At 38.0% G+C, this 72,089-nt stretch overlaps 6 protein-coding genes across 6 annotated transcripts in view; all 6 read right to left on the minus strand.

Annotated features, from left to right (window-relative positions):
* Nucleotides 1-243: 243 nt before the first annotated feature.
* LOC133631875 (oocyte zinc finger protein XlCOF22-like) lies at nucleotides 244-14,572 on the minus strand. The gene is made up of 2 exons (XM_062024045.1): nucleotides 14,293-14,572; nucleotides 244-1,584 (listed from the first exon to the last, which is right to left on the minus strand). Exons 1-2 carry the CDS (start codon nucleotides 14,570-14,572, stop codon nucleotides 632-634), a joined length of 1,233 nt encoding a protein of 410 aa, XP_061880029.1. The 3' UTR covers nucleotides 244-631.
* Nucleotides 14,573-16,503: 1,931 nt separating this feature from the next.
* On the minus strand, nucleotides 16,504-27,807 carry LOC133631876 (oocyte zinc finger protein XlCOF22-like). The gene is made up of 2 exons (XM_062024047.1): nucleotides 27,374-27,807; nucleotides 16,504-19,632 (listed from the first exon to the last, which is right to left on the minus strand). Exons 1-2 carry the CDS (start codon nucleotides 27,660-27,662, stop codon nucleotides 18,869-18,871), a joined length of 1,053 nt encoding a protein of 350 aa, XP_061880031.1. The 5' UTR covers nucleotides 27,663-27,807; the 3' UTR covers nucleotides 16,504-18,868.
* Nucleotides 27,808-40,534: 12,727 nt separating this feature from the next.
* LOC133631877 (zinc finger and SCAN domain-containing protein 20-like) lies at nucleotides 40,535-51,485 on the minus strand. Its single transcript, XM_062024048.1, has 4 exons — nucleotides 51,082-51,485; nucleotides 46,515-46,697; nucleotides 46,219-46,440; nucleotides 40,535-42,264 (listed from the first exon to the last, which is right to left on the minus strand). The coding sequence occupies exons 1-4, from the start codon at nucleotides 51,434-51,436 to the stop codon at nucleotides 41,702-41,704; spliced, it is 1,323 nt and encodes a 440-aa protein (XP_061880032.1). The 5' UTR covers nucleotides 51,437-51,485; the 3' UTR covers nucleotides 40,535-41,701.
* Nucleotides 51,486-58,134: 6,649 nt separating this feature from the next.
* Nucleotides 58,135-72,089, minus strand: part of LOC133632355 (uncharacterized) — a 22,759-nt gene continuing 8,804 nt past the window's right edge. Inside the window, exons 2-4 of the mRNA XM_062024737.1 lie at nucleotides 63,410-68,153; nucleotides 60,546-61,034; nucleotides 58,135-59,078 (exon numbers count right to left, since the gene is read on the minus strand). Of these exons, the coding sequence (XP_061880721.1) occupies nucleotides 58,621-59,078; nucleotides 60,546-61,034; nucleotides 63,410-63,962 (1,500 nt within the window). The 5' untranslated portion in view covers nucleotides 63,963-68,153 and the 3' untranslated portion in view covers nucleotides 58,135-58,620. The remainder of the gene's footprint in view (nucleotides 59,079-60,545; nucleotides 61,035-63,409; nucleotides 68,154-72,089) is intronic.
* LOC133632098 (gastrula zinc finger protein XlCGF7.1-like) overlaps nucleotides 67,252-72,089 on the minus strand; it is a 13,545-nt gene continuing 8,707 nt past the window's right edge. The window contains exons 2-3 of the mRNA XM_062024335.1: nucleotides 68,062-68,153; nucleotides 67,252-67,968 (exon numbers count right to left, since the gene is read on the minus strand). Of these exons, the coding sequence (XP_061880319.1) occupies nucleotides 67,252-67,968; nucleotides 68,062-68,153 (809 nt within the window). The remainder of the gene's footprint in view (nucleotides 67,969-68,061; nucleotides 68,154-72,089) is intronic.
* LOC133632356 (zinc finger protein 79-like) overlaps nucleotides 69,453-72,089 on the minus strand; it is a 28,637-nt gene continuing 26,000 nt past the window's right edge. Inside the window, exon 3 of the transcript XR_009821672.1 lies at nucleotides 69,453-69,656. The gene's annotated coding sequence lies outside the window, so the exon portion shown is untranslated. The remainder of the gene's footprint in view (nucleotides 69,657-72,089) is intronic.

Raw genomic sequence — 72,089 nt, forward strand, 5'->3', positions numbered from 1 at the left:
TGAAAACACTTTAGCTCGTTACAGAAGCTACAAAACGGACCTTCCTTTGAGCAGATTGAGTTTCTGGAGCATCACATTTGTGGGCTCAAAATGGCCAGAAAAAGAGAACTTTCGTCTGAAACTCGACAGTCTATTCTTGTTCTTGGAAATGAAGGCTATTCCACTAAATTGTTTGGGTGACCCCAAACTTTTGAACGGTAGTGTACATTCCGCCACACAATAGATAAACAACTCTATAAACTGTTTTTTTTCATATCAAATTCTACCCAAATCCTTTATTAAAGTCAAATACAAATAAGGCAACAAGAGAAGTCTACTATGATTCAAATAAACAAACAATGGATTTGTTTTTGTTTTTTGATCAATTAATAATCTTTTTTTTTGACACCCTTATTATTTACCGGAGAAGAAAGCTAGCGCGCTGGTCGCTAGCTTAAACGGTAAAATGAAAGCATATTTTTGTCCTACCACAATCTAAACTGGTATAACCACATTGCTGTTTGAGCAGTGAAGATATTCAATTGTGCGCATCAAAAGTGGTGAATACAAAGATGCGTATGTTGTTTCTTTTCCCACATAAATCTTGGTAATGTGAGACGTTCACATTGTTAGGTGTCTGTTTGGAAGTACATCAGTCCACAAACGTGCCGGACGACCCCCTGGACGTCTCGCCGTGGTTCACCGAGCACATTTTGTGCGTCCCCATGTGCCTATTCAAAGTGGAACTCTGAGCAAACGCGTCGCCGCAGACCGAGCAGCGGAACGGTTTCTCCCCGGTGTGCGTCCTCATGTGCAAGACGACGTGCATCTTCCGGGAGAATCCCTCGCCGCAGACTGAGCAGGTGAAAGGTTTTTCCCCCGTGTGCGTCCTCAGGTGCGAGAGCATGTTTACCTTCAGGGAGAATTTTTCCCCGCACACCGAGCAGCTGAAGGGTTTTTCCCCCGTGTGCGTTTTCATGTGTCTGGTCAACGTGGACCTCTGGGCAAATCTCGCGCCACAGACCAGACAGCAGTACGGTTTTTCCCCGGTGTGCGTGCGCACGTGTCGAGTGAAGTCGCACTTCTGAGCGAATATTTTGTCGCAGACCGAGCAGGGGAAACGTTTTTTCCCCGTCTTCCTTCTAGCGCGCTCAGAGTGTTTGTTGGCGGCGTGAGTCCTCGTGTCGACTTCGCAGTCGCCTTCGCTGCTCAAAGCTTCTCTGTCCCAGTCGCCCACTTCAAGGTGTGTGTCGTCACCACCTGATAGTAGACCCTCACAGTGGTCCGCTTCTCTTGTCGGGTGTTGCGGCCAGCTGCTGCTTGAAAGCTCCGCCCCTCTGTTCTCCTCACTTGGACTGTGATGAAGCGGCGAGGACACTCGTGGTTTGTCTTCATCGTCTTCAGTCTTCACAGAGAAACCACTCAGTGGCAACGTGGTGGGATCAGCCTCGTCTGCCCCTGGAAGACACTCTCCCTCCTGAGTGATCCAGAGTTCCTCCTCTTCCTCTTTAATGTGGGGGGGCTGCGGATCCTCCTGTTTCAAAGTGGAAATACTTCCCAGCAGCTGAGGGGGAAGTTCTCCTCGAGCAACCATAAGTTGGACGTCTGCAGGACACAAACAAAAGCACACGTTGGCTCAGACTACAAACTACAAAAGCAGTGAAGTTGTCATGTTGTGTAAATGCTAAATAAAAAGAGAATACAACGATTTGCAAATCCTTTTCACCTTATATTCAATTGAATAGACTGCAAAGACAAGATATTTCATGTTTCAACTGGAAAACATTGTTATTTTTTGCAAATATTAGCTCATTTGGAATTTGATGCCTGCAATATGATACAAAAAAGCTGGCACAAGTGGCAAAAAAAGAGTGAGAAAGTTGAGGAATGCTCATCAAAGACTTATTTGGAACATTTTTATTTTTTCATTGTGACACTGCCACTCCATTTTTAAATAGGGAAAATTCCCAGTCCAAACATGGGGATATGGCAACACCTTCCGCAATGTCTGCAATTAAAACAAGCCGCATTAAACTGTATTTACCGCCAATATTTACTAATATTAAAACCAACAGAGTACTTTTTTTCATAAAAAAAAAAAATCATGTGAATCCACCTAGTCTGTTCCTGATAGTTACAAATATGAACACAAAACACATTTTATAGAGAACAATTATAGATTAACGTGCAGATAACAATGCAACATACATATAACCGACAAATGAAATACCTTTTACGGAATGATCTTTCTTGAATTTAATTGTGTTGCTCATCCAATTGCTGGCATTCGCAACTTTTTATGGCCTGATGCCGTCGTACTCAGCCACAAAAAAATCAGACTGACACCGAGTAATAGGTTTCAATATACTGAAAATTATTATTGTGTAATAGGTTGGGCCACATTTTTATAAAAAACATGTGCCTTCAAAATAACTATTTTGTAGAATTTGGACCGGAAAACGCAACAGGGGTCATCCATAGCTTGTGTCCTTACCGGAGCCCGGGATTGAACTCGGGACCTTCGTATTGCGAGGCACATGCATTAACCCCTAGCAAGCTACACTTTGCCACAAGCTGGCACAAGTGGCAAAAAAAGAGTGAGAAAGTTGAGGAATGCTCATCAAAGACTTATTTGGAACATCCCACAGGTGAACAGGCTAATTGGGAACAGGTGGGTGCCATGATTGGGTATACAAGCAGCTTCCAGTCATTCACAAACAAGGACGGGGGCGAGGGTCACCACTTTGTCGACAAATGCCTGAGCAAATTGTTCAAGAACAACATTTCCCGACCAGCTATTGCAAGGAATTCAGGGATTTCACCATCTATGCTCCGTAATATCATCAAAATGTTCAGAGAATCTGGAGAAACCACTGCACGTAAGCCAGTGTTTTTCAACCACTGTGCCACCGCACACTAGATAGTCTGGTGTGCCGTGGGAGATGATCTAATTTCACCTACAGTTTGTCACTACATCTGTAAGTGCAAGTCAAAACTCCAAAGCCGTTTATCAACAACACCCAGAAACGCTTCGCTGGGCCTGAGCTCATCTAAGATGGACTGATGCAAAGTGGAAAAGTCTTCTGTGGTCTGACGAGCCCACATTTTAAATCGTTTTTGGAAACTGTGGACGTCGTGTCCTCCGGACCAAAGAGGAAAAGAACCATCCGGATTGTTCTAGGCGCAAAGTGTAAAAGGCAGCATGTGTGATGGTATGGGGGTGTATTAGTGGCCAAGACATGGGTAACTTACACATCTGTGAAGGCGCCATTAATGCTGAAAGGTACATACAGCTTTTGGAGCAACATATGTTGTTATCATGGACGCCCCTGCTTATTTCAGCAAGAGAATGCCAAGCCAGGTGTTACAGGTAGCCCGTAAGGACCAGATGAGTAGCCCGCTGGCCTGTTCTAAAAATAGCTCAAATAGCAGCACTTACCAGTGAGCCGCCTCTATTTTTTCAATTTTATTTATTTACTAGCAAGCTGGTCTCCCTTTGCCCGACATTTTTAATTCTAAGAGAGACAAAACTCAAATAGAATTTGAAAATCCAAAAAAATATTTTAAAGACTTGGTCTTCACTTGTTAAAATAAATTCATAAATTTTTTTCTTTGCTTCTTATAACTTTCAGAAAGACAATTTTAGAGAAAAAATACAACCTTAAATATGATTTTAGGATTTTTAAACACATATACCTTTTTACCTTTTAAATTCCTTCCTCTTCTTTCCTGACAATTTAAATCAATGTTCAAGTAAATTTATTTTTTTTATTGTAAAGAATAATAAATACATTTTTATTTAATTCTTCATTTTAGCTTCTGTTTTTTCGAGGAAGAATATTTGTGAAATATTTCTTCAAACTTATTATGATTAAAATTCAAAAAAAATATTCTGGCAAATCTAGAAAATCTGTAGAATCAAACTTAAATCTTATTTCAAAGTCTTTTGAATTTATTTTAAAATTTTTGTTCTGGAAAATCTAAAAGAAATAATGATTTGTCTTTGTTAGAAATATAGCTTGGTCCAATTTGTTATATATTCTAACAAAGTGTAGATTGGATTTTAACCTATTTAAAACATGTCATCAAAATTCTAAAATTAATCTTCATCAGGAAAAATTACTAATGATGTTCCATAAATTATTTTTTTAATTTTTTCAAAAAGATTCGAATTAGCTAGTTTTTCTCCTCTTTTTTTCGGTTGAATTTTGAATTTTAAAGAGTCGAAATTGAAGATAAACTATGTTTCGAAATTTAATTGTCATTTTTTTCGTGTTTTCTCCTCTTTTAAACCGTTCAATTAAGTGTAAATATCATTAATTATTAATAATAACATAGAGTTAAAGGTACATTGAGCAAATTGGCTATTTCTGGCAATTTATTGAAGTGTGTATCAAACTGGTAGCCCTTCGCATTAAAGGCCTACTGAAATGAATTTTTTTTATTTAAACGGGGATAGCAGATCTATTCTATGTGTCATACTTGATCATTTTGCGATATTGCCATATTTTTGCTGAAAGGATTTAGTATAGAACAACGACGATAAAGATTGCAACTTTTGGTATCTGATAAAAAAAAGGCTTGCCCCTACCGGAAGTAGCGTGACGTAGTCAGTTGAACATATACGCAAAGTTCCCTATTGTTTACAATGATGGCCGCATGAAGTGAGAGAGATTCGGACCGAGAAAGCGACAATTTCCCCATTAATTTGAGCGAGGATGAAAGATTTGTGGATGAGTAAAGTGCAAGTGAAGGACTAGTGGGGAGTTGAAGCTATTCAGATAGGGAAGATGCTGTGAGAGCCGGGGGTGACCTGATATTCAGCTGGGAATGACTACAACAGTAAATAAACACAAGACATATATATACTCTATTAGCCACAACACAACCAGGCTTATATTTAATATGCCACAAATTAATCCTGCATAAAAACACCTGCGTGTTTGTTATGCTAGCTCCTAGCTCCTCTGCTAGCTCCTAGCTCCATAGAACACGCCAATACAATTCAAACACCTGATCAACACACACAATCACTCAGCCCAAAAGACCGTTTACCTAACCCAAGGTTCATAAAGCTTATATATTTTTAAAAAGTTACGTACGTGACGCGCACATACGGTCAAGTTATCGAATGTTTAGCAGCCAAGGCTGCATACTCACGGTACCTGATATTCAGCTGGGAATGACTACAACAGTAAATAAACACAAGACATATATATACTCTATTAGCCACAACACAACCAGGCTTATATTTAATATGCCACAAATTAATCCTGCATAATAACACCTGCGTGTTTGTTATGCTAGCTCCTAGCTCCTCTGCTAGCTCCTAGCTCCATAGAACACGCCAATACAATTCAAACACATGATCAACACACACAATCACTCAGCCCAAAAGACCGTTCACCTAACCCAAGGTTCATAAAGCTTATATATTTTAAAAAAGTTACGTACATACGCAAAAAAAAGCCAAAGCTGCATACTCACAGTAGCACGTCTGCGTCTTTGTCATCCAAATCAAAGTAATCCTGGTAAGAGTCTGTGTTGTCCCAGTTCTCTACAGGCGTCTGTGTATCCAAATCAAAAGTCCTCCTGGTTAGAGTCTCTGTTATCCGAGTTCTTCCATCTTGACTGCATCTTTCGGGAATGTAAACAAAGAAGCGCCGGCTGTGTACTGTTGTGGCTGACTACGTTCGAAAAATACGTCCATTTCGCACCGACAACTTTCTTCTTTGCTTGCTTGGCTTCCTTCTCCATAATGCAATGAACATGATTGAAACAGATTCACGAACACAGATGTCCAGAATACTGTGGAATTATGAAATGAAAAGAGAGCTTTTTCGTATCGGCTTCAATGTGGAAGGCATACCCGTGTTCGCCGGGCAACGTCACACGCATACGTCATCCTCAGAGGCGTTTCGAACCGGAAGTTTAGCGGCAAATTTAAAATGTCACTTTATAAGTTAACCCGGCCGTATTGGCATGTGTTATAATGTTAAGATTTCATCATTGATATATAAACTATCAGACTGCGTGGTCGGTAGTAGTGGGTTTCAGTAGGCCTTTAATCACTACCCAAGAAGTAGCTCTTGCTTTCAAAAAGGTTGGTGACCCCTGGCGTAGTGGGTAGAGCGGCCGTGCCAGGAACCTGAGGGTTGCAGGTTCGCTCCCCGCCTCTTGACATCCAAATTGCTGCCGTTGTGTCCTTGGGCAGGACACTTCACCCTTGCCCCCGGTGCCGCTCACACTGGTGAATGAATGATGAATGAATGATAGGTGGTGGTCGGAGGGGCCGTAGGCGCAAACTGGCAGCCTCGCTTCAGTCAGTCTACCACAGGGCAGCTTACCACCACCAGGTGTGAATGAATGATGGGTTCCCACTTCTCTGTGAGCACTTTGAGTATCTAATAATAGAAAAGCGCAATATAAAATCGAATCCATTATTACCATAGTAACTAATTAGATGAGCATAGTAACTAATGAGATGACCATAGTAACTAATGAGATGACCATAGTAACTAGTATATCATGCAAAAGAGCAGATTCCAAGCCTGTAAAGACTTAGTATAGTTGAAGACTTCTGGTCATGTGTAAAGATGAGTGCACATCATAATGGCAGCTACACTTTACACCTTAAAGGCCTACTGAAAGCCACTACTAGCGACCACGCAGTCTGATAGTTTATATATCAATGATGAAATCTTAACATTGCAACACATGCCAATACGGCCGGGTTAACTTATAAAGTGACATTTTAAAATTCCCCGCCACACTTCCGCTTGAAAAACTCCTTTGGATATGATTTATGCGCGTGACGTCACAAAATCCACGGAAGTGGTTGGACCCCATCGGACCCGATACAAAAACCTCTTGTTTTCTTCGACAAAAATCCACAGTATTCTGGACATCTGTGTTGGTGAATCTTTTGCAATTTGTTTAATGAACAATGGAGGCTGCAAAGAAGAACGTTGTAGGTGGGATCGATCGGTGTATTAGCGGCTAAGTACAATACTTACAGCAACACAACAAGGACTACTTACTACGCCTAGCCGATGCTTGCCGCCAAACCCACGGGTGAAGTCCTTCGTCGCGCCGTCGATCGCTGGAACGCAGGTGAGCACGGCTGTTGATGGGAAGATGAGGGCTGGCTGGCGTAGGTGGAGCACTAATGTTTTTATCATAGTTCTGTGAGGTCCGGTTGCTAAGTTGCTAAATTAGCCTTAGCGTCGTTAGCAACAGCATTGTTAAGCCTTACCAGGCTGAGAATTTTTAACCGTGTAGTTACATGTACATGGTTTAATAGTATTGTTGATCTTCTGTCCATCCTTCCAGTCAGGGGCTTATTTATTTTGTTTCTATCTGCATTTGAGCCAGATGCTATCACGTTAGCTCAGTAGCTAAGTGTCTCACCGATGTATTGTCGTGGAGATAAAAGTCACTTTAAATGTCCATTTCACATGCTCGACTCATTTTCAAGAGGATATAGTATCCCAGGTGGTTTAAAATACAAATCTGTGATCCACACTAGAAAAAGGAGAGAGTGTGGAATCCAATGAGCCAGCTTGTACCTAAGTTACAGTCAGAGCGAAAAAAGATACATCCATCACTGCCTCTAGTTCCTCATCCACAAATCTTTCATCCTCGCTCAAATTAATGGGGTAATCGTCGCTTTCTCGGTCCGAATCTCTCTCGCTCCATTGTAAACAACGGGGAATTGTGAGGAATACTAGCTCCTGTGACGTCACGCTACTTCCGCTACAGGCAAGGCTTTTTTTTATCAGCGAGCAAAAGTTGCGAACTTTATCGTCGATGTTCTCTGCTAAATCCTTTCAGCAAAAATATGGCAATATCGCGAAATGATCAAGTATGACACATAGAATGGATCTGCTATTCCCGTTTAAATAAAAAAAAATCATTTCAGTAGGCCTTTAAACATCTAAATAAATGATTTGGGAATGTCGACGGGCCACATTGAAAAGCTTAACGGGCCGCATGTGGCCCCCGGGCCTTAACTTGCCCAGGTCTGCTTTTGGAGCACAGATGTAACTCTGTCTGTTCCTCTATGGCAGGGGTGTCCAAACTTTTTCCACTGAGCGCCGCACACTGAAAAATCAAAGCAAGCGGGGGCCATTTTGATATTTTTTATTTAAAAAAACCAATATATGTATAAAAAAAATACATTTAGGCCTCCACTCAAGCTTGATCCCGGGGACCCCGAAGGGTTTTGGTCAAAAAATATAAAAAATGTGTCATTATTCAGTATTATTATTTTTTTATTATTCAAGTTTTAAATCTCTAGATCAACATTAGGTCTATCTGTCAATATAACGTTTTTAAAGATTTAAGTTGTATGCTCTTTTTGTCAAAGAAAACACAGTTTTTTATGGAAAAAAACACAAAATATGCAATATTTTCACTAGAGATGTCCGATAATATCGGCCTGCCGATATTATCGGCCGATGTATGCGTTAAAATGTAATATCGGAAATTATCGGTATCGTTTTTTTTATTATCGGTATCGGTTTTATTTTTTTTTATTATTATTTTTTTTTATTAAATCAACATAAAAAACACAAGATACACTTACAATTAGTGCACCAACCCAAAAAACCTCCCTCCCCCATTCACACAAAAGGGTTGTTTCTTTCTGTTATTAATATTCTGGTTCCTACATTATATATCAATATATATCAATACAGTCTGCAAGGGATACAGTCCGTAAGCACACATGATTGTGCGTGCTGCTGCTCCACTAATAGTACTAACCTTTAACAGTTAATTTTACTTATTTTCATTCATTACTAGTTTCTATGTAACTGTTTTTATATTGTTGTACTTTCTTTTTTTATTCAAGAAATTTTTTTTAATTTATTGATCTTATTTTACTAATTTTTAAAAAAAGTACCTTATCTTCACCATACATGGTTGTCCAAATTAGGCATAATAATGTGTTAATTCCACGACTGCATATATCGGTTGATATCGGTATCGGTTGATATCGGTATCAGTAATTAAAGAGTTGGACAATATCGGAATATCGGATATCGGCAAAAAGCCATTATCGGACATCCCTAATTTTCACCCAATAAAATTTTTAAGTGGAATATTTGACATTATATAATAATTGGAGCCTTAAAAAGGTCAATAACTCATAACACCGTTGATTTTAATTCATTATTATTTTTTGAGCAATGACACTTAAAAACAAATGACACTAACATTATTGGGGATCCAAAAGGGTCCTGCTCATTAAAGTGTTACTGTTTACTTTTAACACAATAATCTCAACTTCAGATCTATCCGCCAATTATACATTTTATTGTTGTTTATGTTCTTTGTTTGTGCATTTGAGGCCCTTCTTTAAAAAAAACACAGCGCAGTTTTTTATATGGCAACCACAAAATATGCAACATTTTCCCCAAAAAAATATCTCAAAGTGGAATATTTAATGTGACGTAATTGGAGCCTTGAATAGGTCAATAATTCATAATGACGTTGATTTTGATTCATTATTATTTTTTAAAGAAAGAAACAGCCTGCGTGGCAGCTTTGTGTTATTAGAGTAAATAATGCAACATTTTCTTGCTACATTTCACCTGTTTGCTCTTTTATACCATTTTTTATGTTTTTAATTTTTTCCCAATCGTATTTTTAAAATGTGCCGTTAAAAAATGACCTGCGGGCCGCACTTTGGACACCCCTGCTCTATGTTTACATCTTCACACTTTTTTTCTTCCACTTTATTGAGCATTTCTTACACACTCCTGATTGTTGCACCTTCATTTTACTGTTAAGTGTTCCACGTGATTCTAGAATGTTGTTTACGTGGCTTGTTGACGTTTGCTTTCTGACTTGATAGCCGAGGGGATTATATATAATCACAAAATCATACATTTTTTTACATTTAATACATTTTTCTCTTTAGGTCGTCATTTCTAAGTGACGGGGAAGATTCAGCACAACAATTGTTTTCAAATGTGTAAAGTCTAGGGTTGCAAAGGGGTAGGGATGATACTCGAAACCGGTTTTCCCGGTTGTTCGATAAGAAAAGAACCGAGTCCTCGGACTCGAATCCCTTTTTAAAAACCGGTACCCGTTATCGAGACCACTATAGTAAAGAAAAAGAGTTGGTTCTATATTCGAACCCCTCGGAACGAATCCCGTCCCGACCAGAAATGCTCCGTGGGACATCACAAGAATTGGCGTCACGTAGCTCAGTCATTAGGCGCAGATAGCGAAAGCAGGAAAAACAATGGACGGGAAAAAGTGCTCCAAGGTGTAATAAAGTTCAAAACAAAAAGGTATAATCCAATGAATAACTTTACTGGGAGATTTGAGCAGACTACAAACACATGACCAACACTTTTACCACCAACCGGAAACATAGCAACCAGGCTAGCAACGCACCTCCTTTACGGCAGCTGGAGCAACGTTCTTATAGCAACCGCAGCACATACATATATATACAACACATCTCCCTTTTTTAACTTTTGTTTTTCTTTCCTTGTAAACGTTACAAAATCACACTGTATATGTGTTGTCTGTCTAATTATAAATAATGCAGACGAGGCGTGTTGGCTGAGTTCTTGACGTTTACTTTCACGGGTGGCGACATGCAACAACACTTTTCGGGGCTACCGCGCATGCTCGTCACTCCCGTTGCATGCTGGGTAGTGTAGTTGTTATATTCCCTAGCTCATAACATCACATCTTTCCCCCTATAAAGAAATAATGTTAACTCAATAAAGTGTATTTCTTTTTTTAGCTTTAACTTTTCATTTTTTTAGCATTGTAACCACATTTGCAAACAACTTTTCTCTTCATAGAATTTTCTTTCAATAAAGAAATAAAGTGCAAAAATGTCAAAGCATCATAACAAACAGTTATGTTCCAATAGCAGCAGAAGTGCACTTTTTGGAGAGCTGTATTATTTTCAGTTTTGTGCCCAAGGGACTGATTTTATTTAACACTATATTATTATTTATACACCTATAGTGATCACAGAGACAGCTTGTTTTTGTGTTACCTTATATATTTGTTTTTCTGAAAAATCCCACTTAATATACTTTGGGTAACAACAGTCATTTTTTTTTTTTTTTTTTTTTTTTAGGGGCGTAACAGTCAATATTTATTTATTTATTTTATTTTTTTCTTATAAAATAAAAGTGAGCTTTTGTTAAACCAAATATTGTGTGTTTTTTCCATATACAACAACCTATCTGGACTCCATAAGAGAATCGATAAGGAATCGGTTCGATAAGAGGATTCGATAGTAGACTCGAACTCGATAATTTCTTATCAAACATCATCCCTACAAAGGGGTGGAAAGTTTCCGGGAAATTTCCGGAAATTTACCACGGGAAGTTAAGCTCGGTAAGTTTGGACATTTTGACCATTTTTTTGATTATTCAAAGTTGGACACCGTCCATCTTATTGTGTAGAATGAGATGAGAAGCTTGTAAAAGACTAATGCAATGCCACACACAGATATAAATAGTCAGCTAAACAACTGGAGTAGTCTTTAAAAATATTTGACTGACGGACAAATGAATAGAAACAGGCTAGATCAGGGGTCGGCAACCCGCGGCTCTTTAGCGTCGCCCTAGTGCAGACCTGGGCATTGTACGGCCCGCGGGCCGCATCCGGCCCTTTGCGCATCCCTGTCCGGCCCGCGTGAGGCCAATCATAAATTACAAAATAAATTTCAAAAAGTATCTATGTCGAGTGTGCAATACAACGGTGCTGCTTTTGTTTTGAAAAGCGTTATTTGTATTACTTCCGTGTGGACGTATGTGCGTGTGCGATTGTGAGTGAATTGAACGGCGCAATTACAAATTACAAAATAAAGTTTAAAAAACATCTATGTCGTGCGCGCAATACAACTGTGCTGCTTTTATTTTGAAATGTGTTATTTATGCCGTATGTCCGGGGGGAACCTGTGAGTGAAGGTGCATAGAGACAAGTGATGAGACGCTAAAAAATGAAAAGTTGATGAGGAATGGCGTGTTTCCAACAAGTATTTCTTTACATAAATTAATGATAAAGCCGTGTGCTTAATGTGTGGTACACAGGTTGCTGTGTTTAAATATCATTTTAATCGCCACTACACGAAGAAACACGAGGGAAAATACCGGAATGTGTCTGATGAAGCGCGCGCAAGGGAGGCTGATGCGTTGATGGTAAAACTGCAAACCCAACAAGGACTTTGTGCCATATTTCACACCCCCAGAGATGCAGCCGTCAGGACAAGTTTCGTCATTTCTCACAAAAGCGCCAGAAAAAGTAAGGCGTTTTCTGACGGAGAGTTTATTAAGGAGTGCTTATTGGACATTGTTGCGCTGATAATGCCCGGAGACATGGACTGTTTTTCGCTAACTTTGGATGAGATCTCTGATGCAGTCAATTAAAGAGACAACCACAGGTAATGACTTGTTCACAGAGGTAAATGCGTGTTGGGACAAGCTGGCAGGTGTGACAATCCAATCCACTTTATTTATATAGCACATTTAAACAACAAAATGTTTCCAAAGTGCTGCACAACAATATTAAAAACAATATTCAAATATTATCCTTAGCTCCACCAACGACTGAATAAAAAGAAAAAACAATTACATATAAAACCAATATAAAAAAAACAATATAGAATAGATATGATTAAAAACTATTTTTAACAACAGATGGTTGTCCAAATCTGATAGGGAAAAATGTTGGATAATGCAGGATAAAGTGACCATCAAAAGCAATCTGCTTTTGTATAAAGTTAAGTTAGGTTAAATTAAATTATTATTATTATTCTTGATTATTATTATTATTATCATCATTATTATTTATCTTACGGTATATCAAAAATAATATTGAGCAAAATTTAATTGAAATATAGTCGTGTGGCCCTCCAGCAGTGCCCGGGTTGCTTATGCGGCCCCCGGTGAAAATTAATTGCCCACCCCTGCCCTAGTGGCTCTCTGGAGCTTTTTCATAAATGTATGAAAAATTTAAAAAGATGAGGGGAAAAAAATATATTTTTGTTTTAATATGGTTTCAGTATGAGGACAAACATGACACAAACCTCCCTAATTGTTATAAATCACACTGTTTATATTAAACATGCTTCACTGATTCGAGTATGTGGCGAGCACCGTTTTGTCCTACTAATTTTGGCGGTCCTTGAACTCACCGTAGTTTGTTTACGTGTATAACTTTCTCCGACTTTCTAGGACGTGTTTTATGCCACTTTTTTCTGTCTCATTTTGTGCACCAAACTTTTAAGGTTGTGCGTGAAGGCACAAAGGTGAGTTTTGTTGATGTTATTGACTTGTGTGGAGTGCTGATCGGACATATTTGGTCACTGCATGACTGCAAGCTAATCGATGCTAACATGCTATTTAGGCTAGCTATATGTACATATTGCATCATTATGCCTCATTTGTAGCTATATTTGAGCTCATTTAGTTTCCTTTAAGTCATCTTAATTCAATTTATATCTCATGACAACTATCTGTATGTAATATGGCTTTTAACTTTTTGCGGCTCCAGACAGATTTGTTTTTGTATTTTTGGTCCAATATGGCTCTTTCGACATTTTGGGTTGCCGACCCCTGGGCTAGATGAATAAATGAACATGCTAAATCAAACTATAAGCTACATTCTTGTATGACAACAGAATGGCTAGCAGAACAGAAGGCAGAGGAAACTACACCTTTTGATTTAGTATTTGCAAAAAAGGTCAATTCGGATCGCTAACGTTGTTAGCATAAATGAATGGGATTTAACATAGAGAAAATTAGCATCACGGCTAACGGAGAAATATTTTGGGTTCATTATGAGACTGTGGTGGTACATAAACCTAGCTAGCTAGCTAGAGATATTGGCCCCAAAATCATTGAACAAGTACAGGAACAGCTAGCTAGCTTGAGTGTAAGTCTGCTGGAGTAGTCTACAGTCATGCAGTAACAAGCAATTACACCACTATTACACCTAAATACCATAGATCGAATATATTTACCCCAGTAATATCATCAACACTTACCAGTCCTTGGGCTCAAATACCTCGATAGCGCTGCTGTAGTGTGTAGCATGCTGGCAATTATCTGTGCATGTGATGGAAGAATGCACTGCACATGTGATGGAGGAATGCACAGTGCAGGGTTGAAATTCTACTGAATTTGCATTAAATCAGGTTGTTTTAGCTAATAATCATGCTGCAGGATCTAGCATGTTGCATTCTATGTTTATTCCCGTGGAAAGTTTCCAACTTTGAATATTAGCGGCATTTTGCAACCCTAGTTAAGTGAAATGCTGATCCATCAAACAAACCTTCAATGTGCAAAACAGCTTCCAGTTGTCGTCGATGTCGCTCCTTCTCCTCTCTCGTTCTAGAAAGTTCCTCCTCGTAGCACGCGATCGTTCTTTCGACCAGCGCGAATATTTCATCAGCCGCCGCCATGAGTCGCTCCTTCACCAACTCTTTCAGCATTTTCGATGTTTGTAACTTAATGGCAGTTCGTCGTCTTCGCCCTTTGTCTGTTTTGGAACGCTTTGCTAACTTCCGGCTTTTTTCGTCTTCTTCTTTCTGTTTAGATTGTAAAGCCTTCATGACGTCACACTGCTGCCATCTTGTGGCAGAATGTGAACTTATGTGAAACCAAAATACGCTTTTTTGTTTTGTTTTGTTTTGAATTAAGATTGGAATATATTTTTATTTTTTTTAATTTTATAAACCTTTATTTATAAACTGCAACATTTACAAACAATCGAGAAATAATAATAATCAAAATAAGTACTAAAACAGTACAAATCAGCGCCAGGGGGCTGTAAACTCAATAAAGTAACTAAAATAGAATGCAAAAAATTATATATATATATATATATATATAACAAAAAGCAAAGCCAAACCAAAATACGCTTTTTTTGTTTTGTTTTGATTTGCGATTGCAATATATATTTTTATTTTATAAACCTTAATTTACAAACTGCAACATTTACAGACAAATTAGAAATAATAATAATCAAAATAAGTACAAAAACAGTACAAATCAGCGCCAGGGGGTTGTAAACTCAGTAAAGTAACTAAAATAGAATTATGTATATATATATATATATATATATATATATATATATATATATATATATATATATATATATATATATATATATATATATATATATATATATATATATATATATAACAAAAAGCAAAGCCAAACCAAAATACGCTTTTTTTTGTTTTGTTTTGAATTGCGATTGGAATATATTTTTTTATTTTATAATCCTTAATTTATAAACGGCAACATTTACAAACAATCGAGGAATAATAATAATCAAAATAAGTACAAAAACAGTACAAATCAGCGCCAGGGAGTTGTAAACTCAATAAAGTAACTCAAATAGAATGCAAAAAAAAATACAAAATAAAAAAAATAATATATATATATATATATATATATATATATATATATATATATATATATATATATATATATATATATATATATATATATATATATATATATATATATATATATATATATATATATAACAAAAAGCAAAGCCAAACCAAAATACGCTTTTTTTTGTTTTGTTTTGATTTGCGATTGGAATATATATTTTTATTTTATAAACCTTAATTTACAAACTGCAACATTTACAGACAAATTAGAAATAATAATAATCAAAATAAGTACAAAAACAGTACAAATCAGCGCCAGGGGGTTGTAAACTCAATAAAGTAACTAAAATAGAATGCAATATATATATATATATATATATATATAACAAAAAGCAAAGCCAAACCAAAATATGCTTTTTTTTGTTTTGTTTTGAATTGCGATTGGAATATATATTTTTATTTTATAAACCTTAATTTATAAACTGCAACATTTTCAAACAACCGAGAAATAATAATAATCAAAATAAGTACAAAAATAGTACAAATCAGCGCCAGGGGGTTGTAAACTCAATAAAGTAACTCAAATAGAATGCAAAAAATAAAAAATAAAAAAATAAATATATATATATATAACAAAAAGCAAAGCCAAACCAAAATACGCTTTTTTTTGTTTTGTTTTGAATTGCGATTGGAATATATTTTTTTTATTTTATAATCCTTAATTTATACACTGCAACATTTACAAACAATCGAGGAATAATAATAATCAAAATAAGTACAAAAACAGTACAAATCAGCGCCAGGGAGTTGTAAACTCAATAAAGTAACTCAAATAGAATGCAAAAAATAAATATAAATGTATGTATATATATATATATATATATATATATATATATATATATATATATATATATATATATATATATATATATATATATATATATATATATATATATATATATATATATTAGCTTTAACGTCTGTAAACTACGGTTTCATAATAATAATAATAAAAAAAAATAAAAAAAATAACATTGACTTTGTGACAGCTTAACATGAAGGAAGTACGACGACACTTTATTGACAGCCAACTTCCTCTCCGTCAAAAGCAAAAAAAAAGACCAACAACCCACTTCCGGCCTTAACAATACATTTATTGAGCGGATATCCAACAAACAAACAAAAATACAAACAACAACAAAATTGTGGCAAACGTGTATGAAATTTGAAGAATACATTTTAAACATAAGAATTTCAAATGACCGACACTTTTATAGTGGCGACCCAGCGGATGTGACGCAGATGACTTGCTTAACAGGACATGACGTCAGACCCTTACAAACTAAAAGCGGAACAACGTAACACTTTTCGGCATCGTTTTCCATCCGTAGTCCCAGACATGAAAAGGAGGCACATACAAATATAAAACAAGAAAAGGGAACAGAACGTACAAACTTATGATGAATACAATCAATTGTTTAAAACATTTTTTTCATTTGAAAACACAAGATGCTTCTTTAAAAAGGAAAAACCCCGGTTTTAATTTCCCCAATCTTGTGATACGACCATTGCAATAAAGTCCAGTTTTTCTGTGTCCGATTGCCGCGACTTTATCTAAAATGTGACATATTGAACTTTATTCTGCTATCAGTTTTTCCCCAAGTATGTGTACAAAACACTGACAATGTAACTGGAAGAAACATATGTTTGTCAACGTGTCAAATCTTTTGCAGGGTTCTTTTAGGTTAACAAAGGGAACCGATTCACGAACCATTCACAAATATATATATTTTGTAGCAGTTGTATTAATTAATTTATTTTTTAGGCTATATTTTTGTGAATTTAAAAAACTAATATGAAAACATTCACAGTATTTTGCATCGATCTGAAGCCTGTGTAGTTTTTTTGTGCCACCATTTCTTTTTTTTTAGGTGAGGAAAAAATGAAAACAGTGATTTTAGTGTATTGTATTTTTTTTAAGTGAAATGTTTCTTAGTTTTAATGTGTCCAATTGATTGGCTTGATATTACTGTTAAAGCACAAAGATAATGCACCACCTTATGGAACGCTGACAATGAAAACAAAAGCTGAAAGTAATCAATATTTCTCATGATTACAGTATAAATTAGTACACATTTTTACAAGCTCGCACTTCAAGTTGTCTGGTGCATTAACCCAAACTTGTAGTCCGCCAATCATGGTGTCCCTTTTCCATATTGTCAACTAGGGTTGTCCCGACAACAATATTTTGGTACCGGTACCAACATGTATTTCGATACTTTTCTAAATAAAAGGGGAACCACAAATAATTTAATTATTGTCTTTATTTGAACAAAAAATCTTAGTGTACATGAAACATATGTTTATTATTGTAATTTAGTCCTTCAATAAAATAGTGAACTTGTCTTTTAGTAGTAAGTAAACAAAGAGACTCCTAATTAGTCTGCTGACGTATGCAGTAACATATTGTGTCATTTATACACCTATTATTGTGTACACATTATGAGGGACAAACTGTAAAAATGGATTATTAATCTACTTGTTCATTTACTGTTAATATCTGCTTATTTTCTGTTTGAACATGTTCTATCTACACTTCTGTTCAAATGTAATAATCACTTATTCTTCTCTTCTTTGATACTTGACATTAGTTTTGGATGATACCACACATTTAGGTATGGATCCGATACCAAGTAGTTGCAGGATCATACAATGGTCATAATTTAAGTCCTCACATGTCCAGGGACGTATTTCCTGAGTTTATAAACATAATATAAATCTAAAAAAAGATTTTGTGATGCTAAAAAATATTGATGTAATCATAGTACTTGGTATCATTACAGTGGATGTCAGGTGTAGATCCACCCATGGCGATTGTTTACATGGTGACGCCGGTGTGTAGTGAAGCATGTTTAGCTATTCCTCGTCCTTTATTTGTCGCCATGGAGGCCAGGATTAGTGATTTAGAAGTAGCTAAAACACTGTGGATGGACGTTAGCCGCTAGCTAGCTAGCCATGTCTTAAAGCACCTCTTCCTGAGGGTGTTTCAGTGTTAGAACTTCACCTTTATCTTTACGCCAAAATGCGTCCATTCTCCCTTTTCTGTGTACACACTGTGTCTGCTTGTAAGTACTCTGTGTGTGCGCGCTGCCGAACATGCTCCTCTGCCCGTAAAAGCAGCAATGTCATGACATGACCACACCCTTTTAAAAAAAAAAGGGGGGGGCGAGGGGTACTTTTAAGAGGCGGTATAGTACCGAATATGATTCATTAGTATTGTGGTACCGTACAACCCTGTGTCAAACAATATTCAGATACTAACAGACGTCAAAACAATATGTATATAAATTGTAAATACAGACAAAATATATTAAGGATGCTCTCCTCTACAGCTCAGAATTTAAGTCCCCTCTGGACAAAATGTTAGCACATATTGAGCAGTTAAAAGGTCTTTCTGTTCACCGTATGTGTGCCTGCATATTGTGTCTGTAAATAAAACTTTTGTCAGACTGAGCAACTAAAAGGTTGTTCTGCAGTGTGCGTTCTCATGTGTGAGACCATATTAAACTTCACGGAGAACCCTCTGCCACAAACGGTGCATCTGAAGGGTTTCTCGCCCGTGTGCGTTCTCATGTGGGACACCATGTTGGCCTTGTCAGAGAACTTTTTATCGCAAACTGAGCAGCAGAAAGGTTTTTCTCCCGCGTGCGTCTTCATGTGTCTCTTTAAAGTGGACCGTTGGGAGAATGCACTGCCGCACACAAAACAACCAAAGGGTTTCTCCCCCGTGTGCGTGCGCATGTGGCGAGTCAGGCTACTCTCGAAGGGAAATATTTTGGCACAAAACGAGCATGTCCAAGATTGTTTACCGGTCGTCTCTTGGGGGCATTTGGAGTGTTTGTTGCCAGCGTGAGTCCTGATATCGGCTTCGCAGTCCGTGTCGCTGCTCAAAACGTGTTGGGTATCGTCCCGGTCTTCGTCTTCAGGAAAGAGCGACGTCAGGTCGTCGCTATCCGACAGCGGAGCAAAGAGGTTGTCCGTCTGCGGGTTCTCTTCATCATCATCGTCGTCACTCTTCACAGTCAGTGGCAACTCGGCGAGGTCAGCTTCCTCGGGTCCGAGAAGACACTCTCCCTCCCGAGTGGTCCAGAGTTCCTCCTCTTCCTCTTTAATGTGGGGGGGCTGTGGATCTTCTTGCTGCAAAGTGGAGATCCCCGCCTGCGGCAGAAGGGGAAGTTCTTCTCGGCGACCAATCAGCTGCTGGGCGTCTGCGGGACACAAACGGGAGTTATTGTGAAAGATTATTAAGTTAAAGTGCCAATGATTGTCACACACACACACACTAGGTGTGGCGAAATTATTCTCTGCATTTGACCCATCACCCTTGATCACCCCCTGGGAGGTGAGGGGAGCAGTGAGCAGCAGCGGTGGCCGCGCCCAGGAATCATTTTTGGTGATTTAACCCCCAATTCCAAGCCTTGAGGTAATGGCTCCCATTTTTATAGTATTTGGTATGACCCCCGGCCGGGGTTTGAACTCACAACCTACCCACCTCAGCTACCTACCCACCGACAGCGGGAGGCAGCGTGCAGGTGAAAAGGTATCTTATGCTTAAACCAAAAATAAACAAAGGGCAAGCGCCGCTAAGAAAAGGCATTGAAGCTTAGGGAAGGCTATGCAGAACCAAACTAAAACTGAACTGGCTGCGAAGGAAACGAAAACTGAATGCTGGACGACAGCAAAGACTTACTGTGTACATCCGAACATGACATGACAATCAACAATGTCCCCACTAAGAAGGATAAAAACAACTGAAATATTCTTGATTGCTAAAACAAATCAGGTGTGGAGAATATCGCTCAAAAGGAAGACATGAAACTGCTACAGGAAAATACCAAAAGAAGAGAAAAAGACATCACAATAGGAGCGCCAGACAAGAAGTAAAACACTACACACAGGAAAACAGCAAAAAAAGTCCAAATAAGTCAGGGTGTGATGTGACAGGTGGTGACAGTACACCTACTTTTGAGACAAGAGCTATAGTGATGCATGCTTGGTTATGCTTTAAAGTCATATCCAACTATTACAACAACGACTTTTTACTGACAACTGAGTTTATGATGTCTGCTGGTGGTGTGCCTCCGCATTTTTTCAACGCAAAAAAATGTGCCCTGGCTCAAAAAATAAGTCACTGTGTTTTGTGAAAAACCCTGGACATCGTGGACTTTGACCATTTGTCCATCCCCCTAATGTTAAATGTTAAAGGCCTACTGAAAGCCACTACTAGCGACCACGCAGTCTGATAGTTTATATATCAATGATGAAATCTTAACATTGCAACACATGCCAATACGGCCGGGTTAACTTATAAAGTGACATTTTAAACTTCCCAGGAAACTTCCGCTTGAAAACGTCGCGGTATGATGACGTATGCGCGTGACGTCACGAGGTCAAGGGAAGTGTTTGGACCCAATTCAAATAGCTCTGTTTTCTTCGACAAAATTCCACAGTATTCTGGACATCTGTGTTGGTGAATCTTTTGCAATTTGTTTAATGGACAATGGAGACTGCAAAGAAGAAAGTTGTAGGTGCGATCGGTGTATTAGCGGCTGGCTGTAGCAACACCAACACCAGGAGGTTGTGTTGTGTTTTGAGCAGGATAGCAACAGTGAGTACGCCCGCCGCCGCATCTAAGTTAGCTTCTGTTTTTTTAGCTTCGCCAAGCTGAATATTATTAATCGTGTATTTACATGTTCATGGTTTAATAGTATTGTTGATCTTCTGTCTATCCATCCAGTCAGGGTTTTTTAAAATTTAGTTTCTATCTGCATTTGAGACTGATGCTATCACGTTGGCTACGTAGCTAGGTTAGCTTCTATTTTTTTAGCTTCGAAAAGCTGAATATTATTAATCGTGTATTTACATGTTCATGGTTTAATAGTATTTTTGATCTTCTGTCTATCCATCCAGTCAGGGTTTTTTTTAATTTAGTTTCTATCTGCATTTGAGACTGATGCTATCACGTTGGCTACGTTGCTAGGTTAGCTTCTATTTTTTTTAGCTTCGCAAAGCTGAATATTATTAATTGTGTATTTACATGTCCATGGTTTAATAGTATTTTTGATCTTCTGTCTATCCATCCAGTCAGGTTTTTTTTTAAGTTAGTTTCTATCTGCATTTGAGACTGCTAAGCTATCACGTTGGCTACGTAGCTAGGTTAGCTTCTATTTTTTTTAGCTTCGAAAAGCTGAATATTATTAATCGTGTATTTACATGTTCATGGTTTAATAGTATTTTTGATCTTCTGTCTATCCATCCAGTCAGGTTTTTTTTTAATATAGTTTCTATCTGCATTTGAGACTGATGCTATCACGTTGGCTACGTAGCTAGGTTAGCTTCTATTTTTTTAGCTTCGCAAAGCTGAATATTATTAATCGTGTATTTACATGTTCAGTCACTGTGAATGTCCATTTTGCGTTCTCGACTCTCATTTTCAAGAGGATATAGTATCCGAGGTGGTTTAAAATACAAATTTGTGATCTACAATAAAAAAAGGAGAGTGTGGAATCCAATGAGCCAGCTTGTACCTAAGTTACGGTCAGAGCGAAAAAAGATACGTCCATCACTGCCTCTCTAGTCCTTCACTGTAACGTTCCTCATCTACGAATCTTTCATCCTCGCTCAAATTAATGGGGTAATCATCACTTTCTCGGTCCGAATCTCTCTCGCTCCATTGTAAACAACGGGGAATTGTGAGGAATACTAGCTCCTGTGACGTCACGCTACTTCCGCTACAGGCAAGGCTTTTTTTTTATCAGCGAGCAAAAGTTGCGAACTTTATCGTCGATTTTCTCTACTAAATCCTTTCAGCAAAAATATGGCAATATCGCGAAATGATCAAGTATGACACATAGAATGGATCTGCTATTCCCGTTTAAATAAAAAAAAATCATTTCAGTAGGCCTTTAATTGGTAGTTACAACAAGTCCAACAAAGAAGAAGAGGGCAACAGCACCATTGCTGGGTGTGTTTTGGACATGTTGTACACCCCGGTGTCCGTACGCCGGCTCTAGGTCAGCTTGGAAAGGCTCCAATGATCGCCTTTTCCCCTCTTCTTTATTTGGCCAAAACGGTCAAAAGTCCCAATTTTGTCCAAAATACCTCCCCAATGACCACTTTGTCCGCCTTTTCCCCTCTTCTTCCCCGCCTTCCTGTGCACCATTGCTGGGTGTGTTTTGGACATCCCGGCGTCCGGCGGGACTCGTGGGACTGGAACCAAAACACACCCAGCAATGGTGCACAGGAAGGCGGGGAAGAAGAGGGGAAAAGGTGGCCAAAATGGTCAAAAGTCCGTTAAGGATACATTGTTTTGGGGGAAAGGCGTGTTGGACATTTTGGCATTTTTGGTCAAAATGGTCAAAAACATTTGGGACTTTTGACCATTTTGGCCGCCTTTTTGACTTACCTTCTTCCCCGCCTTCCTGTGCACCGTTGCTGGGTGTGGGAATGGAGTTGGAGTTGGAGGGGTGGCTCCTGCGGATCGTTTTGCTGGTGTCCAAAATGTCTAAATGCAGGATATGGCCCGCCAATCAGCGAGCCACATCCTGCATTGAACCAGAATTTTACATTTTTTTTATGACTAAAAGTCATTTAAAGGCCTACTGAAATGAGATGTTCTTATTTAAACGGGAATAGCAGATCCATTCTATGTGTCATACTTGATCATTTGGCGATATTGCCATATTTTTGCTGAAAGGATTTAGTAGAGAAAATCGACGATAAAGTTGGCAACTTTTGCTCGCTGATAAAAAAAAGCCTTGCCTGTAGCGGAAGTAGCGTGACGTCACAGGAGCTAGTATTCCTCACAATTTTCCGTTGTTTACAATGGAGCGAGAGATTCGGAGCGACAAAGCGACGATTACCCCATTAATTTGAGCAAGGATGAAAGATTTGTGGATGAGGAACGTGAGAGTGAAGGACTAGAGTGCAGTGCAGGACGTATCTTTTTTCGCTCTGACCGTAACTTAGGTACAAGCTGGCTCATTGGATTCCACACTTTCTCCTTCTTCTAGTGTGGATCACGGATTTGTATTTTAAACCACCTGGGATACTATATCCTCTTGAAAATGAGAGTCGAGCACGCGAAATGGACATTCACAGTGACTTTTATCTCCACGACAATACATCGGTGACACACTTTAGCTTCGGAGCTAACGTGATAGCATCGTTCTCAAATGCAGATAGAAACAAAATAAATAAGCCCCTGACTGGAAGGATAGACAGAAGATCAACAATACTATTAAACCATGGACATGTAACTACACGGTTAAAAATTCTCAGCCTGGTAAGGCTTAACAATGCTGTTGCTAACGACGCTAAGGCTAATTTAGCAACTTAGCAACCGGACCTCACAGAACTATGATAAAAACATTAGCGCTCCACCTACGCCAGCCAGCCCTCATCTTCCCATCAACAGCCGTGCTCACCTGCGTTCCAGCGATCGACGGCGCGACGAAGGACTTCATCCGTGGGTTTGGCGGCAAGCATCGGCTAGGCGTAGTAAGTAGTCCTTGTTGTGTTGCTGTAAGCATCGTACTTAGCCGCTAATACACCGATCGATCCCACCTACAACGTTCTTCTTTGCAGCCTCCATTGTTCATTAAACAAATTGCAAAAGATTCACCAACACAGATGTCCAGAATACTGTGGAATTTTGTCGAAGAAAACAAGAGGTTTTTGTATCGGGTCGATGGGGTCCAACCACTTCCGTGGATTTTGTGACGTCACGCGCATAAATCACATCCAAAGGAGTTTTTCAAGCGGAAGTGTGGCGGGAATTTTAAAATGTCACTTTATAAGTTAACCCGGCCGTATTGGCATGTGTTGCAATGTTAAGATTTCATCATGGATATATAAACTATCAGACTGCGTGGTCGCTAGTAGTGGCTTTCAGTAGGCCTTTAAAGGCCTACTGAAATGATTTTTTTAATTTAAACGGGGATAGCAGATCCATTCTATGTGTCATACTTGATCATTTCGCGATATTGCCATATTTTTGCTGAAAGGATTTAGTAGAGAAAATCGACGATAAAGTTCACAACTTTTGGTCGCTGATAAAATAAGCCTTGCCTGTAGCGGAAGTAGCGTGACGTCACAGGTTGTGGGGCGCCTCACATCTGCACATTGTTTACACCAGCAGCGAGAGCGATTCGGACCGAGAAAGACCCCATTAATTTGAGCCAGGATGAAAGATTCGTGGATGAGGAACGTGAGAGTGAAGGACTAGAGTGCAGTGCAGGACGGCAGGGTGTATTTTTTTTCGCTCTGACCGTAACTTAGGTACAAGCTGGCTCATTGGATTCCACACTCTCTCCTTTTTCTATTGTGGATCACGGATTTGTATTTTAAACCACCTGGGATACTATATCCTCTTGAAAATGAGAGTCCAGAACGCAAAATGGACATTCACAGTGACTTTTATCTCCACGGTCTTTAGCTACGGAGCTAACGTGATAGCATCGGGCTTTACTGCATATAGAAACAAAACAAATAAGTCCCTGACTGGAAGGATAGACAGAAGATCAACAATACTATTATTACTTCTACTATCAGGAGACACCGAACCAAACCCTGGACCTGTAACTACACGGTTAATGCTGTCCAGCCTGGCGAAGCCTAGCAATGCTGTTGCTAACGACGCCATTGAAGCTAACTTAGCTACGGGACCTCGACATAGCTATGCTAAAAACATTAGCTCTCCACCTACGCCAGCCAGCCCTCATCTGCTCATCAACACCCGTGCTCACCTACGTTCCAGCGATCGACGGCGCGACGAAGGACTTCACCCGATCATCAATGCGGTCGGCGGCTAGCGTCAGATAGCGCGTCTGCTATCCAACTCAAAGTGCTCCTGGTTGTGTTGCTGCAGCCGGCCGCTAATACACCGATCCCACCTACAGCTTTCTTCTTTGCTGTCTCCATTGTTCATTAAACAAATTGCTACTCCAAAATGTCTGCTTCAACCCGTGACGTCAGGCGCAAACGTCATCATACCGAGACGTTTTCAGCCGGATATTTAGCGGGAAATGTAAAATGTCACTTTATAAGTTAACCCGGCCGTATTGGCATGTGTTGCAATGTTAAGATTTCATCATTGGTATATAAACTATCAGACTGCGTGGTCGCTAGTAGTGGCTTTCAGTAGGCCTTTAATGTAGACATGAAATGAGCATCAGCTGCCGACACTGCACGGGTGATGTGATGTGAAAAAGAGAGGAGTAGAGCATAAAGAGGAAGAAAATGACGGAGGTGAAGGAACAGGCCAACATATTTGGATCATTTCTTTAACAGACGGCTAATGTGACATTTGAAATTGAGGTATTCGTCAATGATGATAAAAATAATCAATTAGACTACGCCTTGGGCGGCGGAGCTCGGTTGGTAGAGTGGCCGTGCCAGCAACTTGACAGTTCCAGGTTCGAACCCCGTTGTGTCCTTGGGCAAGACACTTTGCCCACCTGCCCCCTGTGACACTGCTTTAAATGTCACTTAGATATTGGCTTTCACTATGTAAAAGCGCGTTGAGTGACTAGAGAAAAGCGCTATATAAATATAATTCACTTCACTCCTTACTAGAAAAGGTAACGTTACTAACGGCGTTATTAGGAGCGCTGCTTATAAGAAGATCGGTGCGGCGTCTTCAGTAATGCGGACGCTGTATGGATCCGTTGTGGTGAAGAAGGAGGGGATTTTAATTAATTTACCACTCGATCCACGTTCCCATCCTCACCTATGGTCATGAGCTTTGGGTTATGACCGAAAGGACAAGATCACGGGTGGCGGGTCTCTCCCTTAGAGGTAGGGTGAGAAGCTCCTCCACATGGAGAGGAGCCAGATGCGGTGGTTTGGGCATCTGGTCAGGATGCCACCCGAACGCCTCCCTAGGGAGGTGTTTAGGGCATGTCCGACCGGTAGGAGGCCACGGGGAAGACCCAGGACACGTTGGGAAGACCATGTCTCCCGGCTGGCCTGGGAACGCCTCGGGATCCCCCGGGAAGAGCTGGACGAAGTGGCTGGGGAGAGGGAAGGCTGGGCTTCCCTGCTTAGGCTGCTGCCCCCGCGACCGGACCTTGGATAAGATCATACTTGCCAACCCTCCCGTTTTTAGCGGGAGAATCCCGATATTCAGCGCCTCTCCCGGCAGAGATTTTCTCCCGACAAGCTCCCGGTATTCAGCCGGAGCTGGAGGCCACGCCCCCTCCAGCTCAATGCGGACCTGAGACTGAGTGGGGACAGCCTGTTCTCGCGTCCGCTTTCCCACAATATAAACAGCTTGCCCGCCCAAAGACGTCATAACATCGAGGGCTTTTATAGAGTGCACAACTGCGCACACAACAAGGAGACGAAGCAGAAGAATGAGGAAATTACAGACATGGCGGCCGAAATGATATACTCATCATGAACGGAGAAGTTAAACAGGACAATACTGCCATCTAATGGATAGCCACTGGAACACTGAAATTCAAGTATTTTTTTTTCCTTCTATGTAAATAAAATAAAAAAAAATATATAGCTAGAATTCACTGAAAGTCAAGTATTTCATATATATATATTAAATATATATGAAATACTCGAGTTGGTGAATTCTAGTTGTAAATAACCACGCCCCCCCCCCCCACTCCCCCCACCTCCCGATATTGGAGGTCTCAAGGTTGGCAAGTGTGGATAAGATGGATGGATGATTATAAGAAAACCAATACTATTATAGGCGTTTCTGACATTTCAATTGACCAGCATTCACTTGATACAATAAACACAATAACAATAACACCCAAAAAAGGGACACGCGGTAGAAAATGGATGGACATTAATAACCGACATTGGCCGCCATTTTGGACTAAATTGCGGTTCAGTGTTTTAATAAACATGTCGTCTGTTGGACCACATATATTAAATATTGTTGAAAAACAAAACAAACATCATGTTACTGAATGTGTAAAAAAAAAGTACCTTCCACTTGAAATCTAATGTGAGTTTTGCAAACAGCCTCCAGTTGTTGTCGATGTCGCTCCTTCTCCTCTCGCGTTCTAGAAAGTTCCTCCTCGTACGACGCGATGGTTCTTTCAAACAGCGCGAATATTTCATCGGCCGCCGCCATGAGTCGCTCCTTCACCAACTCTTTCAGCATGTTGAATGTTTTTAACTTCACGTCGTCCTCGGCCTTTGTCTGACGTCTGTTTTGGAGCGTTGAGCCAACTTCCGCCTTTGTTTCCTTCTTCTCCGCTGGTGAAGCCGTCATGACGTCACGCTGCTGCCACCTGGCGGCGGAGTGTGAAAGTGTGTGGAACCAAAAACACGCGTGTTGATCTCAAACGTCTCCGATGATGAACATTGACTTTGAGAAAGCTCGACACGACGCAAGGACGACAGCCATGAACTCGGAAAGAACTTTATTGGCACGCAACTTCGTCTTCGTTAACCCACTTCCGGCCTAAGCAATAAAAGCGCTGGGCGGTACATCCTGTCAAAATAAAGGCGTCAGATAAGTGTTTGACAATAACAGGCAAAACAACACAAAACTTTTTGCGGGTCCTGATCAATTGCCCCAAAAACCACGCGATATGACGTTTTCTCACACAAAATCTCTAAAAAACGACATTAGTGGGCTATTAAGGGTGTGAATCTTTGGGCACTTAATGATTCGATCCGATTCTGATTCCTGGGGTGACGATTCAACTAAGAATCGATTCTCGATCCAACCGAAATCTCATATGTTTGGTACAAAAATAATAACAAAACCTTATCAAAACAGCTTACAGAAGCTTTGTATGATTTATATGGCCGAAAACCCCCCAACAATAATAAAAAAAATATTTTATGTATATATATATATATATATATATATATATATAAATATATATATATATATATATATATATATATATATATATATATATATATATATATATATATATATATATATATATATAAATATAAATATATATATATATATATATATATATATATATATATATATAAATATATATATATATATATATATATATATATATATATATATATAAATATATATATATATATATAAATATATATATATATATATATATATATATATATATATATATATATATATATATATAAATATATATATATATATATATATATATATATATATATATATATATATATATATATATATATATATATATATATATATATATATATATATATATTTATTATCATTGTTTTTTTTCCCCGACCATATAAATCATACAAAGCTTCTGTAACCTGTTTTGATAAGGTTTTTTTTTAATAACAAAAAATGTTTTATTAAATACAAAATAAATAAAAAAAACTTTATTATAAAATGAAGCAAAATAAAATAAATGCATTATATTTATAAATATCGAATTATATGTGTGTATACATATACATATATATATATATATATATACACACATATACATACAGTATATATATATATATATATATATATATATATATATATATATATATATATATATATATATATATATATACACACATATACATACAGTGTATATATTATACACATATACATATATATATATATATATATATGTACTGTATGTATATATATATATATATATATATATATATATATATATATATATATATATATATATATATATATACATACAGTACATATATATATATATATATATATATATATATATATATATATATATATATATATATACATACATTCATTTTATTTATCATTAATTATTTCTATTGCAATATATATTGATATTGTTTTGTCGGCCGACCGTTGATAGACTCCATATGCAACATACAGTACATATCAGGGCTGTGAACGTTATGTGGTCACCTAACAATTTGATCTAATTTCAAATCCCTTGGCGACAATACAAATAGAGTATTCCAAACAATAATACATAAACAACATGATAAAATACAACATTCAAAAAGACCAAAAAAAAGGGCTAATTTAAATCACTTAAATTTTTTTTAAAAATAAATATATCAAATTAAGGGCTTTTGTACTTTTAGTAATTTCCCAAGATTTAATTGATGATTTGAAACCATTAAGAGAATGTAGGTTTTAATTGTCAGCATAATTTGATGAAAAAAATGTTTAAAAAAAAAAAAGGTTTTGTAATAAAAGATACAAAAAAACCTCCATAGAACTGAGCTTTGAAAATGTCAACATTTCAAAAATGTAAAGTAAAAAAAAAAAGACTAAAGTTTATACTTAACATTTCAATTTATGTTTTTTCAAAACCTTAAATCTATCTGTGAAAAGCACTTATATAATAAGCCTTTTTTTTTTTTTTTTAAACATGTAGACCACATTAGTCCAGGTATGAAAACACAAATTGTGATTTTTGATACCTTTAATTTGTGAGAAAAGGCACGTTTTCCGCATGTAAACTACATTAGTCCAGGTCCAGATAAAAAACGACAACTGGTCAACAAGCGGTTTCCCGTCCACCAGCAATCCTTGGAGCTAGCTTGTACGGTACACCAGTACTAGTATAGTATCGCCATACTAATGACTTAAAAACGGTACTGTACTCTGCTTGAAAAGTTTGCCATATTATTTTTGTTTTTACAGGCGTCATTGTCACGTTGTGACATTGCTGCTTTTACGAGCAGAGGAGCATGTTCAGCAGCGCACACACACAGAGTACTTACAAGCAGACACAGTGTGTAGACAGAAAAGGGAGAATGGACGCATTTTGGTGTAAAAAGTAAAGATAAAGGTGAAGTTATAACAATGAAACACCCTCAGGAAGAGGTGCTTTAAGACATGGCTAGCTAGCTAGCTGCTAATGTCCATCCATACTTCTAAATCACTAATCATCGCCTCCATGGCGACAAATAAAGTATGTTTCTTACAAGTATCATTATCACTGCAGGACAAGGAATATCTAAACATGCTTCACTACACACCGTAGGAGGATACAATAGCTCACAATGTAAACAAATACCATGGGTGGATCTACACCTGACATCCACTGTAATGATACTAAGTACAATAGCGTATCTAGTCGATACTACTATGATTACATCAATATTTTTTATCGTCACAAAGTATTTTTTCTTTTTATTCATATTATATTCATAAAGCCATGAAATATGTCCCTGGACACATGAGGACTTTGAATATGACCAATGTATGATCCTGTAACTACTTGGTATCGGATCGACATCTAAATGTGTGGTATCATCCAAAACTAATGTAAAGTATGAAAGAAGAGAAGAATAAGTGACTATTACATTATAACAGAAGTGTAGATAGAACATGTTAAAACAGAAAATAACCACAGTAAATGAACAAGTAGATTAATAATACATTTTTACAGTTTGTCCTTTATAATGTGTACAAAATAATAGGTGTATAAATGACACAATATGTAACTGCATACTTTAGCAGACTAATTAGGAGTCTTTGTTTGTTTACTTACTACTAAAAGACAAGTTGACTATTTTATTGAAGGACTAAATGACAATAATAAACATATGTTTCATGTACACTAAGATTTGTTGTTCCAATAAAGACAATAATGACATTTTTTTGCGGTGCCCTTTATTTAGGAAAGTATCGAAAAGTATCAAAGTACATTTTGGTATCGAGACAAGCCTAAATTTATGGAAACATCACAACAACATTTTTATCATGTGGGCCAATCAGCCGATCAATACACAGGAACTTGATTCCTATTCACAAACCAAAAACTGAATCCAGTACAGAGTGTAAAGCAAAATACCAACAGGAATAATTCATCTATTAAAAGGCTACCAATTTACCCTTCAAACCAAGAAGTGAGTAACAAACTATTCTTAGGGGCGATGGATATTACAATGAAAACTTACTCACCAGTTGAAATGCAGTCTAGGAATCATCAAGGTGCAGTTTGTCCCATCATGTCGTCCATACCGTCAGATACATTGGGAAATCAAGGAAGTTGTGACTGTTAACATTTTCCCGCACAAGACGGTGATAGTGGTGTCGATATCAACGTCTAGTCACCTTAAAGGCCTACTGAAAGCCACTACTAGCGACCACGCAGTCTGATAGTTTATATATCAATGATGAAATCTTAACATTGCAACACATGCCAATACGGCCGGGTTAACTTATAAAGTGACATTTTAAAATTCCCGCTAAATATCCGGCTGAAAACCTCTCGGAATGATGACGTTTGCGCCTGACGTCACGGGTTGAAGCAGACATTTTGGAATAGCACGGTGGCCAGCTTAAGTCGTCTGTTTTCACCACATAATTCCACAGTATTCTGGACATCTGTGTTGGTGAATCTTTTGCAATTTGTTTAATGAACAATGGAGGCTGCAAAGAAGAAAGCTGTAGGTGGGATCGGTGTATTAGCGGCTGGCTGCAGCAACACAACCAGGAGGACTTTGACTTGGATAGCAGACGCGCTATCCGACGCTAGCCGCCGACCGCACCCATGATCGGGTGAAGTCCTTCGTCGCGCCCGCCACACTTCCGGTTGAAAAACTCCTTTGGATATGATTTATGCGCGTGACGTCACAGAATCCACGGAAGTGGTTGGACCCCATCGACCCGATACAAAAACCTCTTGTTTTCTTCGACAAAATTCCACAGTATTCTGGACATCTGTGTTGGTGAATCTTTTGCAATTTGTTTAATGAACAATGGAGGCTGCAAAGAAGAACGTTGTAGGTGGGATCGGTGTATTAGCGGCTAAGTACAATACTTACAGCAACACAACAAGGACTACTTACTACGCCTAGTCGATGCTTGCCGCCAAACCCACGGGTGAAGTCCTTCGTCGCGCCGTCGATCGCTGGAACGCAGGTGAGCACGGCTGTTGATGGGAAGATGAGGGCTGGCTGGCGTAGGTGGAGCACTAATGTTTTTATCATAGTTCTGTGAGGTCCGGTTGCTAAGTTGCTAAATTAGCCTTAGCGTCGTTAGCAACAGCATTGTTAAGCCTTACCAGGCTGAGAATTTTTAACCGTGCAGTTACATGTACATGGTTTAATAGTATTGTTGGTCTTCTGTCTATCCTTCCAGTCAGGGGTTTATTTCTTTTGTTTCTATCTGCATTTGAGAACGATGCTATCACGTTAGCTCAGTAGCTAAGTGTGTCACCGATGTATTGTCGTGGGGATAAAAGTCACTTTAAATGTCCATTTCGCGTTCTCGACTCTCATTTTCAAGAGGATATAGTATCCCAGGTGGTTTAACATACAAATCCGTGATCCACAATAGAAAAAGGAGAGAGTGTGGAATCCAATGAGCCAGCTTGTACCTAAGTTACGGTCAGAGCGAAAAAAGATACGTCCATCACTGCCTCTAGTTCTTCACTGTAACGTTCCTCATCCACAAATCTTTCATCCTCGCTCAAATTAATGGGGTAATCGTCACTTTCTCTGTCCGAATCTCTCTCGCTCCATTGTAAACAACGGGGAATTGTGAGGAATACTAGCTCCTGTGACGTCACGCTACTTCCGCTACAGGCAAGGCTTTTTTTTTATCAGCGAGCAAAAGTTGCAAACTTTATCGTCGATTTTCTCTACTAAATCCTTTCAGCAAAAATATGGCAATATCGCGAAATGATCAAGTATGACACATAGAATGGATCTGCTATTCCCGTTTAAATAAAAAAAAAATCATTTCAGTAGGCCTTTAAAGGCTGGTATCAGTTTGGAAGGTAAGCTGATCACTTCACGTCAAGTAATGACAGTTTGACGGTTGATGGCGAGGAGCAGTTTTTCCCGCCCAACCACAAACGGGTACTGACCCACCGGGAACGTGGAGGTGTCATCATCATTCCAGCCCAATCTTACCTAGGTCTGAATTTGTGGCGCCGGGTTCAAATCAAAAAGAGTTTTGTGGAGAACCCTCGGAACAAAGTCGGGCGCCGTGCCGCTACCACATCTTATGGCGTGGACAAAACCCCTTCGCAATTTATCATCGCCCGCCATTTTAACCCCGGTTCCCTTGGTCCAAGTCCCTAGGAGGAGTTGGGTAAAGTACGACCTCTGTTTTTGGCCTAAAAATGGCCGACGGACCCCTAGGTTTCTGACTTCCTGTTTGTTTTCAAGTATGGGTTTTCTGATTGATTGATTGATTGAGAAGTTTATTGACATCTTAAAGAATAGAATCCACGTAATGCTTTAAAAAAGGCAAAAGGATGGCACAAAAAGCCAAAAGGCTTGTTTCCATTGTGGTCCAAGAAGGGTCCGTGAGACTGCTACATGGATCTTGTCATGATAACACGTCCTCGGACATTTTCCAGACGATACGTGAAACTGGTGGCCCCGGGATCATTTTCTTAGAATTTTCAAACGGGTGGGGGGGCCCTACAGAGTCAATTTGGACATTTCATGTTTGGGACCGCGAATATATAAAAAAAAATTCGACCTAAACAGACGTGTGATTATTTTTGTGCTTGTTAGGTGCCTTCATAATGAGATCAAAGTGGAAGAATAATAATAAAACAAGCCATTCCAAAAGGCCATCTCCATCTTCTCCAACCTGTATTGAAAGAGTCTATCGTCATTTTTACACCAAATAATTTGGGAAGTAACAATATCAAAATCTCCCCCGGTATGATATTGTCACGGTATTAAGGCTACGGTATGATATAATTGTGATACATGTCCAAAAACAAAAAAGACTTAAAGGCCTACTGAAAGCCACTACTAGCGACCACGCAGTCTGATAGTTTATATATCAATGATGAAATCTTAACATTGCAACACATGCCAATACGGCCGGGTTAACTTATAAAGTGACATTTTAAATTTCCCGGGAAATATCCGGCTGAAACGTCGCGGTATGATGACGTATGCGCGTGACGAAGTCAGTATAACGGAAGTTATGGTACCCCGTAGAATCCTATACAAAAAGCTCTGTTTTCATTTCATAATTCCACAGTAGTCTGGACATCTTTTGCAATTTGTTTAATGAACAATGAAGGCTGCAAAGAAGACAGTTGTAGGTGGGATCGGTGTATTAGCAGCGGACTACAGCAACACAACCAGGAGGACTTTGTTGGAGAGCAGACGCGCTAGCCGCCGACCTCACCTTGACTTCCTACGTCTCCGGGCCGCCAAACGCATCGGGTGAAGTCCTTCGTCCTTCCGCCGATCGCTGGAACGCAGGTGAGCACGGGTGTTGATGAGCAGATGAGGGCTGGCTGGCGTAGGTGGAGAGCTAATGTTTTTAGCATAGCTCTGTGCGGTCCGGTTGCTAAGTTAGCTTCAATGGCGTCGTTAGCACAGCATTGTTAACCTTCGCCAGGCTGGAAAGCATTAACCGTGTATTGACATGTCCACGGTTTAATAGTATTGTTGATTTTCTATCTATCCTTCCAGTCAGGGGTTTATTTTTTTTGTTTCTATATGCAGTTAAAGCACGATGCTATCACGTTAGCTCCGTAGCTAAAGCGTTTCGCCGATGTATTGTCGTGGAGATAAAAGGCACTGAATGTCCATTTGGCGTTCTGGACTCTCATTTTCAAGAGGATATAGTATCCCAGGTGGTTTAACATACAAATCCGTGATCCACAATAGAAAAAGGAGAGTGTGGAGTCCAATGAGTCAGCTTGTACCTAAGTTACGGTCAGAGCGAAAATTTTTTTTTATTTCACTGCATTCTAGTCCGTCACTCTAACGTTCCTCATCCACAAATCTTTCATCCTCGCTCAAATTAATGGGGTAATCGTCCGAATCGCTCTAGCTGCGTTGAAAACAATAGGAAAATATGAGGGAGTGAACAACTGACAACGTCACGCTACTTCCGGTAGGGGCAAGGTTTTTTTTTTTTTATCAGAGACCAAAAGTTGCGAACTTTATCGACGTTGTTCTCTACTAAATCCTTTCAGCAAAAATATGGCAATATCGCAAAATGATCAAGTATGACACATAGAATGGATCTGCTATTCCCGTTTAAATAAAAAAAATTCATTTCAGTAGGCCTTTAAAAATGTTCAAGTGTGTCAAATGAAGTCAAATGTTTAGGACCAACACACTTTTACTGTAATTGAACACAAACATAAAGCTCAAATCATATTTATTACTACAAACATGTATTCTGAAGCGTGAAGGACATCTATTTTTTTAAAAATCTAAAAAAAAACAAGAAAAACCTGCCAGGTGTGTGTCTTACAGTAACGTTGTTGTTAAAATAATTGTATCTAAGTTATCACAAAACTTTGTGTTGCCATGAGTTCCCGGCGAGAGGACAAAAGCTGTCTTTGATCCTACCAAGAAGAAGGCTTGTAAAACTCCACTGTGTAGGATGGGAAGCAACATGAAGGTGTTCTGTTTCTTTGATGTATTGTAATCCACAGAAATATTTTGTCTTGACCCGAGAACTACAAAGCAGAGAGGAAGCAGGGCCTGGCTCCCCTCAAGGCGACCTCTTCTTTGAACTCCTTTACCACCTTTTCTTTGAACCGACCTTTGAACTGTTTTGTAACCAAAGTCGATGGCTGTTTACGACCCCCTTTCCTTAGAAACAGCTGTTGCCACGTAATCAGGGAAAGTGCAAATAAAAGAGGAGGCGTACAATCTTTCGTCAGAGCGTGGTGATACTGTAAGTACAGTCCAGACGTCTTTCCTCAATTGAGCCAAATTTAATTCTGTCTCTGTTTAATTCCTTGCTTCTTGTCTTGTTTAATAGATGTCATCGGTGTTTGAACCTGACAGTTGTAAACAAAAAAGTTCACTTTAGTGCAGAGGGGTCAAAGTCATTTTCACTGAGGGCCACATGGCAGTTATGTTTGGCCCCAGAGGGCCGCTTCTAACAGTGAATACTATTATTAGACAATTTTGTATGCTTTTTATTAGTAGATTTTTTTTTAAACTAAAATGTAAAAACCTCAAAACGGAGTGTATATTACTGTAAATAGGAAAGACCGTACTGCTGTTATTATGGTTAAAAAAAGGCAGCTCAGTTGCCAGAATTTTACTGCAAAATTAACATTTGTTTTTTTACTGTCAATTAAAAAAATGCAATTTTACAGTAACATTTTGGCAACTGAGCTGCAATGTAAAAGTAGCAATAGATTTCATGGTGAAATTGTGAAATTTACTGTGTTTTTTTTTACAGCATTTTTCTCTAAATGAAAAAAAAACAGTACTTTTTTTTACTGTAATAAACTGTGGTGCCGTTTTGGCATTTACAGTAATACACCCAAAAATATACACTTGTTGATTTGCGGTACAACAAAAAAACTGGCAGCTCAGTTGCCAGAATTTTACTGTAAAATGTACATTAGTTTTTTTACTGTCAATGAAAAAAAATGCAATTTTACAGTAAAATTTTGGCAACTGAGCTGCCAGTTTATTTGTTTTTTTTTCTGAAGTTTTTTTTCCGGTGTATTACTGTAAATGGCAAACGGCACCATTTATTACAGTAAAAAAAAAAAAAAAGGTACTGTTTTTTTCATTTAGAGAAAAATGCTGTAAAAAACCACAGTACATTTCACAATTTGACCATGAAATCTATTGCTACTTTTACTTTGCACCATTTGATGGCTAACTTGCTTTGAAATCATTATTATTAGTATTTATTTCTATTTAAAAAATAGGTTTGATCATACATTTTTGCATAATTAGACAATATTTAAGTTAACATAATGTGCGAATACATGGAGTACATATGTTTTTTTTCTGCCAAAATAGAGAGAAAGAATACATTTAGCAAGAAAAGTTACAGTACTTTATATTATTTCCAGGGCCAAATAAAATGAAGTGGCGGGCCACATCTGGCCCCCCGGGCCTTGAGTTTGATACCTGTGATTTATTTAGTGTCTTTCAAATCGTAGTTTTTGAGAAGCAGTGTCCTCTACAGTGGACATTTTATATTAGTTAGGAAAATGCAGTTTCCCTATTTGAACTTTTTCAAACGTAAATAGCTCACCAATTGACGTTAAGCTTGAATGGCTTCATCTTTTCCGGGTGATGCTTGCTTATCAAGTAGTTTGGCGTGAAGCAGATGCGCCTCAACCGAATCTCTTTTGGACGAGTGTGGCGGTTCAGATTTTGCCAGTTTTTTTTTTTTTTTGTCAACATAACTCAAAACAGTTATGGACGGATTTTGATTAAAAAAAAAAAAAATCCTCCTATCTAGTACTAAGTGAAACACGCATCACTTCCTGCTTCCTCTTTCTCTCCCACGTTGCAGTTCCGAGGATTACGAGAGACGCGGATAAAGAAAAAGTGCCAGAAAAAAACTACACTCGCCAAGTTTTAAACGTCACAGCATCATTCTGTTGATTTTGAAACCGCAATATCTACAATACGTTACATCCCTATACGTAATACATCGCGGGAATTGGTTTGCAGCGAGAATCGAGTCTTGATGGAATTGAGTCGTCCGTGTGTAAAGATTCACATCCCTTAGAAAACAATATTTCGATTTTTGACAGACACAACAAAAACTACTGAGTTGCATTCAATGTTCAAATACAGCAATAAACCAAATATATTAAAGGATAGCTCGGATTTAGAGTCATGGGAAATATTCTAACTTCTAGAGTGGAAAAACCAGTCACCTTATATTGAGGCTATTCGCATATATAACGGATTTATTATGACACTAAAATATTCCAAAATGTGTGAATAAATACAGTATATATGATCAAAATAGCAATCAATCTCAGGGAGGTTCCTGAGAGGAGGAAGCCAGTCACGTGAGCCACAGACCACTTCCCCATCAACAACAATGATAATCAAGCAGAATTTGGGAGAGCCAACCAACGATTACTTTTGGGGGAAAGGACCTTATATTTTTGAGCCCGAACACAAAGAGGACGCGCAATAAGTTTTAGAAGTCGAGTGACGGATGCGGTTTCATTTTGACACTGTAGCGTTAGCAGCGTCGCTAGGTGCTAAACATACAAAACTAACCATGGCAAAGCAAAATAAAACACTTACTGCGATATTTCCATTCTCGCCGGGATGCCGACCCACGGGACGCTCGCATGATTCCGTTTGGATTAAGATTCAATCACAATCCTCACAAAAGGGTTAAAAGAAAAGTTTCTGCAACAAGTGTCTTTTTGGCCACCTCAGGGACGAGAAAGTGGACCAGCCTGCCCGTCCATGGCCACATTTGTCTACCACCAGCTGGCAGATGCCTGAACTATAATCTAGAGCAGGGGTCACCAACGCGGTGCCCGCGGGCACCAGGTTGCCCGTAAGGACCAGATGAGTAGCCCGCTGGCCTGTTCTAAAAATAGCTCAAATAGCAGCACTTACCAGTGAGCTGCCTCTATTTTTTACATTTTATTTATTTACTAGCAAGCTGGTCTCGCTTTGCCCGACATTTTTAATTCTAAGAGAGACAAAACTCAAATAGAATTTGAAAATCCAAGAAAATATTTTAAAGACTTGGTCTTCACTTGTTGAAATAAATTCATACATTTTTTTACTTTGCTTCTTATAACTTTCAGAAATACAATTTTAGAGAAAAACTACAACCTTAAAAATGATTTTAGGATTATTAAACACATATACCTTTTTACCTTTTAAATTCCTTCCTCTTCTTTCCTGACAATTTAAATCAATGTTCAAGTAAATTTATTTTTTTTATTGTAAAGAATAATAAATACATTTTTATTTAATTCTTCATTTTAGCTTCTGTTTTTTCGACGAAGAATATTTTTTAAATATTTCTTCAAACTTATTATGATTGAAATTCAAAAAAATTATTCTGGCAAATCTAGAAAATCTGTAGAATCTTATTTCAAAGTCTTTTGAATTTCTTTTAAAAATTTTTGTTCTGGAAAATCTAGAAGAAATAATGATTTGTCTTTGTTAGAAATATAACTTGGTACAATTTGTTATATATTCTAACAAAGTGCAGATTGGATTTTAACCTGTTTCAAATATGTCATCAAAATTCTAAAATGAATCTTAATCAGAAAAAATTACTAATGATGTTCCATAAATGATTTTTTTAATTTTTTTTCAAAAAGATTCGAATTAGCTAGTTTTTCTCTTCTTTTTTTCGGTTGAATTTTGAATTTTAAAGAGTCGAAATTGAAGATAAACTATGTTTCAAAATTTAATTGTCATTTTTTTCGTGTTTTCTCCTCTTTTAAACTGTTCAATTAAGTGTAAATATCATTAATTATTAATAATAACATAGAGTTAAAGGTAAATTGAGCAAATTGGCTATTTCTGGCAATTTATTGAAGTGTGTATCAAATTATTAGTACCCAAGATCAGTACCCAAGAAGTAGCTCTTGGTTTCAAAAAGGTTGGTGACCCCTAATCTAGAATTTACTTTTAGCAAGTTTGAGACGAAGCAGAAGCAGTGGGCGGCTCAGTTTGTCCAACAATAGCGGCGTAAGATAGCATTAGCTCACTGCTATCAATAAAATAGTCCGTCTGCGTCAGCGCTTATAATAACAATTGTCAGAATAATTGCATCCAAGTTATCACAAAACTTTGTGTTGCCATGAGTTCCCGGCGAGCAGACAAAAGCTGTCTTTGATCTTACCAACCAAAAGGCTTGTAAAACTCCACTGTGTAGGATGGGAAGCGACATGAAGGTGTCGTTTTTTTTTTATGTATTGTAATCCACAGGAAGATTTTGGCTCGACCCGAGATCTACAAAGCGGAGAGGAAGCAGGACCTGACCCCCCTCCAGGCACCTTTTCTTTTAACTGTTTTGTAACCAAAGGCGACGGCTGTTTACGACCCCCCTCCCTTTAGAAACAGCCGTTGCCATGTAATCAGGGAAAGTCCAAATAAAAGAGGAGGCGTACAATCTTTCGTCAAAACGTGGTGGAAGACTGTACAAGGGTACAGGTCTACGCGTTTCTCCTCATTGAGCCAAATTGAATTATGTCTCTGTATAATTCCTTGCTTCTTTGTCTGTTTAATAGATGTCATCAGTGTTTGAACCTGACAACATCACCCATATTTGGTTAATATTCAGGTCACAACATGTTATTGGATGTTTTTATAGAGTATAATGAGAGGACCCTCGATCTGTTGAATCAATTGTTAGCTATTTAGGGTCCGCATGTACCCCTGTGGGACTCCTTTGTACAGGGACAAAGGACACCATTGAAATTGTAAGGTTTTATTAGGGTCCGCATGTACCCTGTATAAAGGAGTCCCACAGGGAGTCCTTTGTACAGGGACAAAGGACACTATTGAAATTGTAAGGTTTTATTAGGGTCCGCATGTACCCTGTATAAAGGAGTCCCACAGGGAGTCCTTTGTACAGGGACAAAGGACACAATTGAAATTGTAAGGTTTTATTAGGGTCCGCATGTACCCTGTATAAAGGAGTCCCACAGGGAGTCCTTTGTACAGGGACAAAGGACACTATTGAAATTGTAAGGTTTTATTATTATTATTATTATTCCGCAGCTTTGCGCACTACTTTGCCCCCCTTAACATGCTTCAAAACTCACCAAATTTTACACACACATAGAAAAACGTGCCCCAAACAGTTTAGTAAAAAAACCTAACCCCAAAAATCAAAATTGCGCTCTAGCGCCCCCTAGGAAAAAAACAAAAACAAACTGCCTGTAACTCCCACTAGGAATGTCGTAGAGACATGAAACAAGACCTACAATTCATAAATTCACATCCTTGGGCAAAAACCAACAGGAAGTTGGCAATTTCCCCTTCAACACAAAAAAGGACTAAAAACACTCATTTTTGCCTCTTTGAGCTGTAATTTGACCCCCTTAAAATACTTCAAAACTCACCAAACTTTTCACACACATCGGGACTGGTGGAAATGGCGATCTAAAAAAAAACCCGAACCCCAAAACTCAAAATTGCGCTCTACGCAATTTTGAATAAAACAGAGACAAAACCGCTCCTCAGAGGAAAACTCAGACAAAACTGCTTGTAACTTCCGGTAGGAACGTCTTAGAGACATGAAACAAATACCTCTATGTTATTTATGATTTTGAATGCATAACAAAAACAAGCAAATGTGTTGTTGTCTTACATTAGGATGATAAATGATAAACAGCACATCTCCTTACAATTTTTGTGTATTTCCAGTATGACTGACCTAATAATATGGTCAGAGTGCAGAAGCGTTACCACAGTGACGTAGACTCTACGGAAATTGCCGAGGATAATCGAGGAGGAATATTCCAAATGGCTGACTGAACTTGCGGCATTTTGTGATGTTTAAACTGTATTTTTACGCATTTTCAAATTGTAAATAAAATCGGATATGGTTTGATGGATACAATGAAACACATAAAGTCAACTTGTTTTTCCACTCTACCGCTACTTTCAAAGGACTTGCAGGAAAATGTGTACAAGTACTTTCCCTTACGGCGTGTGTGTTTTCATGTGGGACATCATATTATGTTTGGCGGTGAACCTTTTGCCGCAGACTGCGCAACCAAAGGGTTTCTCCCCTGTGTGCGTTCGCATGTGTTTAGCCAAAAGACACCCGTAAGGAAATCTTTTAGTACAAACCGGGCACGTCGGCGAGTTTTTACCGGCCTTCCTTGCGGAGCGTTTGTCGTCAGCGTGAGTCCTGGTATCGCCGTCGTCGTCCGTATCGCTGCTCAAAGGTTCTCGGGCGTCGTCGTCCTCGGAAAAGTGCGACGTGCTGTCGTCACAATCTGATAGTGGAGCTAGGAGGTTGTCCGCTCCTCCATCAGCTTCGGGTGTGTGTCCAAGTGAGCTGCTGCTGCTGCTTGGAGGCTCCGCCCCTCCGGTCTCCTCTCTTGGACCGTGACCAAGCTGTGAGGACTCGGGCGGTTTGTCCTCGGTTTTCCCGGAGACACCAGTCGGTGGCGACTCTGTGAGCTCAGCCTCCTTCGGCCCTCCTTCCTGAGTGAGGTCTTCCTCTTTAATGTGGGGGCGACCAATCAGCTGCCGGACGTCTGCAGGACACACACTTACGTTAGCGTAGACACGTCAAATATGATCAAGTTAGCCCGTTTAGCACAACAATAGTTTGAACGTTTGCGGTATATTGTCAGGTTCAAACACTGACGACATCTATTAAACAGACAAGAAGCAAGGAATCATGCAGAGACAGAGTTCAATTTTGCTCAATGAGGAGAGACGTATTGGGCTGCACACTCAGTTACAGTTCCAACCTACGCCCTCAGGCACGGCCCACGTGCTCCACTATTTATTCGGGAGGTCCCTGGTTACATCACTGAGGCTGCTTCTGAAGGAAGGGGGGGTAATTTCAGCCGCCCCAGTTAGACACAATATATGATTATTCAGAAACGGAAATGTGCTGACACTCGTGATATCGCCCTGTCTCTGCTTTGTCTGCGCCAAGGTACTCGATGTTCGCCCTTGGCAGTCAGCAGGCCGGGTCTGGACACAAACACTGATACGGGACGACTCGCGATCCAAGATTGCAAGTTGTCCCTTTGCACGGATAGAAAAGTACAACTTCAGCACAATTGATGATTGTCAGAATAATTGTATCTAAGTTATCACAAAACTTTGTGTTACATTGAGTTCAGCTCGCCCTGCGAGAGGACAAAAAGCGGTCTTTGATCCTACCAAGAAGAAGGCTTGTAAAACTCCACTGTGTAGGATGGGAAGCAACATGAAGGTGTTCTGTTTCTTTGATGTACTGTAATCCACAGAAAGATTTTGTCTTGACCCGAGAACTACAAAGCGGAGAGGAAGCAGGACCATATATATATATATATATATATATATATATATATATATATATATATATATATATATATATATATATATATATATATATAATATATTATATATATATATATATATATATTATACCGACTGCATATATATATATATATATATATATATATATATACTATATATATATTATATATTATAATTATTATTATTATTATAATAATTATTAATTTAATTAATACAATATTCAAAATCGCCACAATAATACCGTGACGTCTGACGGTGTGAACTGCAAACTTGGCGAGTGTAGTTTTTTTTCTGGCGCTCTTGCCTGAACATTTCACCAAAGACCATCCATAACGTTTTGACTTATGTCGCTAACAAACCGCGGCGGCTGGTCCGCGCGCTAAAGCGCTACCATCGTCTCGAGCGGTTTCCAAGGCGACGCGAAGCAAAAGGTAAAGCGCGGACTATGCACACAACGGGAAATATGCAAAGCTACTTGATAAACCATCACCTGGAAAAGATATTTGAGCCAGTTTGAGGTATTTCCGTTATTAAACGTTAAATTGTCAGATATTTGCTTGAAACAGTTTCCGCATAATTCTTTGCACTTAAAAACTCATGTTTGTAGTAATAAATGTGGTTGGAACATTTGAGCATTATGTTTGTCATCAATTATACTAAGTGCGTTCAGTCTTTTTTCACAAGTCCACAATAAAACAATATCGTATCGTTTCGTTCGGAGTGAGCACATTTAGGTATTGTGTGTTCAAATTGTTGCGTTTGACCAGATGTTCCTCCAAGTGGGATGTAAAACGCTGGTCAGTCCCAAGTTCCTTAGATGACATATAAACTGAACTCAAAGGTACCACCAAGCACAGAATAGGTATTTTGTAATTTATTGTCAAATATTTGAGAATAGAGACCAGCCTCGAACAACACATACAAATGCGTAGCCCAAGTTGATCTGAAAACATCCCGGAATGCACTCTCCTCTTCAATATCTCCCCCCGCCCTCACTTCTCTCACTTCAAACACATTCTCATTGTCTCTTATCTTGAGTCTGGCCTGGGAAGCAGAACAGGGAGTATTCCTCCTTCTCGTGTTATCTCTACTCTCTGCATTCCACTGCTAGAAGACCGACACCTTACTTTGCAGACTAGTAAAGAAGGAAGAATACTAGCTATTTTGTAATACGATTATGGAGGAAAGAAGAAACACAAAAATATGGATATATGAAAATATATATATATCCTTCAAACTCTAGTAAATATATAAATCTACACAATTAACTGGAATATTATGCTTTTCTTTAAATTGAATTTAGGTTTCAGAACGTCAACGGCAAGAAGCCAGGATGTGCACATGATGCAAGACAGTCAGTCTTATTTGCACGAACGCATCAGTTACCAAAGTTTAGGTCGTCAGCTAATATGCTAACACGTTTACAAGTGTCTGTGTTAGTATCATTCATTTACAATGGCATTCTTTTTGTATTGTTTCAGTCTCGTGACATCACCGTGGAGTTATTGAGTCTGTTTGGCTAATCGGAGAGCAAGCTTTTTGACTTCTGTTTTGTTTCATCAGCCGTTTTACTGCCTCGTTACAGACACCGTTTGCATGTAAATAAACATTTACAGAATCTTTCTGTTTAAATAACTCATCTCACAACATATATATGTGCGGATTATACTCTGGCGCGGCTAATATATGGGAAAAAAAAGTTTTCTTCTAAAATTTAGTGAGTACGGCTTATATCTGAAAATTATGGTATATTTATTTTTTTACGTGCCCCCCCAAACGCCTCCCTGGGGAGGGGTTATGGGCGTGTCCGACTGGTAGGAGACCACAGGGAAGACCCAGGACACGGCGGAGAGACTATCTCAGGGCATTCAATTCATCGCCACCGGACCGTTTGGTTTGTCTTAGAAGAAGTTTCGCCTCTATTCCAAGTAGACTTTATCAGTTCATGGTCATAGACTTAGATTGATCAGATCTAGTCTTGGATTGGTCAGATCTAGTCTTAGACTTGGATTGGTCAGATCTAGTCTTAGACTTGGATTGGTCAGATCTCGTCTCTAGAGACTATGTCTCCCAGCTGGCCTGGGAGAGCCTTGGGAAGAGCTCGACAAAGTGCTTAGGCTGCTGTCCCCGCGACCCGATTTCCAATAAGCGGAAGAAGATGGAAGAATGGATGAGTTACCAAAATTTTGTCCACTTAAACAAAAGTTGAATGTGTTTAGAATTTCATAAGGTGGTTAAGGATCACCTAAAAAAAATCACGACTCTTTATGACACATCACTGTCCTCCATTTTTAGATAACAGAGATCACAGGTGTCAAACCCAGGGCCCGGGGGCCAGATGTGGCCCGCCACGTCATTTTATTTGGCCCGGCAAAAGCCTGGAAATAATATGTATCAATAAAGTACTATAACTTTTCTTACTAAATGTATTCTTTATTTCTATTTTGGGAGAAAAAAAATACATGTACTCCATGTAATCGCAAATGATGTTAACTTATATATTGTCCAATTATGCAAAAATTCTATTTAAAAACCATTTTTAAATAGAAATAAATACTAATAATAATGATTTCAAAGCAAGTTATCCATCAAATTGTGCAATGTAAACGTAGCAATAGATTTCATGGTCAAATTGTGAAATTTACTGTGGTTTTTACAGCATTTTTCTCTAAATGAAAAAAACTGTGGTTTTTTTTTTATTGTAATAAACGGTGGTGTCGTTTTGGCATTTACACTAATACACCCAAAAATGTACAGTTGTTGATTTGCGGTAAAAAAAAAAAATGTTTTTACTGTAAAATTACATTTTTTGTATTTTACAGTACAAAAATAAACAAATGTCAATTTTACAGTAAAATTCTGGCAACTGAACTGCCCTTTTTTTTTTTTTTTTTACCATAAAAACAGCAGTACTGTTTTTCCATTTACAGTAATTTACACTACATTTTGAGGTGAAATTATTGCAACTTATCATATTTTTTTTACATTTTAGTTTAAAAAAAAATCTACGAATAAAATGCATTTTTTTTAAATGGTGTAATAATAGTTAATAATAATAATAATAATATTGACTGTTAGAAGCGGCCCTCTGGGGCCAAATATAACTGTGACGTGGCCCTCAGTGAAAACCACTTTGACACCTCTGACCTAGAGAAACCAACAGAAGTCCAGTCAACCTTTTTCTCCTCGGTGATCCGCTGGATGTGGCCTTAGACTCTGGAGGCCTTCGAGTAGAGCAGAAACCATGGACTCGTTGCTCTGAAGGATGCTATCCACTAGTCTCTCCTGCCTCTCTTGGCAGCGCTGGAACTGTTCAGCCAAGACCGACTGCATTCTCTCCATGCTGGACGTGAACCTCTCAAACGCCGACCGTCTTCCCCTCGGTCTTTGCCTTTGACCTAAAAAAAATAGTCCAAAGTAATCGTTATTGGAGAATACTATACTTTACCATAAGGGCAAGGTAAGAACCTACCAAGTAACGCAAATGTGCCAGGTCCAGGACTCCTCTGGGGAAATAGAGTACTGGCAGGTGCAAAGGACGGCGGGTGAGTCAAATATGATGATCCAACACTCTCGTTGCTTTTGAGATCAGAATCCTTGTCCGGATGCGCCTCCGGATCATTGTTTGGATCTCCCTGGTCATCTGGCACGCCCTCTAAAACCAAAGAAAATACAAACGTTAGGCATCATTTGGGATGAAATAGGAAGTATTTGCTGCCACTGCCTCAGAGAACAGTTTACCCTTTATTCATCTTAGTACCATCATTTTGACCTGGGAGACTAACACAGTTTTTTCCTACACTTTGAAACCTGCGGCTTATCAGACGGAGCAGCTGATTTATGGATTGTTCTTTGCTGACGGCGATAATAAAACTATTTTATTATCTTTTTTTAAAGCAAAAACACCTATGGTGTTTTATTGTTTGTGCTATGGAGCCATCTTTTGGACAAATTCACTCACTGCAGGTGCTGCAGTGTCCTTCCATTTACCCGTTTTCAGAAATTTGGGAATTTCAGGAACATTTTTGAAAATATTGATACTAGCACAGATGTCCTAGATCAGTGGTCCCCAACCTTTTTGTAGCTGGGGACCGGTCAACGCTTGAAAATTTGTCCCATGGACCGGGGGGGGGGGGGGGGGGGGGGGGGTTTCATAAAGAAATACAATCATGTGTGTTTACGGACTGTATTCCTGCAGACTGTATTGATCTATAGTGATATATAATCAATCAATCAATCCATCAACGTTTATTTATATAGCCCTAAATCACAAGTGTCTCAAAGGGCTGCACAAGCCACAACGACATCCTCGGTACAGAGCCCACATACGGGCAAGGAAAAACTCACCCCATCTGGGACCATCTCTGACACCATCAAGGCCAACAATTCAGACCTCGTAGATACTTAAAAAAAGGTTCATTATGTATCGCGTATAGGTCTACTTTCAGACCTTTTTAAGCACCCCATTCATCATCAGGACCATTTGGGTTCATCTGGGACCTTCTTACACCCCTTCAAAGCCAACAATTCAGACCTCGTAGATACTTAAAAAAAAATGGGTTATGGAAAGCAGAACCAGAAGTGGCCGCAAAGGTATTGGGGCCTACTTGTATCCAAAATAGTCCAAGGAGACAGGGAATGACTAACACACAAAGGTCCCCAATTACCCCCAAAAGGACCATCCTCTCTCTTAAGGTCCGAACAGACCCTAAATCGTCCCAGAGTACCCCAAAATGCACTCCCCCTAAAAGTCACGATACATCCAAAATGTGCTCAAAGAGTCCAGACCTTTTTGGGAACCCCATTCATCATCAGGACCATTTTGGTTCATCTGGGACCATCTCGGACACCATCAAGGCCAACAATTCAGATCTCGTAGATACTTAAAAAAAGGTTTGTTATGTACCCCTTGGTCTACTTTCAGACCTTTTTGGGCACCCCATTCATCATCATATAATGTATATATTGTGTTTTTTATGTTGATTTAATTTAAAAAAAAAAAAAAATAAATAAATAAATAAATTAAAAAAAATAAAAATTAATTTTCTTGCTGGTCCGCGGCCCGGTGGTTGGGGACCACTGTCCTAGATCACAGGTATCAAACTCAAGGCATGCTTGAAACTCCGCATGTCAACATCTCCGGCCGGTGCCACACCCACAAAATGCCCAAGCAACCATTTCCACATCAACACCGTATGAAACAAGCAGTCACCAACAGAAGGAGATAACGTCCGCAGGAACCTACCACATAGTGAAGGTGTTAGAATAATTATATAGAAGTAATCACACAACTCTTATGCTAATAGGCACATGACTTGTTATCTTCCACTGCAAGTTAGGAGTTGCCTCGCTGCTGCTGTTTGTGTCTTTTAGCCTGCTAACAGCCGAGGACGGACGTTAAGTACCTCAACGCAGACAAAGCAGAGGCAGGGCGAAATCACGAGGCTCAGCACATTTCCATTGTGAATAATCACGTATTGTGTCTACTAGGGGCTGCTCGCATAATATGTGTCCCCTCCCTTTAGAAGCAGCCTCTGCGATGTTGACTGGGGAACTCCTGAATAAAATGGGGGAGCGTGGGGGTTGTGCCTCAGAGCGTGGTGGGAGACTGTAACTGAGTGGGCAGCCCCATACGTTTCTCCTCATGAGCAAAATGGAAATCTGTCTCTGCTTGATTCCTTGCTTCTTGTCCTGTTTATTAGACAGTTCGGTGCTTAAAATTGACAGAAGGACATACACTATTTGATTTCCTATTATGCAGCTCATTTTTATTTGACACTTATTGAAATATCTTGTGTGACATCATGCACAAAAGTGCACTTTATTTGTTTTAAACTATTGTAGCGGCGTTCTGTACAAAAAGTGCACTTTAATTTAGTGTTGTTTTGATATGTCATCTTAGTGACAGCATGCACAAATGTGCACTTTGTTTGTTTTAAACTATTGTAGCGGCGTTTTGTACAAAAAGTGCACTTTAATTTAGTGTTGTTTTGATATGTCATCTTAGTGACATCATGCACAAAAGTGCACTCATAGCTTGTTTTAAAATGTCCACTATGGACTGGACTCTCACACTATTATGTTAGATCCACTATGGACTGGACTCTCACACTATTATGTTAGATCCACTATGGACTGGACTCTCACACTATTATGTTAGATCCACTATGGACTGGACTCTCACTATTATGTTAGATCCACTATGGACTGGACTCTTACACTATTATGTTAGATCCACTATGGACTGGACTCTCACACTATTATGTTCGATCCACTATGGACTGGACTCTCACTATTATGTTAGATCCACTATGGACTGGACTCTCACACTATTATGTTAGATCCACTATGGACTGGACTCTCACACTATTATGTTAGATCCACTATGGACTGGACTCTCACTATTATGTTAGATCCACTATGGACTGGACTCTCACACTATTATGATAGATCCACTATGGACTGGACTCTCACACTATTATGTTAGATCCACTATGGACTGGACTCACACTATTATGTTAGATCCACTATGGACTGGACTCTCTCACTATTATGTTAGATCCACTATGGACTGGACTCTCACACTATTATGTTAGATCCACTATGGACTGGACTCTCACAATATTATGTTAGATCCACTATGGACTGGACTCTCACACTATTATGTTAGATCCACTATGGACTGGACTCTCACACTATTATGTTCGATCCACTATGGACTGGACTCTCACACTATTATGTTAGATCCACTATGGACTGGACTCTCACAATATTATGTTAGATCCACTATGGACTGGACTCTCACACTATTATGTTAGATCCACTATGGACTGGACTCACACTATTATGTTAGATCCACTATGGACTGGACTCTCTCACTATTATGTTAGAACCACTATGGACTGGACTCTCACACTATTATGTTAGATCCACTATGGACTGGACTCTCACACTATTATGTTCGATCCACTATGGACTGGACTCTCACACTATTATGTTAGATCCAATATGGACTGGACTCTCACACTATTATGTTAGATCCACTATGGACTGGACTCTCGCTATTATGTTAGATCCAATATGGACTGGACTCTCTCACTATTATGTTAGATCCACTATGGACTGGACTCTCACTATTATGTTAGATCCACTATGGACTGGACTCACACTATTATGTTAGATCCACTATGGACTGGACTCTCACACTATTATGTAAGATCCACTATGGACTGGACTCTCTCACTATTATGTTAGATCCGCTATGGACTGGACTCTCACACTATTATGTTAGATCCGCTATGGACTGGACTCTCACACTATTATGTTAGATCCACTATGGACTGGACTCTCACACTATTATGTTAGATCAACTATGGACTGGACTCTCACTATTATGTTAGATCCACTATGGACTGGACTCTCACTATTATGTTAGATCCACTATGGACTGGACTCTCACTATTATGTTGGATCCACTATGGACTGGACTCTCACACTATTATGTTAGATCCACTATGGACTGGACTCTCACACTATTATGTTAGATCCACTATGGACTGGACTCTCACTATTATGTTAGATCCACTATGGACTGGACTCTCACTATTATGTTGGATCCACTATGGACTGGACTCTCACACTATTATGTTAGATCCACTATGGACTGGACTCTCACACTATTATGTTAGATCCACTATGGACTGGACTCTCACTATTATGTTAGATCCACTATGGACTGGACTCTCACTATTATGTTAGATCCACTATGGACTGGACTCTCACTATTATGTTAGATCCACTATGGACTGGACTCTCACTATTATGTTAGATCCACTATGGACTGGACTCTCACTATTATGATAGATCCAGTATGGACTGGACTTGTGCAGCCCTTTGAGACACTCGTGATTTAGGGCTATATAAGTAAACATTGATTGATTGATTGAACAAAAGCTAATGTGCCTCTTACGGGTTTCTCCACGATCCTAGCTGACCCACTTAGGTCCGGGCTAGTTTCCTCCAACTTTGCAGCAACTTACTTTGCAGCAAAAGTCCGACGCCAACGTCCAAGCTGCGGGAGCGCGGGTGTCCTCCGAGCAGGTCGTCCAGGAGCTGGAAGTGCGGACACCAGACTGGGTTGTGTCCACTCGCCGCGTCCTTCTTGGTGTTGTAGTAGACCTGCTTCAAGCGTTTCCACCGCACTCGGATCTGCTCGGGACTTCGACGGAAGCCGGCGTTCTTCATCGCGTTCGCCACCTTTTCGAACACTTTCCCGTTCCTGGTTTTGCGTCCGTCGAGGTACTTTAAAATGTCGGATTCCCTCAGCTGGTGGATCAAGAAGATGGTTTCCTCGTCACTCCAGAAGTGGGTGCCGCGGGGACCTGCCAGCGCCATTTTGAAAGTGCCCCGTTGTTGTGAGTCCACGCAGCGGTGGGACGTTCGGCTCTTTGTGGAGAGCCGACTCTTTTGGCTCGGCTCGACAAAAAGGAGGCGGTGCTCTGCGCATGCGCCAGCATGAACGCCGTCGGAATTGTTGAGTCGTTTGCGAAAGATTCGGCCTTTTGAGCTTTGGCTGTTGTTCACATTAATTTATGGACAGCAATAATGCAAAAGTTCTGAGCAAAATTAAACATTTAATTATCTTATAGTTATTACTCTACTATGTATACATTAGCAGTACTAAAACAAACTTTAACTTTTGAACTTTGTACAATTTAAAATGTATCTTTTTTCTGCGCAACACATCTAAAGTAAAACAACAGAGAATAACAAAAAAAACTCAAAAATAGTACAATTAATAAATATATTTGTTGTATAATTAATATAATTATTTTATTTGTTACTATATATATATCAATAATATACTATATAGTTAAAATATATATAGTTGAGGTTTCTGTGGTTTACCTGAGAGCCAATATACGTTAGGTCAGGAACAAACAAAGAGGCTATTTCATCCCTACAAGCCTGTTTCGCAGGTTTCTCTACTCTTCAGGGGATTTTATTTCATTTTATTTTTGCATTAGTTATGAGCAAAATTAAACATTTAATTATCTTATAGTTATTACTCTACTATGTATACATTAGCAGTACTAAAACAAACTTTAACTTTTGAACTTTGTACAATTTAAAATGTATCTTTTTTCTGCGCAACACATCTAAAGTAAAACAACAGAGAATAACGAAAAAAACTCAAAAATAGTACAATTAATAAATAATAAATATATTTGTTGTATAATTAATATAATTATTTTATTTGTTACTATATATATATCAATAATATACTATATAGTTAAAATATATACTATAGTTGAGGTTTCTGTGGTTTACCCGAGAGCGAATATATGTTAGGTCAGGAACAAACAAAGAGGCTATTTCATCCCTACAAGCCTGTTTCGCAGGTTTCTCTGCTCTTCAGGGGATTTTATTTCATTTTATTTTATTTAATGCATTAGTTATGAGCAAAATTAAACATTTAATTATCTTATAGTTATTACTCTACTATGTATACATTAGCAGTACTAAAACAAACTAACTTTTGAACTTTGTACAATTTAAAATGTATCTTTTTTCTGCGCAACACATTTAAAGTAAAACAACAGAGAATAACGAAAAAAACTCAAAAATAGTACAATTAATAAATAATAAATATATTTGTTGTATAATTAATATAATTCTTTTATTTGTTACTATATATATATCAATAATATACTATATAGTTAAAATATATACTATAGTTGAGGTTTCTGTGGTTTCCCCGAGAGCGAATATATGTTAGGTCAGGAACAAACAAAGAGGCTATTTCATCCCTACAAGCCTGTTTCGCAGGTTTCTCTACTCTTCAGGGGATTTTATTTCATTTTATTTTATTTAATGCATTAGTTATGAGCAAAATTAAACATTTAATTATCTTATAGTTATTACTCTACTATGTATACATTAGCAGTACTAAAACAAACTTTAACTTTTGAACTTTGTACAATTTAAAATGTATCTTTTTTCTGCGCAACACATCTAAAGTAAAACAACAGAGAATAACGAAAAAAACTCAAAAATAGTACAATTAATAAATAATAAATATATTTGTTGTATAATTAATATAATTATTTTATTTGTTACTATATATATATCAATAATATACTATATAGTTAAAATATATATAGTTGAGGTTTCTGTGGTTTACCCGAGAGCCAATATACGTTAGGTCAGGAACAAACAAAGAGGCTATTTCATCCCTACAAGCCTGTTTCGCAGGTTTCTCTGCTCTTCAGGGGATTTTATTTCATTTTATTTATTTTTTATTTTATTTAATGCATTAGTTATGAGCAAAATTAAACATTTAATTATCTTATAGTTATTACTGTACTATGTATACATTAGCCGTACAAAAACAAACTTTAATTTTTGAATTTTTTACAATTTAAAATGTATCTTTTTTCTGCGCAACACATTTAAAGTAAAACAACAGAGAATAACGAAAACAACTCAAAAATAGTACAATTAATACATATATTTGTTGTATAATTAATATAATTATTTTATTTGTTACTATATATATATCAATAATATACTATATAGTTAAAATATATATAGTTGAGGTTTCTGTGGTTTACCCGAGAGCCAATATACGTTAGGTCAGGAACAAACAAAGAGGCTATTTCATCCCTACAAGCCTGTTTCGCAGGTTTCTCTGCTCTTCAGGGGATTTTATTTCATTTTATTTATTTTTTATTTTATTTAATGCATTAGTTATGAGCAAAATTAAACATTTAATTATCTTATAGTTATTACTCTACTTTGTATACATTAGCAGTACTAAAACAAACTTTAACTTTTGAACTTTGTACAATTTAAAATGTATCTTTTTTCTGCGCAACACATCTAAAGTAAAACAACAGAGAATAACGAAAAAAACTCAAAAATAGTACAATTAATAAATATATTTGTTGTATAATTAATATAATTATTTTATTTGTTACTATATATATATCAATAATATACTATATAGTTAAAATATATATAGTTGAGGTTTCTGTGGTTTACCCGAGAGCGAATATATGTTAGGTCAGGAACAAACAAAGAGGCTATTTCATCCCTACAAGCCTTTTTTTGCAGGTTTCTCTACTCTTCAGGGGATTTTATTTCATTTTATTTATTTTTTATTTTATTTAATGCATTAGTTATGAGCAAAATTAAACATTTAATTATCTTATAGTTATTACTCTACTATGTATACATTAGCAGTACTAAAACAAACTTTAACTTTTGAACTTTGTACAATTTAAAATGTATCTTTTTTCTGCGCAACACATCTAAAGTAAAACAACAGAGAATAACGAAAAAAACTCAAAAATAGTACAATTAATAAATATATTTGTTGTATAATTAATATAATTATTTTATTTGTTACTATATATATATCAATAATATACTATATAGTTAAAATATATATAGTTGAGGTTTCTGTGGTTTACCCGAGAGCGAATATATGTTAGGTCAGGAACAAACAAAGAGGCTATTTCATCCCTACAAGCCTGTTTCGCAGGTTTCTCTACTCTTCAGGGGATTTTATTTCATTTTATTTTATTTAATGCATTAGTTATGAGCAAAATTAAACATTTAATTATCTTATAGTTATTACTCTACTATGTATACATTAGCAGTACTAAAACAAACTTTAACTTTTGAACTTTGTACAATCTAAAATGTATCTTTTTTCTGCGCAACACATTTAAAGTAAAACAACAGAGAATAACGAAAAAAACTCAAAAATAGTACAATTAATAAATAATAAATATATTTGTTGTATAATTAATATAATTATTTTATTTGTTACTATATATATATATCAATAATATACTATATAGTTAAAATATATATAGTTGAGGTTTCTGTGGTTTACCTGAGAGCCAATATACGTTAGGTCAGGAACAAACAAAGAGGCTATTTCATCCCTACAAGGCTGTTTCGCAGGTTTCTCTACTCTTCAGGGGATTTTATTTCATTTTATTTATTTTTTATTTTATTTAATGCATTAGTTATGATCAAAATTAAACATTTAATTATCTTATAGTTATTACTCTACTATGTATACATTAGCAGTACTAAAACAAACTTTAATTTTTTTAACTTTTTACAATTTAAAATGTATCTTTTTTCTGCGCAACACATTTAAAGTAAAACAGAGAATAACGAAAAAAAACTCAACACAACAAAATAGTACAATTAATAAATATATTTGTTGTATAATTAATATTATTTTATTTGTTATTATATATATTATTAATATACTATATAGTTAAGATATATATAGTTGAGGTTTCTGTGGTTTATCCGTAATACAGTGCTCAATATCGAGAGCGAATATATGTTAGGTCAGGTTATTTCATCCCTACAAGCCTGTTTTGCAGGTTTCTCTGCTCTTCAGGGGATTTTATTTCATTGTATTTATTTTTTATTTTATTTAATGCATTAGTTATGAGCAAAATTAAACATGTAATTATCTTATAGTTATTACTGTACTATGTATATATTAGCCGTACAAAAACAAACTTTAATTTTAGAATTTTTTTCAATTCAAAATGTATCTTTTTTCTGTGCTACACATTTAAAAGTAAAACAACAGAGAATAACGAACAAAAACTCAACACAACAAAATAGTACAATTAATAAATAATAAATATATTTGTTGTATAATTAATATAATTTTATTTGTTATTATATATATTAATAATATACTATGTAGTTAAGATATATATAGTTGAGGTTTCTGTGGTTTATCTGTAATACAGTGCTCAATATCGAGAGCGAATATATGTTAGGTCAGGTTATTTCATCCCTACAAGCCTGTTTTGCAGGTTTCTCTGCTCTTCAGGGGATTTTATTTCATTTTATTTATTTTTTATTTTATTTAATGCATTAGTTATGAGCAAAATTAAACATTTAATTATCTTATAGTTATTACTGTACTATGTATACATTAGCCATACAAAAACAAACTTTAATTTTTGAATTTTTTACAATTTAAAATGTATCTTTTTTCTGCGCAACACATTTAAGGTAAAACAACAGAGAATAACGAACAAAAACTCAACACAACAAAATAGTACAATTAATAAATAATAAATATATTTGTTGTATAATTAATATTATTTTATTTGTTGTTATATATATTAATAATATACTATGTAGTTAAGATATATATAGTTGAGGTTTCTGTGGTTTATCCGTAATACAGTGCTCAATATCGAGAGCGAATATATGTTAGGTCAGGTTATTTCATCCCTACAAGCCTGTTTTGCAGGTTTCTCTGCTCTTCAGGGGATTTTATTTCATTTTATTTATTTTTTATTTTATTTAATGCATTAGTTATGAGCAAAATTAAACATGTAATTATCTTATAGTTATTACTGTACTATGTATACATTAGCAGTACTAAAACAAACTGAAATTTTTTTACAATTTAAAATGTATCTTTTTTCTGTGCTACACATTTAAAGTAAAACAACAGAGAATAACGAACAAAAACTCAACACAACAAAATAGTACAATTAATAAAAAAATAAATATATTTGTTATATAATTAATATCATGATTTTATTTGTTATTATATATTAATAATATACTATATAGTTAAAATATATATAGTCGAGGTTCACATTAATTGCTTGGCAGTAATAATGCATTAGTTATGAGCAAAATTAAACATTTAATTATCTTATAGTTATTACTGTACTATGTATACATTAGCCGTACAAAAGCAAACTTTAATTTTTGAATTTTTTTCAATTTAAAATGTATCTTTTTTCTGCGCAACACATTTGAAGTAAGACTACAGAGAACAACGAAAATTACTCAACACAACAAAATAGTACAATTAATAAGTAATACATATATTTGTTATGTAATTAATATCATTATTGCATTTGTTATTATATAATAATAATATACTATATAGTTAAAATATATATAGTCGAGGTTTCTGTGCTTTATCCGTTATACAGTGCTCAATATCGAGAGCGAATATACGTTAGGTCAGGAAAAAATGCAGAGGCTATTTCATCCCTACAAGCCCGTTTCGCAGGTTTCTCTGCTCTTCAGGGGATTTTATTTTAGTTTGTTTATTTTTAATTTTATTTAATGCATTAGTTATGAGCAAAATTAAACATTTAATTATCTTATAGAGAAAATACATACTCATACAGTAGTACAGTTGGCACAGTACAGTACACGGACAGTTAAAATTTAAACATTTAACATGTGACATTTCTAACTATTTTGAACCGAAATAGTTCATGCACACTCAGGAAAATTATTCAAAATTACAATAAAAAATGTTTTGGCTGGGGGCCGGGCTGTATATATATTCTTATATATATATATATATATATATATATATATATATATATATATATATATATATATATATATATATATATATATATATATATATACACTACCGTTCAAAAGTTTGGGGTCACATTGAAATGTCCTTATTTTTGAAGGAAAAGCACTGTACTTTCTTAAATTGAAAGAAATACACTCTATACATTGCTAATGTGGTAAATGACTATTCTAGCTGCAAATGTCTGCTTTTTGGTGCAATATCTACATAGGTGTATAGAGGCCCAATTCCAGCAACTATCACTCCAGTGTTCTAATGGTAAAATGTGTTTGCTCATTGGCTCAGAAGGCTAATTGATGATTAGAAAAGCCTTGTGCAATCATGTTCACACATCTGAAAACACTTTAGCTCGTTACAGAAGCTACAAAACTGACCTTCCTTTGAGCAGATTGAGTTTCTGGAGCATCACATTTGTGGGCTCAATGAAACGCTCAAAATGGCCAGAAAAAGAGAACTTTCATCTGAAACTCGACAGTCTATTCTTGTTCTTAGAAATGAAGGCTCAAACACAAAATTGTTTGGGTGATCCCAAACTTTTGAACGGTAGTGTATATATATATAAATATATATATATATATATATATATATATATATATATATATATATATATACATATATATATTCCTTGCACACTAATTGACTGAAAGAGCACGCACTTGGCGCGATGATGTCATGTTATGGATGGGAAAATGCATTTTTAGGCCATATAATTTGCCTGAGCGGCTCGTAGACCCCGAAAGTAACAAGAGGTTGCCTTGTTGCCTTTCCATCCATCCAATTTCTACCGCTTATCCTTTCCATTAAGAAAAACAAATTAGTTTTTAGTGTAAGTTTGCTGGTTTCAAGAAATGTAATGCCGGGCGCATATTGTTATGTCAAGATAATGGCAATAGCATTTACTTAATTTAAGAATATTTTTCAACATATTGAGAAAAAATATCTATATATTTTTTTCTACCAAGAAAAGTGCACTTGTTATTAGTGAGAATATACTTATTTGAAGGTATTTTTGGGGTTCATTGAGGTTAGCTAATTTGACTTGTTTTGGAAAGTCTTGACAAGCCAAATTTTCTTGTTCTATTGGCAGATAAATGTCCTTAGTTCAAGTAAAATACCCCTAAATTTTGTATTTTTTTTTCTTGTTTTTGAACACTGACTTTTTGCAGTGTGGGCTCTAACCGACGCCGAACACAATGCCGTGTCGACGGCGGAATGATCCGAGCCACCCGTTGGACGCCTTGAAGTCATCCAGCCCAAGTTGAGCGGCCAGTTCTCGGGCCTTGTCCTGGAGGAGCTTCCCGCTTAGGGGCAGCGTGCGTGCGGCGGCGTCCTTGAACCACTCGTAGAGGACGGCGTTCAGTTCATCGTTGGCGGTCTTCCTGCCTCTCCTCTTGCGATCCAGTGGCACGTTGCTTCTGAACTGCTGGATCCACTCCGCCCGGCGCTTGATGATGTTGAGGACCTGCGTGCGGCCACAGCGGTGCCCTTGAACGCCGAGCATCCTGGCGATGGAGCGGGCGCTCATCTTGTGCTGGTCGTGCATCTCGATGACCTCCATCTTCTTGTCCAGGGAGAGGGGAAAGCGGCCGGGTCTCGCGGCGGTCGGCGCCATGGCGGACTGGCACGTCGAAGCTGGACAGGATGACAGCGGGAGTAGAAAGTTGCTGCTTGCTGATTCATTGACAGGAATATGACCACCTTCAAGCAAGGGTCATCATTATTAGCTCTTATTTATCCAATAAGCAAACTTAAATAAGGACGAATGCACAAAACAATATTGTAGCAAGTTTGTCCTAAAATAGAGTAAACAATTACCGTATATTTCAGACTATAAGGCGCACTTAAAATCCGTCCATTTCCTCAAAACTCGACAGTGCGCCTTATAACCTAATGTACGGAATAATTCTGGTTGTGCTTACCAACCTCCAAGCTATTTTATTTGGTACATGGTGAATGTCACTGTTTAATTCCTTGCTTCTTGTCTGTTTAATAGTTAAAGTTAAAGTGCCAATGATTGTCACACACACACAAACACTAGGTGTGGTGAAATTTGTCCTCTGCATTTGACCCATCCCCTTGTTTCACCCCCTGGGAGGTGAGGGGAGCAGTGGGCAGCAGCGGTGCCACGCCCGGGAATCATTTTTGGTGATCAAACCCCCAATTCCAACCCTTGATACTGAGTGCCAAGCAGGGAGGTAATGGCTCCCATTTTTATAGTCTTTGGTATGACTCGGCCGGGGTTTGAACTCACGACCTACCCATCTCAGGGCGGACACTCTAACCACTAGGCCACTGAGTAGGTAGATGTCATCGGTGTTTGAACCTGACAGTTAGTTTTGTCAGCGACTCTTTTATCTTTTTCTCCCGTGTGCGTTCTCATGTGCGCCTTTAAAGAACATGCTGGAGAAAAGGCGTCGTAGAAAACTGAGCATAAAAGGTAAACAAGCACACACATATCTATATATTGTTGCGTCGACCAGCTCTTCCTCCGAGGGATTCTAAGCTGTTGGTCATTCCCGAATTCTTAATTGGCACATAAGCTGATGTCTATATTCAATCACCAGGCAGTAGTTGGTATTTTGTAGTTTATTTTCAAATATTTGAGAATAGAGACCAGCCTCGAGCAACACATACAAGTGCGTAGCCCAAGTTGATCTGAAAACTTCCCGGAAAACACTCTCCTCTTCAATATCTCCCCCCGCCCTCACTTGTCTCACCTCAAACACATGCTCATTGTGTCTCTTATCTTGAGTCGGCCTAGGAAGCAAAGCAAGGAGGATTCCTCCTCTCTGCCTTCTACTTCAAGGCCGGCCCCAGTGCAAGCACTTTGTCATTAGATGATTTGAAAGTAAAAGAGTACAATATGGAACATTAGCTATTTGTAATATGACTGTGAAAGTAAAGAAGTAACACAAAAATATGGATGTATGAAAATATATATATATATCCTTCAGTTCTCATGTGTGATCGCACGCTTGTTTCTCGAGGCAATCTTATACCACAAACTGAGCATGTAATGGGTTTTTCTCCTCATGGAGCGAGTCAAACAATGTTCAGAAGAGCTTTTCTCACAAACTGATCATAGAAAACATTTTTTACCTGTCTTCTTTTTGGAGGGTTTAGAGTGTTTGCTGTCAATGTGAGACCTCGTATCCCCTTCCCAGTCTGTATCGCTGCTCAAAGGTTCATTGGTGTCTCCATCCTCACTATCTGATAGTGGAGCTAAGAGGTTATCTGCTTGAGATCCTCCACAGTGGTCTCCAGCAGCCTTTGTCGTCATGTGTTGAATTAAGCTGCAGCTTGGAGGCTCCGCCCCTCTGTTCTCCTCACGTGGACTGTGATGAAGCTGTGAGGACTCGGGTGGTTTCTCTTCATGGGCTTCAGTCTTCACAGAGACACCAGTCAATGGCAACTTGGTGAGATCAGCTTCCTCCAGCCCGAGAATATACTCTCCCTCCTGAGTGATCCAAAGTTCCTCCTCTTCCTCTTTAATGTGGGGGGGCTGTGGAGCCTCCTGCTTCAAAGTGGGGCTCCGCCTCTGCGACTGAGGGGGACGTTCTTCTTGACAAGCAATCATCTGCTGGACGTCTGCAGGACACAAACGATACAAACACATCAGCGTTGGCAATTTAGCTACTTTGTTGCTATATTTAGTGAGTATTCATTTGTTCTCATCTTATTGGACCCCAGTTGTTCTTGTTTCCGGTTCCCAACAAGTCTTGATTCCGGTTCTTTTAAGAGGCAGGGTCAAATATTTACTCTGAATATTTTTACGAAGTTTCTTTTCCCAGAAGTCTCACTATATTTATGAAAACCTGATTTAGAAACAATTAGACATATCCTGTTGTTTATGGCGATCCGATGTTACATAATTGGTATCGACCGACCGCTCCCTGTATGATCAGTGTCAGAGCTTGGTCCGCATTGCCGGCGGTAAGTCGGACACGTTTCCAGTGAGGGTTGGACTCCGCCAAGGCTGCCCTTTGTCACCCATTCTGTTCATAACTTTTATGGACAGAATTTCTAGGTGCAGTCAGGGCGTTGAGGGGATCCGGTTTGGTGGCTGCAGGATTAGGTCTCTGCTTTTTGCAAATGATGTGGTCCTGATGGCTTCATCTGGCCAGCATCTTCAGCTCTCACTGGATCGGTTCACAGCCGAGTGTGAAGCGACTGGGACGAGAATCACCACCTCCAAGTCCGAGTCCATGGTTCTCCCCCGGAAAAGGGTGGAGTGCCATTTCCGGGTTGGGGGGGGGAGATCTTGCCCCAAGTGGAGAAGTTCAAGTACCTTGGAGTCTTGTTCACAAGTGAGGGAAGAGTGGATGGTGAGATCGACAGGCGGATCGGTGCGGCGTTTTCAGTAATGCGGACGCTGTATCAATCCGTTGTGGTGAAGAAGGAGCTGAGCCGGAAGGCAAAGCTCTCAATTTACCGGTCGATCTACGTTCCCATCCTCACCTATGGTCATGAGCTTTGGGTTATGACCGAAAGGACAAGATCACGGGTACAAGCGGCCCAAATGAGTTTCCTCCGCCGGGTGGCGGGTCTCTCCCTTAGAGATAGGGTGAGAAGCTCTGTCATCCGGGAGGAGCTCAAAGTAAAGCCGCTACTCCTCCACATGGAGAGGAGCCAGTTGAGGTGGTTCGGGCATCTGGTCAGGATGCCACCCGAACACCCCCCTAGGGAGGTGTTTAGGGCACGTCCGACCAGTAGGAGGCCACAGGGAAGACCCAGGACACATTGAGAAGACTATGTCTCCCGGCTGGCCTGGGAACGCCTCGGGATCCCCCGGGAGAAGCTGGACGACGTGGCTGGGGAGAGGGAAGTCTGGGCTTCTCTGCTCAGGCTGCTGCCCCCGCGACCCGACCTCGGATAAGCGGAAGAAGATGGACGGATGGATGGATGGTATCGACCGATACCAATCATGTATTAACTGTTCATTTCTTGTATATTTTTTTTTAGACAGTGCTATTGACAGTCTAACAGTTTCAACACAATATTTAAACTTTATGTCTAGAGGGCTCACTTAAAGTTACAAATGTGAAACTCAGCATTTAGAACATTGTAAACAATATTTTATGCTCTAGCTATAGAAGTATTTGATTTATGATTAAGAATCGCGGGAATTTATGTACCCAAAACCAATTAACAGCAACAAACAAGGATTTACAGTATAACGCTATTATATAACATTTATGGAGACATATTTAGTAGTTTTCTTTTATTTTAGGCAAAATAATAAAACAGCAAAGCCAGTATTAAATTGTTGACTATTGTTATATTCATTTAGATCAGGGGTAGGGAACCTATGGCTCTCGAGCCAGACGTGGCTCTTTTGATGACTGCATCTGGCTCTCAGATAAATCCTAGCTGACTTAACACGGTAAGTAATGAATAATTCCGCTGGTAGTCACAGTGTTGAAAATAACGTTCAAAATATAAAACATTCTCATGCGTTTTTAATCCATCCATCCGTTTTCTACCGCACCCGTTCAAGAAATCGCATTAATGGTAGGAAGTATTTTATTTATTATTGGTTATCCTCAGAATAACAATGTTATTAAAAAGAATAAAATACTTATTATACTCTAAAAATGTTGGTCTTACTTAAAAATGTATTTTTTTTTCAGTGTTAAAAAATATTATACAGCTCTCACGGAAATACATTTTTAAAAATATTTGGCTTTCATGGCTCTCTCAGCCAAAAAGGTTCCCGACCCCTGACTTAGACCATGGCACTGCTTGTCATGGAGTCCAAACCAACCTGGTTTCAGAGACTTGAAATATCTCAATGAGTCACTTAACTGAATATTCTATCAATTTAGTTGACTAAAACGTTGTGAAACTTTCCACCCCTCTGCAACCCTGGATTTAATTAACAAAAATCCATTATTTTGTCTCCCATAATCAACAGACAAGACAAATAAATGATGTTTCATTTAGTAGAAGGTTAGTAAACATACCTTCAATGTGTAGCACAATGTCACTTTTGCTAGCAGCCTCCAGTTGTTGTCGATGTCGCTCCTTCTCTCTTCTTCTAGAAAGTTCCTCCTCGTACGACGCGATTGTTCTTTCAAACAGCGCGAATATTTCATCGGCCGCCGCCATGAGTCGCTCCTTCACCAACTCTTTCAGCATGTTTAAAGTTCCTGAACTCGGTAACAGTCGGTCGCCTTCGCCCTTTGTCGGGAAAATGTTGCTAACTTCCGCCCTCTTTCCTTCTTCGAGTGAAGTTTTCCGGAAGCCGGGCGTGCGTGACGTCACGCCATGAAAAATCCAATGAACAGTTTGAAAAAGCTCATCATAAAATAATACACGCAGTAACTCACACGTCAACGAGCAATGTTGACCAGGGAAACCGGAGACTAAAAAGATAACGTTAGCCCACACAATACTCCGAACATCGCCATTTTGTGACGTGCCTACGTGGCGGCCATCTTGGTAGGGGCGGCTTTCCAATGCAATACAATGCAGTGCATATTGAAAATAAATCATAACTTCCTCAATTATCAACATCTTTCCATGTGGTTTACTTTATTGTCAACTTCAAAACATATGCTATTAATACAGATATTTTTTAGGGATTTTTGCATACAGCGTACTTTGCAACCGTATGCAGGAAAATGTCCAACAATGGAATACTTTGGCCACTTTGCTGCTACTAACTTAGGCTCGCCGTAGGCATTTAGTTCAAAGAGATGTGATGTATCTCCATCCATCCATCCATTTCCTACAGCTTGTCCCTTTCGGGGTCGCGGGGGGTGCTGGAGCCTATCCCAGGTCCACTCGGGCGGAAGGCGGGGTACACCCTGGACAAGTCGCAATTTATCTTGTTAAATCTAATCAATCAATATTGTAATAAATACCCAAATAATACAATTAACAATTATTGGGGTATTTACCATAACAAGTAAATAGATATAGAAAAATGTATTACATTTGGGGTATCTATTTACCTATGTATTGTTGTTACTGTCACTTAGTACTTGTATATTTATGTGCCTAAATATGTGTAAACGTATGTACGTTTGTGCAAAAAAAAAAATTTGTTCATAGGTGGAATTATCAATCATATTTTGAAATGAGACCAGTAAATTAATCATTGTATAGAAGATAAACCTATTTACCTATTTATTGTTATTACTGTCACTTAGTACTTGTATATGTATGTGCCTTAATATGTGTAAACATATGTACGTTTGTGCTAAAAAAAAAAAAAAGTGTTTATAGGTGAAATTATCAATAATATTTTGAAATAAGACCATTAAATTAATCATTGTATAGAAGATACATCTATTTACCTATTTATTGTTGTTACTGTCACTTAGTACTTGTATGTGCCTATATATGTGTAAACGTATGTACGTTTGTGCTAAAAAAAAAAAAAAGTGTTCATAGGTGGAATTATCAATCATATTTTGAAATGAGACCAGTAAATTAATCATTGTATAGAAGATAAACCTATTTACCTATTTATTGTTATTACTGTCACTTAGTACTTGTATATGTATGTGCCTTAATATGTGTAAACATATGTACATTTGTGCTAAAAAAAATAGTGTTTATAGGTGAAATTATCAATAATATTTTGAAATAAGACCAGTAAATTAATCATTGTATAGAAGATAAATCTATTTACCTATTTATTGTTGTTACTGTCACTTAGTACTAATATGTGTAAACATATGTATGTTTGTGCTAAAAAAAAAAGTGTTTATAGGTGAAATTATCAATAATATTTAGAAATAAGACCAGTAAATTAATCATTGTATAGAAGATAAATCTATTTACCTGTTTATTGTTGTTACTGTCACTTAGTACTTGTATGTGCCTAAATATGTGTAAACGTATGTACGTTTGTGCTAAAAAAAAAGTGTTTATAGGTGAAATTATCAATAATATTTTGAAATAAGACGTGTAAATTAATCATTGTATAGAAGATAAATCTATTTACCTATTTATTGTTGTTACTGTCACTTAGTACTTGTATGTGCCTAAATATGTGTAAACGTATGTACGTTTGTGCTAAAAAAAGTGTTTATAGGTGAAATTATCAATAATATTTAGAAATAAGACCAGTAAATTAATCATTGTATAGAAGATAAATCTATTTACCTATTTATTGTTGTTACTGTCACTTAGTACTAAAATGTGTAAACATATGTATGTTTGTGCTAAAAAAAAAAGTGTTTATAGGTGAAATTATCAATAATATTTTGAAATAAGACCAGTAAATTAATCATGGTATAGAAGATAAATCTATTTACCTATTTATTGTTGTTACTGTCACTTAGTACTTGTATGTGCCTAAATATGTGTAAACGTATGTACGTTTGTGCTAAAAAAGTGTGTTTATAGGTGAAATTATCAATAATATTTTGAAATAAGACCAGTAAATTAATCATTGTATAGAAGATAAATCTATTTACCTATTTATTGTTGTTACTGTCACTTAGTACTAATATGTGTAAACGTATGTATGTTTGTGCTAAAAAAAAAAAGTGTTTATAGGTGGAATTATCAATCATATTTTGAAATGAGACCAGTAAATTAATCATTGTATAGAAGATAAACCTATTTACCTATGTATTGTTGTTACTGTCACTTAGTACTTGTATATGTATGTGCCTTAATATGTGTAAACACATGTACGTTTGTGCTAAAAAAAAAGTGTTTATAGGTGAAATTATCAATAATATTTTGAAATAAGACCAGTAAATTAATCATTGTATAGAAGATACATCTATTTACCTATTTATTGTTGTTACTGTCACTTAGTACTAATATGTGTAAACATATGTATGTTTGTGCTAAAAAAAAAAAGTGTTTATAGGTGAAATTATCAATAATATTTAGAAATAAGACCAGTAAATTAATCATTGTATAGAAGATAAATCTATTTACCTATTTATTGTTGTTACTGTCACTTAGTACTTGTATGTGCCTAAATATGTGTAAACGTATGTACGTTTGTGCTAAAAAAAAAGTGTGTTTATAGGTGAAATTATCAATAATATTTTGAAATAAGACCAGTAAATTAATCACTGTATACAAGATAAATCTATTTACCTATTTATTGTTGTTACTGTCACTTAGTACTAATATGTGCCTAAATATGTGTAAACGTATGTACGTTTGTGCTAAAAAAGTGTGTTTATAGGTGAAATTATCAATAATATTTTGAAATAAGACCAGTAAATTAATCATTGTACAGCTTGTAAATCTCCACTGTGTGCGATGGAATGCGCCGTAGAGGTGTCGGTTTCTCAGATCTTGGACAGCCACAGGAAGGGCCTTATCAGGGAATGCCCAAATAAATGGGGAGGCGTGGAACTTTTTCCTCAGAGCGTGGGGTGACCTGTACGAGGGTGCAGGTCCAAATTGAATCCTGTCTCTGTTTGATTCCTTGCTTCTTGTCCAGTTTAATAGATAGTTCGGTGTTTGAACCTGGCAGTTGGACTCCGCCAGCGCTGCCCTTTGTCACCGATTCTGTTTACAACTTTTATGGACAGAATTTCTAGGCGCAGTCAGGGTGTTGAGAGGATCCGGTTTGGTGGCTGCAGGATTAGGTCTGTTTTTTTGCAGATGACGTGGTCCTGATGGCTTCATCTGGCCAGGATCTTCAGCTCCCGCTGGATCGGTTCGCAGCCGAGTGTGAAGCGATTGGGTTGAGAAATCAGCACTTCAAAGCCAAGTCCATGGTTCTCGCCTGGAAAAGAGGGAAGTCTGGGCTTCTCTGCTTAGGCTATTGCCCCCGCGACCCGATTGTGGCTGTGCGGAAGAAGATGGATGAACAAGAAAACATTTATTCTCCGTTGTGTGCCAACATGTGCGCCGTCAAACTTTTCTGGTAGCAAAAACTTTTGCCGCAAACTGAGCATCGAAAAGGTTTTTCCACTGCGTGCGTCGCCAAGTGCGACGCCATGTTCACCTTCTGAGTGAACCTCTTGCCGCAAATTGAGCAACTGAAGGGTTTTTCTCCTGAGTGCGTTTTCATGTGCGCGACCATGTTTGATTTCTGAGAGTAGCTTTGGCCGCAAACTGAGCAAATGAAAGGTTTCTCCCCGGTGTGCGTGCGCATGTGTCGGGCCAGCGTGTAGCTGTAGGCGAATTTGTCGCCACAAACTGAGCAACTAAAGTGTTTCTCTCCGGTGTGTGTCAGCGCGTGTCGGGTCAGGTTACTCTTATGGGAAAAGCTTTTGGCACAAACCGGGCATGAAAAGGGTTTTTCTTTTGAGTGCGTCCACCTGTGTCGAGCTAAATTACTCTTGTAATAGAAGCTTTTATCGCAAATTGAGCAGGTGAAAAGTTTTTCATGCGTCTTCTTTTTGGAGCACTGTGAGTCGGCGTGAGTCCTGATATCGCCTTCCCGGTCTGTATCGCTGCTCAAAGCATCTTGGGTGTCGTCCCTGTCTCCGTCCTCAGGAGAGTGAGACGTTATGTCGTCACTATCTGATAGTGGAGCTAAGAGCTTGTCCACTTGTGATCCCCCACAGTGGTCTCCCTCAGCCTCTGTTGTCTCCTGTTGATGTGAGCTGCTGCTTGGAGGCTCCGCCCCTCTGCGATGAAGCTGTGAGGACTCGGGTGGTTTCTCTTCATCATCTTCGGTCTTCACAGAGACACCAGTCAGTGGCAACTGGGCAAGATCAGCCTGAGTGGTCCACAGTTCCTCCTCTTCATCTTTAATGCAGGGGGGCTGCTGGACGTCTGCAGAAGACAAACAACACTTTAGTTTAAAAAAAAAAAACTGAAAGCCACTACTAGCGACCACGCAGTCTGATAGTTTATATATCAATGATGAAATCTTAACATTGCAACACATGCCAATACGGCCGGTTTAACTTATAAAGTGACATTTTAAATCTCCCGGGAAATATCCGGCTGAAACGTCGCGGTATGATGACGTATGCGCGTGACGTAGTCAGTTTAACGGAAGTTATGGTACCCCGTATAATCCTATACAAAAAGCTCTGTTTTCATTTCATAATTCCACAGTATTCTGGACATCTTTTGCAATTTGTTTAATGAACAATGAAGGCTGCAAAGAAGACAGTTGTAGGTGGGATCGGTGTATTAGCAGCGGACTACAGCAACACAACCAGGAGGACTTTGTTGGAGAGCAGACGCGCTAGCCGCGACCTCACCTTGACTTCCTACGTCTCCGGGCCGCCAAACGCATCGGGTGAAGTCCTTCGTCCTTCCGTCGATCGCTGGAACGCAGGTGAGCACGGGTGTTGATGAGCAGATGAAGGCTGGCTGGCGTAGGTGGAGAGCTAATGTTTTTAGCATAGCTCTGTGAGGTCCGGTTGCTAAGTTAGCTTCAATGGCGTCGTTAGCACAGCATTGTTAACCTTCGCCAGCCTGGAAAGCATTAACCGTGTAGTTACATGTCCACGGTTTAATAGTATTGTTGATTTTCTATCTATCCTTCCAGTCAGGGGTTTATTTCTTTTGTTTCTATATGCAGTTAAAGCACGATGCTATCACGTTAGCTCGTAGCTAAAGCGTTTCGCCGATGTATTGTCGTGGAGATAAAAGGCACTGAATGTCCATTTCGCGTTCTCGACTCTCATTTTCAAGAGGATATAGTATCCCAGGTGGTTTAAAATACAAATCCGTGATCCACAATAGAAAAAGGAGAGAGTGTGGAATCCAATGAGCCAGCTTGTACCTAAGTTACGGTCAGAGCGAAAAAAAAAATGTATTTCACTGCATTCTAGTCCGTCATTCTAACGTTCCTCATCCACGAATCTTTCATCCTCGCTCAAATTAATGGGGTAATGGTCCGAATAGCTCTAGCTGCGTTGAAAACAATAGGAAAATATGAGGGAGTAGAGACAACGTCACGCTACTTCCGGTAGGGGCAAGGTTTTTTTTTATCAGAGACCAAAAGTTGCGAACTTTATCGACGTTGTTCTATACTAAATCCTTTCAGCAAAAATATGGCAGTATCGCAAAATGATCAAGTATGACACATAGAATGGATCTGCTATCCCCGTTTAAATAAAAAAAAATCATTTCAGTAGGCCTTTAAATAGAGTCGGGCGCTAAAACCATAATAATACACCTCGTGATGTCAATGAAAAATGTGTTAGATAAAATGTTTTTTCGTCTGCGCAGGAAGTGGCCACTGACCAGTGCGGAGTGACACGCTAACAGCCAATCAGGTAACAGTACCAACTGTCATGTTTGGTTGTCTGGCGGCTGATTCTTTGCATGGAGCGAGAAGAGAAAGTGAAAATGAAGAAATTGCGGATAAAAGCAGGAAAAGTCACCTGGACAATATGGCAGTTTTTAGGATGTTTTCAAAGGGACCGTAGTTGAACCAATGTGGTCTGTAAATGATGCGAGGCGCTCGTCCCCGCCAAGACCGGTTATGCAGCTTACCCTTTAGAGCACAGCTGTAACTTCTTGGCAATAAACCGGCAGAAAATAGTTCTTCTCAGGTTTCGTTATGTTCACGTGGACCCCGGACTTAAACAAGTTGAAAAACTTATTTGGGTGTGTGGAGGGGGGGGGCGTGCCCTGCGGACCTGCAGCGAAGCGGGGTATGCCAGGACCGGCTTCGAGATCAGCGACAGGTGCGTAGATGGCCCACCCGGGCCTGGTTATCTAATCACCTGTCGCTCTGTTAAAAGGCAGCAGCCAGGAGTAGAGAGGTGTCGGAGCTGGAGTAAGAGCGAGAGCAAGCCTGAGACGGACACACAAACTATTGCTGGAAAGCAAGAGACAGTCTTTATTGGAAAATAAAACTATATTGTGAACCTGAACCGGGCTGTCATGTCAGTGCTTGGTGGTCCGAAGAACCCCCTGGAGGGCAACTTCCACAGGGTGTTACCATTTAGTGTACAGAATATGTACTGTACTGTGCAATCTACTAATAAAAGTTTCAATCAATCAATCAATCAATCACATTTTGCACTGTTTTCTTACCCTTTATCAAACATTCCTTACGTATTCCTAATTTAGGCGCTTACTGTGAAATGTTCAATGTGACTTTACAATTTTGTTTACATTGTTTGAGTGTTTTCCATGCTTGTGTTGACATTTCCTTTCTTGTTATAACTAGAGGAAGGCTTTATTTGAAATAAAAATGTTGACATTTCATGTTTTTCACCTGATAGATCATAAAAAATATCAATAAGTATCGTTATAAAACACGTATATCGTGTTTCAGCCATATCGCCCAGCCATGGTATCACATGCAAAGTCTGAGTTGCCATTGGTACATTTTGCCGGCTCCTTTAAAATACAGATGATGTTGCAGCTCTTTATTTATTTCTTTATTTAGGCAAGGCATTCGCGGAGTGCGCCGGAACATCTGCACCCAATATGAGTCCCAGAGTCAAGATGGTTTGAGGACAAACAGGCAAAAATCCTGTGGGACTTCCAGATTCTGGATGGCCAACCATCCTGACTTTGTGGTGTCTCAAACTGATATTGATACCGGATATCAGTCCGATTTGAGCAAACAAGCCCTGGATTATACTGGGTGCTTATATATTATATATTTTCTGATAAAAGCGGTCCTGCAGCGTGTTTACTGCTGGACAGTTGACCTCTAAATGTCCGCCAACACGCACACAAGGTCGGTCTTTCCTTTGGTTTTAGTCAAGTCATTTACAAAAAGGTAAACATGCTCGGCCAGGGATGTCAAAGTGGTTTTCATTGAGGGCCACGTGGCAGTTATGGCTGCCATCACTTGTAACAGTGAATAATGTATGAATTTGCCTCTGGATTTCATTATTTATTATATAAATAGTTTTAAGTATACTGTTGATTTTACAGTTAAAACTTTACATTTACAACATTTTACTGTAAAATAGTGGGTTTTTTTTTAAAATTACAACATTTTACTGCCGCTTGTAACAGTGAATAATGTATGAATTTGCCCCTGGATTTAATTAATAATTATATAAATTGTTTTAAATAGACTGTTGATTTTACAGTTAAAACTTTACATTTACAACGTTTTACTGTAAAATAGTGTTTTTTTTCTTTTTTTTACAACATTTTACTGCCGCTTGTAACAGTGAATAATGTATGAATTTGCCTCTGGATTTCATTATTTATTATATAAATAGTTTTAAGTATACTCTTGATTTTACAGTTAAAACTTTACATTTACAACATTTTACTGTAAAATAGTGGGTTGTTTTTTTTAAATTACAACATTTTACTGCCGCTTGTAACAGTGAATAATGTATGAATTTGCCCCTGGATTTAATTAATAATTATATAAATTGTTTTAAATAGACTGTTGATTTTACAGTTAAAACTTTACATTTACAACGTTTTACTGTAAAATAGTGTTTTTTTTCTTTTTTTTACAACATTTTACTGCCCCTTGTAACAGTGAATAATGTATGAATTTGCCTCTGGATTTCATTATTCATTATATAAATTGTTTTAAATATACTGTTGATTTTACAGTTAAAACTTTACATTTACAACATTTTACTGTAAAATTGTGTTTTTTTTCTTTTTTTTTTTTTCTTTTTTTTTGTAAAAAAAAATTTTTTATTTTATTTTTATTTTTATTTTTTTTATTTTTTATAATGTCTTTTTTTTTTAACAACATTTTACTGTCGCTTGTAACAGTGAATAATGTATGAATTTGCCTCTGGATTTAATTATTCATTA

This window comes from Entelurus aequoreus, linkage group LG17, assembly GCF_033978785.1.
Source record: "Entelurus aequoreus isolate RoL-2023_Sb linkage group LG17, RoL_Eaeq_v1.1, whole genome shotgun sequence".
In the NCBI taxonomy this organism is placed as follows: Eukaryota; Metazoa; Chordata; class Actinopteri; order Syngnathiformes; family Syngnathidae; genus Entelurus; species Entelurus aequoreus.

Bases quoted from the DNA above. Each gene is read 5' to 3' on its own strand.
- LOC133631877 (XM_062024048.1), bottom strand. From the start codon at position 51,436: ATGGCGCTGGCAGGTCCCCGCGGCACCCACTTCTGGAGTGACGAGGAA. The intron at 46,698-51,081 runs GTAAGTTGCTGC...CTTTGGTTTTAG, and splicing joins CGTCGGACTTTTGCTGCAAA to AGGGCGTGCCAGATGACCAG. The intron at 42,265-46,218 runs GTTGACTGGACT...TGTGTCCTGCAG, and splicing joins GGATCACCGAGGAGAAAAAG to ACGTCCGGCAGCTGATTGGT.
- LOC133631876 (XM_062024047.1), bottom strand. From the start codon at position 27,662: ATGACGGCTTCACCAGCGGAGAAGAAGGAAACAAAGGCGGAAGTTGGC. The intron at 19,633-27,373 runs GTACTTTTTTTT...TGTGTCCCGCAG, and splicing joins CATTAGATTTCAAGTGGAAG to ACGCCCAGCAGCTGATTGGT.
- LOC133631875 (XM_062024045.1), bottom strand. From the start codon at position 14,572: ATGAAGGCTTTACAATCTAAACAGAAAGAAGAAGACGAAAAAAGCCGG. The intron at 1,585-14,292 runs GTTTGTTTGATG...TGTGTCCTGCAG, and splicing joins AGCTGTTTTGCACATTGAAG to ACGTCCAACTTATGGTTGCT.